The 72,089-nt window shown below is 42.6% G+C and overlaps 1 protein-coding gene across 1 annotated transcript; it reads right to left on the reverse strand.

Annotated features, from left to right (window-relative positions):
* Nucleotides 1–31,941: 31,941 nt before the first annotated feature.
* Nucleotides 31,942–55,991, reverse strand: LOC148045372 (maestro heat-like repeat family member 5). The gene is made up of 21 exons (XM_087715088.1): nucleotides 55,938–55,991; nucleotides 53,789–53,896; nucleotides 51,702–51,818; nucleotides 51,104–51,226; nucleotides 50,400–50,549; nucleotides 49,416–49,535; nucleotides 47,543–47,622; nucleotides 46,139–46,274; nucleotides 44,709–44,804; nucleotides 44,453–44,557; nucleotides 43,800–43,935; nucleotides 42,844–42,950; nucleotides 42,370–42,519; nucleotides 41,687–41,841; nucleotides 39,562–39,709; nucleotides 39,024–39,205; nucleotides 38,652–38,789; nucleotides 37,857–37,971; nucleotides 34,249–34,392; nucleotides 33,504–33,680; nucleotides 31,942–32,168 (listed from the first exon to the last, which is right to left on the reverse strand). The coding sequence occupies exons 1-21, from the start codon at nucleotides 55,989–55,991 to the stop codon at nucleotides 32,013–32,015; spliced, it is 2,697 nt and encodes an 898-aa protein (XP_087571214.1). The 3' UTR covers nucleotides 31,942–32,012.
* Nucleotides 55,992–72,089: the final 16,098 nt, after the last annotated feature.

The raw sequence follows: 72,089 nt of genomic DNA on the forward strand, positions 1-72,089 counted from the left end.
TATGCCCTCAGGACACTGAAACCATCATAAATACGAATCTGTTGCCAAACATCAAAATTTTGATCACGTGACCATGAGGATGCTGCAATGGTAGCTAAGTGTGGAAATGGTCGCTAAGTGTAAAAAATGGTCATCAGTCACTTTTTTCAATGCCATTGTAACTTTGGTCACTATATCACCTTTCTTGCCACAGTTCTTAAGTGAATAAATGCAGCTGATAAATTAGTAACATAAGTGAATCTGGTTTCCCCATTTGACTGTCAAAAGTTGATTATATGCCCTCAGGACACTGAAACCATCATAAATACGAATCTGTTGCCAAACATCAAAATTTTGATCACGTGACCATGAGGATGCTGCAATGGTCGCTAAGTGTGAAAATGGTCGCTAAGGGTGAAAAATGGGCATCAGTCACTTTTTTCAATGCCATTGTAACTTTGGTCACTATATCACCTTTCTTGCCACAGTTCTTAAGTGAATAAATGCAGCTGATAAATTAGTAACATAAGTGAATCTGGTTTCCCCATTTGACTTTGTCAAAAGGTGATTATATGACCACAGGACACTGAAACCATTATAAATACGAATCTGTTGCCAAACATCAAAATTTTGATCCCGTGACCATGGGGATACTGCAACAGTCGCTAAGTGTGAAAATGGACGCTAAGTGTGAAAAATGGTCATCAGTCACTTTTTCAATGCCATTGTAACTTTAGTCACTAAGCCCATTATATCACCTTTCTTGCCACAGTTCTTAAGTGTATAAATGCAGCTCATAAATTAGTTACATAATTGAATCTGGTTTCCCCCTTTGACTCTGTCAAAAGGTGATTATATGACCTCAGGACACTGAAACCATAATAGATACGAATCTGTTGCCAAAAAGCAAAATTTTGATCCCGTGACCATGAGGATGCTGCAACGGTCGCTAAGTGTGAAAATAGTCGCTAAGTGTGAAAAATGGTAATCAGTCACTTTTTTCCATGCCATTGTAACTTTGGTCACTATATCACCTTTCTTGCCACAGTTCTTAAGTGAATAAATGCAGCTGATAAATTAGTAACATAAGTGAATCTGGTTTCCCCATTTGACTGTCAAAAGTTGATTATATGCCCTCAGGACACTGAAACCATCATAAATACGAATCTGTTGCCAAACATCAAAATTTTGATCACGTGACCATGAGGATGCTGCAATGGTCGCTAAGTGTGAAAATGGTCGCTAAGGGTGAAAAATGGGCATCAGTCACTTTTTTCAATGCCATTGTAACTTTGGTCACTATATCACCTTTCTTGCCACAGTTCTTAAGTGAATAAATGCAGCTGATAAATTAGTAACATAAGTGAATCTGGTTTCCCCATTTGACTTTGTCAAAAGGTGATTATATGACCACAGGACACTGAAACCATTATAAATACGAATCTGTTGCCAAACATCAAAATTTTGATCCCGTGACCATGGGGATACTGCAACAGTCGCTAAGTGTGAAAATGGACGCTAAGTGTGAAAAATGGTCATCAGTCACTTTTTCAATGCCATTGTAACTTTAGTCACTAAGCCCATTATATCACCTTTCTTGCCACAGTTCTTAAGTGTATAAATGCAGCTCATAAATTAGTTACATAATTGAATCTGGTTTCCCCCTTTGACTCTGTCAAAAGGTGATTATATGACCTCAGGACACTGAAACCATAATAGATACGAATCTGTTGCCAAAAAGCAAAATTTTGATCCCGTGACCATGAGGATGCGGCAATGGTAGGTAAGTGTGAAAATGGTCGCTAAGGGTGAAAAATGGTCATCAGTCACTTTTTTCAATGCCATTGTAACTTTGGTCACTATATCACCTTTCTTGCCACAGTTCTTAAGTGAATAAATGCAGCTGATAAATTAGTAACATAAGTGAATCTGGTTTCCCCATTTGACTGTCAAAAGTTGGTTATATGCCCTCAGGACACTGAAACCATCATAAATACGAATCTGTTGCCAAACATCAAAATTTTGATCGCGTGACAATGAGGATGCTGCAATGGTAGCTAAGTGTGGAAATGGTCGCTAAGTGTGAAAAATGGTCATCCGTTACTTTTTTCAATGCCATTGTAACTTTGGTCACTATATCACCTTTCTTGCCACAGTTCTTAAGTGAATAAATGCAGCTGATAAATTAGTAACATAAGTGAATCTGGTTTCCCCATTTGACTGTCAAAAGTTGATTATATGCCCTCAGGACACTGAAACCATCATAAATACGAATCTGTTGCCAAACATCAAAATTTTGATCACGTGACCATGAGGATGCTGCAATGGTCGCTAAGTGTGAAAATAGTCACTAAGGGTGAAAAATGGGCATCAGTCACTTTTTTCAATGCCATTGTAACTTTGGTCACTATATCACCTTTCTTGCCACAGTTCTTAAGTGAATAAATGCAGCTGATAAATTAGTAACATAAGTGAATCTGGTTTCCCCATTTAACTCTGTCAAAAGGTGATTATATGACCTCAGGACACTGAAACCATCATAAATACGAATCTGTTGCCAAACATTAAAATTTTGATCGCGTGACCATGAGGATGCTGCAATGGTCGCTAAGTGTGAAAATGGACGCTAAGGGTGAAAAATGGTTAACAGTCACTTTTTTCAATGCCATTGTAACTTTGGTCACTATATCACCTTTCTTGCCACAGTTCTTAAGTGAATAAATGCAGCTGATAAATTAGTAAGATAAGTGAATCTGGTTTCCCCATTTAACTCTGTCAAAAGGTTATTATATGCCCTCAGGACACTGAAACCATCATAAATACGAATCTGTTGCCAAACATCAAAATTTTGATCGCGTGACAATGAGGATGCTGCAATGCTAGCTAAGTGTGGAAATGGTCGCTAAGTGTAAAAAATGGTCATCCGTTACTTTTTTCAATGCCATTGTAACTTTGGTCACTATATCACCTTTCTTGCCACATTTCTTAAGTGAATAAATGCAGCTGATAAATTAGTAAGATAAGTGAATCTGGTTTCCCCATTTAACTCTGTCAAAAGGTTATTATATGCCCTCAGGACACTGAAACCATCATAAATACGAATCTGTTGCCAAACATCAAAATTTTGATCGCGTGACAATGAGGATGCTGCAATGCTAGCTAAGTGTGGAAATGGTCGCTAAGTGTGAAAAATGGTCATCCGTTACTTTTTTCAATGCCATTGTAACTTTGGTCACTATATCACCTTTCTTGCCACAGTTCTTAAGTGAATAAATGCAGCTGATAAATTGTTACATGTGAATCTGGTTTCCCCATTTGACTGTCAAAAGTTGATTATATGCCCTCAGGACACTGAAACCATCATAAATACGAATCTGTTGCCAAACATCAAAATTTTGATTGCGTGACCATGAGGATGCTGCAATGGTAGTTAAGTGTGAAAATGGTCGCTAAGTGTGAAAAATGGTCATCAGTCACTTTTTTCAATGCCATTGTAACTTTGGTCACTATATCACCTTTCTTGCCACAGTTCTTAAGTGAATAAATGCAGCTGATAAATTAGTAACATAAGTGAATCTGGTTTCCCCATTTAACTCTGTCAAAAGTTGATTATATGCCCTCAGGACACTGAAACCATCATAAATACGAATCTGTTGCCAAACATCAAAATTTTGATACCGTGACCATGAGGATGCTGCAATGGTAGGTAAGTGTGAAAATGGTCGCTAAGGGTGAAAAATGGTCATCAGTCACTTTTTTCAATGCCATTGTAACTTTGGTCACTATATCACCTTTCTTGCCACAGTTCTTAAGTGAATAAATGCATGTGATAAGTTACTAACATAAGTGAATCTGGTTTCCCCATTTGACTGTCAAAAGTTGGTTATATGCCCTCAGGACACTGAAACCATCATAAATACGAATCTGTTGCCAAATCAAAATTTTGATCGCGTGACAATGAGGATGCTGCAATGGTAGCTAAGTGTGGAAATGGTCGCTAAGTGTGAAAAATGGTCATCCGTTACTTTTTTCAATGCCATTGTAACTTTGGTCACTATATCACCTTTCTTGCCACAGTTCTTAAGTGAATAAATGCAGCTGATAAATTAGTAACATAAGTGAATCTGGTTTCCCCATTTGACTGTCAAAAGTTGATTATATGCCCTCAGGACACTGAAACCATCATAAATACGAATCTGTTGCCAAACATCAAAATTTTGATCGCGTGACCATGAGGATGCTGCAATGGTCGCTAAGTGTGAAAATGGTCGCTAAGTGTGAAAAATGGTCATCAGTCACTTTTTTCAATTCCATTGTAACTTTGGTCACTATATCACCTTTCTTGCCACAGTTCTTAAGTGAATAAATGCAGCTGATAAATTAGTAAGATAAGTGAATCTGGTTTCCCCATTTAACTCTGTCAAAAGGTGATTATATGACCTCAGGACACTGAAACCATCATAAATACGAATCTGTTGCCAAACATCAAAATTTTGATCGCGTGACCTTGAGAATGCTGCAACGGTCCCTATGTGTGAAAATGGTCGCTAAGTGTGAAAAATGGTCATCAGTCACTTTTTTCAATGTCATTGTAACTTTGGTCACTATACCACCTTTCTTGCCACAGTTCTTAAGTGAATCTTAAGTGAAGATGTTATATCTTAAGTGAATCTTAAGTCTTAAGTGAAGATGTTATACGGTAGAACCTCTGGTCACGAACGCTTCTGACCAATATATTCACATTCTCTCCCCCCCCCCCCCGCTGCTGATTTCCCCTTCTGCACCATTTTTTTTGTAAGCGCCAAATTTCCAAAATTAGGTTTGATTCATGACCAAATCGGTTTGCGACCAATGTTATGGAACGAATTATGGTTGTGACCAGAGGTTCTACTATATTCATGCCTTTACATACTCTATATCACCTCAAAATATTGCACAGCCTTCATAAGTTTCTAATGGATACAAAATTAAATACAACATCAAAACCATAAAAAGGTAAAATTAATCCGGCTGGAAAATCCTATGCCTGTCTTGCTATTATTACTGACACACTTGCTGCAGTATTTGATCGCTAAAAGAAAAAAAAATTGTTAAAGTGTGTATTATGTTCACTCCCATGTCTTGTCTGCTGCATTGATTTTGAATTCATTAAAAGAGCTTATTTTACATCAAATCCCTCTCATATTATTCTCCTATGTTAAGGTGACCAGATTTTCAGATTGGAAAAGAGGGACGCCCTTGACCGGGGGGGGGGGGGGGGGGGCTTGATTAAAAAAATTTTTTTTTGTCAAAAGGTCACCCCAGGACACTGAAACCAGCATAAATACGAATCTGTTGCCAAACAAAATTTTGATCATGTGACCATGAGGATGTTGCAACGGTCGCTAAGTGTGAAAAATGGTCATCAGTCACTTTTTTCAATGCCATTGTAACTTTGGTCACTAAATGTTTTCCCCCTCCTCGAGACTCCTCACTTCTTCCTTCATTCCTCTTGCTTATCTACCTTCACCTTATCTGTCTTCTGCTCTTTCCCTCTCTTCCTTCCTTTCTCCTTCCATCCTCTCTTCTTTCCTCACTCACTCCCTTCCTCTTTTTTTCTCTTCCTTCCTCCTTCCATTCTTCCAGCTTCATTTCTTTTGCCTATCTACCTTCTCTGTCTTTCTGCTCTTTCCATTTCTTCGCTTCTGTTCCTTCCTTCTTCCCTCCTTTCCTATTTCTTCCTTCTTCCTTCCTTCTGCCTATCTACCTTCACCTTCTCTGTCTTTCTACTCTTTCCCTGTCTTCCCCTTTCCTCCCTCCCTCCCTTCTTTGCTTTCTAGTTCCATCTTTTCTTCTTTCCTCTCTCCCTCTTTTTCTTTTTTCCTTCCTTCCTCCTTCCTCTTGCCTATCAACTTTTTTTATTTTTTTTGTTACATAGACGACACATACCCACAACAATAAAAACAAAAGAAAAAGAAAAAAACCCATCATCACATATAGCATGTCATTTGGTTACAAGTGTTTTAACATTTATCATTCTTATACATTTATTATTTCATTTAATAGGTTATAATATACAGTTTGGGTTGCTTTGTTTACCATCCCTTCCTCCTGTTATAACACCACCTTATTTTCCCTTTCTTTTCTCCCTTCCTCCCTTCTCTACTTTCTTCCTTCCTGCTCTCCTTTCCCTTCCTTCTTCCCTTACCTTTCTCCTACTCCTGCTCTTCCTCTTCCCCTTTCTACCCTCTCTCCCCCTCTTTCTCTCCTTTCCATCCTCCTCTCCTTACCTCTTTCTTCTTTCCATCATCCTTTCATTCTCTCCTCCTTTCTCCCTTTCTCCCAACTCCCTTTCTGGGAGTTGAAGTCCACACACTTTCAAGTCTCCAAGGTGGAGAAAGACTGATCTATCTAATTAATATAATTATTTCTCCCTCTCTTTTTCACTCTCTCTCCAGCGCACACACGCAAATGTATAGGGCAGCCCACCTCACACACAGGTAACTCTGGGCGGCTTACGGGAAGAGGACAGCCGACCACTCAACCACGCGGGGGGGGGGGGCAGGATTTCGCCAAGAAAAGTTAACTTTCCTGCGAAAGGGGCCGGCAGCCTCTCAGCTGTTCCCGGCCGGGGAGACCTCCCCCCACTTCCACTCCTGCGACCCTCCTCCCGCCTCCTCGGAGCTTCAAGCAAGCTAACTGGGAAGGCCGGGGAAGAAGAAAAAGCGGCGGCGCGGGGGCGTGGCAAAAGCCCGGCTGCCGTTTCTCTTGCTGAGGGCGGAAGGGGAGGAGGAGGAGGAGAAAGTTAAAGTGGCAGCCCGATCCCTTCAGCAGCCGAGGAGGGAAACGTGCGTTTTGACAGGGCTTGAACAGCGCTGTGCAAGCCCTGCCAAAGTGTCCATTTCCCGGGCGGGCTGCCGTTTCTCTTGCTGAGGGCGGGAGGAAGAGGAGGAGAAAGTTAAAGTGGTGGCCCGATCCCTTCAGCAGCCGAGGAGGGAAACGTGCGTTTTGACAGGGCTTGAACAGCGCTGTGCAAGCCCTGCCAAAGTGTCCATTTCCTGGGCGGGCTGCCGTTTCTCTTGCTGAGGGCGGGAGGAGGAGGAGGAGAAAGTTAAAGTGGTGGCCCGATCCCTTCAGCAGCCGAGGAGGGAAACGTGCGTTTTGACAGGGCTTGAACAGCGCTGTGCAAGCCCTGCCAAAGTGTCCGTTTCCCGGGCGGGCTGCCGTTTCTCTTGCTGAGGGCGGAAGGGGAGGAGGAGGAGGAGAAAGTTAAAGTGGCGGCCCGATCCCTTCAGCAGCCGAGGCTAATTCTCTGCACGAACAAGAGCGTGGGGGCAGTGGCAGCCGCCCGCACAGAACTTCCACGCGCTTCACGGGCTTCTGCCGGGCGGCGGGAGCCCCGGAAGTGAGAGGAAGTTCTCTGCGGGCGGCTGCCGCTGCCCCCACCCTCTCCTCCTGCCGCGGCGAGCGGAAAATTCTCTGATTAGAATTAAATTAGATTACTCACCAACAAGCGCAGCTGCAACCCCAAAAGACGAAAGGAAAATGGAGACTTGCGCAGGCGTCCTCAGGCTAAGGAGTCCAGCCAATCAGTGAGCTGGTTGGGATGGAAAATTTTCCATCCCAGCCAGCTCACTGATTGGCTGGAGTCCTGGCCAATTAAATCAGTGAGTGGCAGGCTGGGCTGGCTTAAATTTGTAGGTAGCAGATAGAACAGAACGATGAGCCAGCCCAGCAAGAGAGACCGCCTTCTGCCGATTACCTCCCTGCGCCCCATCAGATCGCATAGAGTTGGCCTCCTCCGTATTCCATCCGCCAGTCAGTGCCGACTGGCGACTACTCGGAGGAGAGCCTTCTCTGTTGCGGCTCCGACACTATGGAACAATCTCCCCGTGGAGATTCGTACCCTCACCACCGTCCAGGCCTTCCGCACAGCCCTCAAGAACTGGCTAGCCCGTCAGGCCTGGGGATAATTTGATTTTGCCCCCCCCGAATGTTGAGTGAATGTTGAGTTTTATTATCTAATCTTTACTTTGTGCACATTTCTTTTTTGTTATTGTCCCACACTTCCTTTCCCTTTGTGACTGTAAGCCGCCCTGAGTCCCCTCAGGGAAAAGGGCGGCCTATAAATAAACAAATTGAAATTGAAATTGAAATTGAAAGCTAGCAGCTGATGGGCGGGAGCTGCCAGCGCCAAAAAAAGCGTGCTTTTTAAAAAAGCATGCGGGACGTGGGAAAATGCATTAAAAAGCGGGGGTGTCCCGCCAAAAGCGGGACGTCTGGTCACCTTATCCTATGTTCAATAAACCCTAAGAGACAGCATACTATACATGAAATTCCTGTAACTGTATATTTAGTAAATTGTGCAGCTGAGTTTATCCAATTAACTCAGTTTTTGGACTTGAGTAATCACATACAATAAAGGAAATAAAACTGTTTAGAATGAAGTGTAGTTGGCTATTTGTGATTAAGGGTGTCATGCAGAAACAATTATAGTTTTGATCAGGAAAATACCCTAAAAAAACCCTTTTGTTCTTTCAGGGTTTTTTTTAAATGATTTTTCCATGGCACATCATAGTGTTACACATATTGTTTTGAATAAAAAAACAGCAGCTGCACATTTTTAAAAACCTACATTATTTTAAAATGCATTAAAAAATAAAAGAAAAAACCCAGCAGACTTACCAGCAGGAAGAAACTCCAAGTCAATCCAAAATGATATAGATGTTAATACAAAGAACTGAGCAAATTGAAACTTTCCCACCATTTTGGGCAGTCCTCCAACCTCCATGCCCCTCCCCTCCGGAAAATCCAGGAAGTAACACTGGCGACCTCTCTAGCCATTTCCTGCAGTTCTATGGTACTAGATCATTTTTTTCTTATAAAATGAAGTAAATCCGACCGGCGCGGGGGGGGGGGGTTGTTGCTTTAACATTTTAATATCTTCAATGAAAGTACTGAGACAGAGAGAGAGAGGGGGATTAGACAGGGTGTCTTTTGTCTTGCCTGGTTAGGATTTCTTAAGCAAATCCACTGGGCTTTCAACATGAAGCCAGAAAATCGGGACTTTTTTAAAAGGCGGAGGGACGCGGGAAAAATTGTTAAAACGCGTGCTTATCATGCTGAAATCGGTACGTCTGGTCACCCTATGCATACCTATCACTCTCTCCCAAAGTATCTCTTTAGCTTATTTAGAATTTCATGATAGGCAAACTCTTTTCCCAAGAAACAGTATAATTCTTGGAAAGTATGAGACAGTTGGAATACCAATTTTTCATTACCAATGCAATAATTACAATAATTTTTACAGATGTTCCTGTGAATCATTTTGGCAACCATATTATGCCCTTGTTTATAATCAATTTATCTGCACAGGCTGAATATATGAACTGTTTCTTCTGCTTTTTTCTACAATCTGCACTTTGAATCATTTGATGTTCTCTCAGTTCTGACCTTGATTGCACTAGTTCTTGAGCAGCAAAAATCAAGCCTTCAGTTTCTTTTTTTAATGTTCCAGTTGTCCCTGCTATTTTCCCTTCAATACTTCATAGCAATTGTAATTCTTTTTCTTGACTGCATTCTCTTTGCATCTTTATTATATTATTGCAAATATTGTAATATTCATGTTTCTGTTTCCTGTACATTCAGTAAGTTTCAAACTGTAACTTGCATCAATACTTATTTTTGACAATCATTTCTATCATTAGCTAATGCATGCTTTTCTTCTTCAACAATAGTTTGATTTGAATTATAATTATTATTGTTACTGTTATATTCATCTCAAAAGGGTCCCCAGAATACAAGAAGATGGAACAATTCTGGGGAGGGAGGGGAATCACCTGATCTAGAAACCCAGCACTAAAGAAAAGGGACAAGGTTGGAGAAAGCAATAGTTCTAATCAGAGAGGAAATAAAACTGCTGGATTCTGCTTATCTTCTTTCCATATATCTTAGAGAACACTAAGAGAATGGAAAGGTGGAATGATGGAGTAAAAATCATTCTGAAATAAGTCGTGGAATTTCCCCACAGTTTCAGGCAAGTAATACTATCTAAGTTCCTAGGGTGTTTGCCTTGCCTGCACTATTTAAGCTTGTGTCTCAACTATTTTACTGTTGTCAGCTACTGGAATGAGTTTTTCCAAATCCTTCAATGTCTTTTTGTACTTTCCTGTTCTTTTCTGGCTCTCTTTTGTACAGTTCTTTATCAATTCTACAATCTAGAAAACTGTACCTGTTAATTAATTCTATCATTTCATTGTTTTAAATTCTTTGGCTTTTTCATTTGATATCCTTTTTTTATGTTCAGGGACACATAAAAACTGAAGCCCTGTCTTACTTCTAGAATTCTTAGATTTTCTTCAGTTTCTGCAACCAAGCTAGCATTGTCTTTGTATCTTGGGTTCTTTCCACTGATTTTGATGCCATCCTTTGTTTGTTCCAGACCTATGAGCCATATGATGTATTCAGTGTTTAAACTGAAAAGATATAGTGATAGCATACAGTCCTGATTATTTTTTTTCCTGATAGTGACCATTCACTGTTACCAAATTCTTTTCTCATTCTCATTTTCTCAGTTGCTTTGCAGAGATTTATTACCAGAAGAATCAGGTGCTGAGATACGCTCATTCCTTAAGAAATACTTTCAAAATTTTGAATGGTCAATATATTGAGGTCTTTGGAACAGTATGCACGTATATTTATGCATGCATAAATACACACACACACACACAAACACACACACACAACATACAGAGTTTGTATATATATTCTCTCTCCACGTAATATTATATTGTTTTGTATTTTCAAGTTCTTTCTGAAGCCTGCTTGTTCCATTGACACATTTCTGTCTATACAAAGCTCTAATTTCTTTGCAGAATGTTCAGCAATATCCTGATGATGTGTGGACTTGGACAATTGTCCTGGAATCACAAAATTCTTTTAAATTTCCAAGGTGAAGGATTGGGATAGAGACCAATCTTTTCCAGTCTTTTGGTTAGGCTGTTGGGTTTGTTTGTAGGCTGATGATCTTTGTGATTTCCATGCCAGTTGCCTTTAAGAATAATATATGGATTGCTAGTTGTTTTATAACTCTTCTAAGTTCCTCCTGAAACATTACTGATTCTCTTAAATGCCATCTGAACACATCTTCTTGTACATATTTCCTGTCCATTCCTTTCCTTTTTTCACATTATGTTCCATCATTAATTCATTGTTCCTTATTATATTCACATGAGATTGGAAAGTTTAGTTTAGTTTAGTTTAGTTGTCTTGTATGCCGCCCACTCCCGAAGGACTCCGGGCGGCTCACAATAGACAAGGGAAGGGAGGATAAATAGACAAAGACAACACTTTAAAAACGCAACATTCACAATTTCCGTGGGGCTGGATGTTTCACAAGCCCCCTGGCCTGCTGGAGCAGCCAGGACTTGGTGGCTTTGCGGAAGGCCGGGAGGGTAGTAAGGGTCCGGATCTCCACAGGGAGATCATTCCAGAGAGAAGGCTCTCCCCCGGGGAGTCAACAGCCAACATTGGCTGGCAGATGGAATCCGGAGCAGATCTAACCTGTGAGATCTAATCGGTCTGTGGAAAATAATCGGCAGGAGGCAGTCTCTCAGGTACCCAGGTCCGATGCCATGTACGGCTTTATAGGTAATGACCAGAACCTTGAAGCGGGTCCGGAGACTAATGGGTAGCCAGTGCAGCTCGTGGAGGATAGGTGTAACGTGGGTGTACCTAGGTGCACCCACAATCGCTCGCGCGGCTGCATTCTGGATTAACTGAAGTCTTCGAACACTCTTTAAGGGCAGCCCCATGTAGAGCGTGTTACAGTAATCCAGTCTTGAGGTCACAAGGGCGTGAGTGACTGTCTGAAGGGCCTCCCGATCCAGGTAGGGTCGCAATTGGTGCACCAGGCGAACCTGGGCAAAGGTCCCCCTGGTCACAGCTGACAAATGGTGTTCTAAAGTCAACTGGGGATCCAGGAGGACTCCAAAATTGCGGACCCTCTCTGAGGGGTGTATAATTTCACCCCCCAGCCTGAGAGATGGAATAATTGGCCAATCTTTGGGAGGGAACATCAGAAGCCACTCGGTCTTGTCTGGATTGAGTGCCAACTTGTTTGCTCCCATCCAGATCCTAACAACCTCCAGGCACTGGCACATCACTTCTACTGCTTCGCTGAGTTGGCAGGCGGCGGACAGATACAGCTGCGTATCGTCCGCGTATTGATGGTACTTAATCCCGTGCCGGCGTATGATTTCACCCAGCGGCTTCATGTAGATGTTAAATAAGAGGGGGGACAGGACCGAGCCCTGCGGCACCCCATAGTTGAGGGGCCTTGGGGTCGACCTCTGCCCTCCGACCAACACCGACTGCGACCTGTCCGAGAGGTAGGAGGAGAACCACCGAAGAACGGTGCCTCCCACTCCCACCTCTTGCAAGAAATCAGTTTCTGATTTCTCTCTGATCTTTTAAAATAATTTCCTTATTTTGTCCTGTTTATTTGTACTCTGAGTTCAGATAGATCTATTTAATATATTCTTTCTTCTTTTGAACAATATGTGTCATATTATCTAATTTTTCCTAAATCTCTTCTAGCTTTTATCAGCCTTCTTTCCCTAGTTGTTTCTTTGGACTTATTTGACACTCAGCATGTTCTTCGTTTCCTTCTGCTTCTTATTACTATATGTCCTTTCTATCTTTGTTTTTTACAATCATTTATCTTCTTTCTTCTCTGTTCCAGGTCTATGATTGTGTTTTCAACCTCAATCTTATTATACTCTTTTGGGAAGGATTTCAGATTGCTGGGTTTGTATCTTTTCTACTCTTTTTCAGATGGATGTGTATTTCTATGATTAGTAGGTGAAGGTCTGATCTGCTGTCAGCACCTGGCAGTGCTTTGCAATTCAACGTAAAGCTTTTCCATCTGTTTCTACATAAGATGTAATCTATTTGAATATAATGTTTCTCATTTGGATCCAGCTATGGAACTGAGTTTTGTTCTGAAGCATTAGCAGAGCACAGTCTATTTCCTATGCTGTAGTCTATCAATCATTGCCCTGCTTCACTGTGAGTTCCTAATCCTAATTTTCCATTTCCAATACAGACTCATGTTCAACATTTCCATTAATGTCACCAACAATTGTTATAACATACTTCTTTGGTTTTTTATTTATTGCTTGTTGTAACCCATCACAGAATATCTCAACTACTTCTTTAGCTTTTATTCACTTGCTGTTAGAATTCTTGTCTGTAGCATTTCTGCTTTAATAATATCCTGCTTTCCTTGGTTCCTACTGCAGATATTCCATGTTTCCACTCTGTTTCAATGAACTCAAAATGTTTATTTTGGTTCTGGATATTTGAGCAACTGAATTTGCTGAAGGTTTCAATCCAATTACGTCATAATGCCGATACATATTTGATAAAGCTCTTGCTGTTTTCCAGTAGCCATATAGTCACTTCCAAATATAGTGGTCTCGTTCTTCAACAACACATTTTTTTTCTTGAATTTTTTTCAATGAATTTTCTTGGCAGATGTGAAGAAGTTGATTGCCAGTCCTTTGTTCTTTCTGGTGCCTCAATTAAGAGAATTTCAGGAACTTTTACCTGTGACAATCTGGCAATAGGTTCATACAAAGTATGCCCTGTTGGTGCTATGACTGGATTTTAAGGTAGTCTCTGCTCATCATGTCACAATGCCATTTTTGGATTACTGTGGCATTATGTAGAATTGATTTCTGACCCAACAGTTCACCACATCCTGCTGACAATGCTGCTGAGAGTTTGTGACTGCTTTTTCACCCTTGTTTATATCACTTTTATCTACAGCCAACCCTCATATAGCTGCAGTCCATCTCACTATCAACCACCTGAGGATACAATCCATTTCTTCAAATTGAAGTATGTATTTGGTATTAGTTTGCTTCAGTTTGACTAATTCTTTATAGTCTTTGACTTGTAAGAATTGGCATTAGCTTGGCATTGAACATGTATTGAAACATCTGCAGTTAAATATACCAGTGCATTGTTTGTATCATGAAACATAATAAATATTAATATATAAACATATATTAAATATCTGTCTATCTGTCTGTCCCTCTCTCTTTTTCTCTCTCTCACTATCCATCCCTCCATCCATCCATCCATCCATCCATCCATCCATCCATCCATATCTATCTATCTATCTATCTATCTATCTATCTATCTATCCATCATCTATCTATCTATCTATCTATCTATCTATCTATCTATCTATCTATCTATCTATCTATCTATCATCTATCTATCTATCTATCTATCTATCTATCTATCTATCTATCTATCTATCTATCATCTATCTATCTATCTATCTATCTATCTATCATCTATATCTATCTATCTATCTATCTATCTATCTATCTATCTATCTATCTATCTATCTATCTATCTATCTATCTATCTATCTATCTATCTATCTATCATCATAGGCAGGGGGTTGGACTAAAAGACCTCCAAGGTCCCTTCCATTTCTACTATTGTATTGTATTGTATTGTATCTATTTTTCTGTCTGTCTGTCTCTCTCAGGATATAAAATTAAACACTAATAATAAAAACAGTGGGGAAGCCAGTTTCATGAAACAACCGTGCGACTAATTTAACGGCAGTGATTCAGCTAACAACGGTGGAAAGAGAAGTCATACAATGGGGCAGAATTCACTTAACAACCATCCCACTTCGCAACAGAATCATTTGGGGGCCAATTGATTGGAATTCAATTCAGTTCAAATTCTCTTTCAAATTTAAATGCGCTCAGAAGCACCTGCCCCGCCTCTCCCCACTTATGATGACCTTGATGACCAATTCCTGTTTCTCAGGTAGATGGAGATCTTGCCTCCTGCTGAGGGCAGCCGCTTTGGTGACCATGATGATGGACCTCATGAAGGCCTTCGTCCTTGGAAACCCAAGTGGGAAGAGGGTGAGGTGAGAAGACACCAGGAGGAAGAGAGTGCATCTATTTATTTCAATCTTTATGTAGCCTACCATCTTTCCTTGAACTCTGGGGGGCTCCCAATCAAAATACCCCTTGGACATTCTAGGTTCTACTCCCATCTTAGGCATGAGAGGCAGCTGAGAGACTTTGGGCCAATCACCAAGAGATGGAGAGTTCTAGTCCCGCCTTAGGCAGGAGAGGCAGCTGAGAGACTTTGGGCCAATCACCAAGAGATGGAGAGTTCTAGTCCCGCCTTAGGCATGAGAGGCAGCTGAGAGACTTTGGGCGAATCACCAAGAGATGGAGGGTTCTAGTCCCGCCTTAGGCAGGAGAGCCAGCTGAGAGACTATGGGCCAATCACCAAGAGATGGAGAGTTCTAGTCCCGCCTTAGGCAGGAGAGCCAGCTGAGAGACTTTGGACCAATCACCAAGAGATGGAGAGTTCTAGTCCCGCCTTAGGCATGAGAGGCAGCTGAGAGACTTTGGGCAAATCACTAAGAGATGGAGAGTTCTAGTCCCACTATAGCCATGAAAGTCAGTTGACTTTCAAACTGTCTGAGCCAATCACCAGGAGACTGTGAGTTCTAGTCCCGCCTTCAGCATAAGAGCCAGCTGGGTGAGTCCACATCTGGCCCAGTTCTTCTCTCTCAATCCAGCACACGTCACAGGGTGGTTGTTGTTGTGTGAAAAGGAAGAAAGAGGGTAATGCGCTGCCTTGAGTGTAATGAATGTGATATGACCATAGATAAAGAAACCACTAGCACTTCATCATGTCCAGGGCAATTGGAACAGGAAGTAGATCTGAATGGGAGGCATAACTGGGGGCTCGAGATCACATGTTGAACCCAGATTCTCCGCAGCAACCTCTAAGAACTGCAGTCAGGTTGTCTTTGTTCACCAAAAGGGGATATTTGTAGCTCAGGCTTGAACTGTGGAGACCTTGGTGCTCCCTGAGCTTGATTGGTTTTTACAGACGTTTCTTATATTTTTTCACCATCAACTGAAATCCAGAGAAGCAGGGATTAAACCCAGACAAACAAGGCAGCAGTAAACAACACATCAAGGAACTAGCAAAAAGAAAGCAACAGTCCTGCCAGCACTGATACGAGGGTAGAAACCAGCCTACCTTGTTCATGGTGGAGTACTGGATGAGAATTTCGTACACGATGGACTGGATGAAAACACCCAGGTCTTCAGGGGAATCTCCCTGGGCTGCTTGTCCATAGCAGAGGATTGAAGTTGTCCTAATTCTTCTGTCAGACAGACATTGTGCGTTCTGCAAGGACAAAGACGAGGGGTTCAAACTCTTTTCCCAAGCACCAGAAGACAAGACAAGAAGCCATGGGTGGAAACAGATGGAGATTCTTAGTCATCCAGGTCATGGTCCCTTCTAGAACTGATGAAATGACCTAGTTGGGTCACAAAAGGTCTACATTTCTTGCAACCAAACTCAGAGAGCACCAAGGACCCCACAGTCTTCTTCTTCTTCTTCCTCCTCCTCCTCCTCCTCCTCCTCCTCCTCCTCATCCAAAAACTCCATAGTTCTCCTTCTCTCCTCCCTCCTCCTCCTCCCACTCCTCCCTCTCCTCCTCCTCTCCTATTCCCTTCTCCTCCCTTCCCCTCCGCTCTTCAAAACCTGTTCACTTCTAAAACTGATGAAATGACCTAGTTGGGTCGCGAAAGGTCTACATTTCTTATAACCAAGCTCAGAGAGCACCAAGGACCCCACAAAGTTGGAGGTCTCAGCCCCCACAGGTAGCCCACTCCCACTCACCTCTCTGTCTGTCTCGTCTGCAACTGAGATTGCCAGAAGCTTCTTGAGGTGATCTTTCACAAGGTCCTTCTGCTTGGTATTCCTCAATTTTAAGCCATAATATTTGTACAGGTTTATCTGAAGGTTGGAAAAAGAGTTTGTGAGTCTGAGAGAGCTCCACCCATCATCCAGGAAAAGGAAGAACAGGACAAAGGATGATCAGAAAAGGAGCAAGTTTGGTCAAGCACAGGGCCATTTCCAACTAAGCATGGTTTACTCGCCGTGGCCCACTCATCAGGGAACAAGAGTTACACTAATAGCAGTGTTCCAATATCTCAGGGGTGGCCCCAAAGAAGAGGGAGTCAACCTATTCTCCAAGGGATCAGAAGTCAGGACGAGAAGCAATGGATGGAAACTTATCAAAGAGAGAACCAACCTAGAACTAAGTAGAAACTTCTTAGTGGAAGATCTTAGTAGAAGATCTCCGAAGTCCCTTCCAACTCTCTTATTATGTTATTCTGTGACTAATCAAGGAGAACTAAGGAGGAACTTCCTAACAATGAGAACAATTAACCACTGCAATAGTTGTCCAGAAGTTGTGGGTGCTTCTTCACTAGAGATTTTTAAGAAGAGATTGGACAACCATTTGCCTGAAATGGAAAAGGGTTTTCTGCTTGAGCAAGGGGTTGGATTAGAAGATCTCCGAGGCCTCCTTCCAAGTCTGTAATTCTAATATTCATTTGTCTGTCTAACATCAAAGAAATGTGGAAATAAGCATCAAATAAAAGATGCCAAAGGAGAGAGAAAATGAAACGACAAACGTTAAAATGATTTTTAACATTGGCTGGAAGAGCCGATTCCGTGACGAGACGACGCGCAATCTCAAAGCTCTGAGATTGTACTTGACACTTTTATTGCTGGGGGGGTTCCAACTGACCTAAATCATCCTGAAGAGATGGTGAACAGGGAGATTACATCTTGCTGATCTCGTGGAAATCGCAAATCTCTGAGAAAAGCAAGGGAAAAGTCTTCGGTTGGCAATAAAAATTCCAGTCTATCAAGGCTGACAAAGTCAGGGCAATATGGAGGAGAAGTGTTAAGCTGGTGAGAAACTTTTATTGTTTTTTAAAAAACGGACTGCCTATAAAATTTTAAAACTAACTTAAATCAAAGAATAGAAAAACTTAGCGGCAATTTTGATTTTTGAATTGGTTCTGGACAGTGGTTATCTTACTTTCTAAATGTTATTTACATGGATTGATTCTAAGTAAACCTTTTCAAATGGATGGATTACTCTAACATTTCTTCTGACTCTCTGTCAGCTACAAATTGGCTGTTTACATCTCGACACTTTTATTGCTTGGCTGTTCTGGCTTAAGATCTGATAAGAGTGTACAGCTGTCCCTTTGTAGTTTGTTTTTACTTGCGAGTGTTTAAATCTTGCTGAGCTTCTAATAAAAAATACAACTGTGTATAAACATAGTGTCTCTTCAAGCATCTCTTCAAGCGATAGTTTTAGCTTTCAAGAGGGTGTTTGATACAGAGGAAAGAATTGAGAGAAAATTGGACTATTTGGTGCATTTGGCAACAAAATGTGATGAAAAAACTGAGGATGTTCATCAAATACAAAATAAGAAGATGGAAATTCAAAAACTTGAAATGCAAGAGTTTGAGCCTGTTGATATTCGTGGCAATTGGTTTATTTCTGAGGGAGGAAAGAATGGAATATTCAAAGAGGAATTAAATGGAGAGAAAACTTATTTCAAAGGACAGGACATAGAAGGAGAAGAAAGCATTAAAGAACTTATGGGCTATGAAATACTATTTGCAAAATATTTGATAACACTGCTGAGAATTAAAGATAAGCTGGCAAAGGAAACAGAAGGAGGGCGTCAACATTATATGAGAGATACTACAAACAAGAAGGTCAAAGAGGACTTCATACAGACTTGTTTAAAAAAAGTTTGGAGAATTGGATCCATAAATGGCAGTAGATATAAGATTGTTTTGTTATTGGAGAGATACAGGTTGATAGAAGGAAGAGTATAATTCAAAATTAGCTAAACTTAGTTAAATCCAGTGATAATAGGTACAGTTAAATAAAAATTGATAATGATAGTAATGTATACAATGTTGAGCTATGATAAGTAATAATTGGATATGAGAAGGGAAGGTTAGAAATATTTTTGGACTATATATAAAGATTATTAATAACAATAATAAAAAACAAAATTAGACACAGACAAGTTTTAACTAATAGGGGGAAATGTTATGATATAGGATATAGTTAAATAAAGAAAGGATAATGATCATAAATTATATACATGGAGGATTAGAAAATTTTGATATTAAATATTATGGATGTTTAGCTAAAACAGGATATGAGGATTTAATGTTAATGGAGGATTTTACAAATAAGTAAATGAAATGCCAGCATTTAACACAGCATTGTATTAAATCTTGGTATATTTTAGGATGAAGGACATTTAAATAACTATAGTCAAATAAAAGTGGAGGCATGATGATGGTAACATAATAAATATTTGAGTTAAGATATTTGAATTAATATGAATTATATTTGATGACGGTGGAAGAGATGCACAAAAGCTTTTTGTAACCAGCTGATACACTTTCTACAGTATGTAAAGAAGGAGGAGTTGTATGTTTGTTTTGAAAATAAAAAAAATTTACAAAAAAATTGATTTTTAACATTATTGGAAAGAATGAAATTGTTAAATTAACCCGTGGCTAGTCGGCCGTGACTTGTAGGCAGTGGTGAGTTGGCCACAGCAAGTTGTCCTCTTCTGACCTTTGTCTAAGACAACTGCCATGCTTAAAGGGGAAAAGCTCAGCATATTTACCTTGTCTTTAGACTAGAAGTGGGAATCGCTTTGTGGCATTGAAGGTTTCTTGCTGATGGGCTGCAATCCACTCATTTCCCCCCTGAGGACTTTGTGGTCTACAGGAATCTGCTTGGACAACAATAACAACAACCACCACCACCACCACAACAACAACAAGGACAACAAAAAAGAAGTTGTGAGGAAATGAAGGAGCAGAGGAAGGAAGAGGTTTTTCTGTGTTTCCAAGGGGAGGGTTGGTCTCCCTTCCTCAGGGGGCATTGGATCAGGGGGCATTGGATCATTGATTCAACTTTTCTAGCTGGGACAAACACGAAGCACCTAAGAAGGACCATCCGGATTGCATCAGCTGGAGCCAAGAGAGCTTTTGAGAGGAACAGAAGGAAAAGCTCTGCCACAAATGGTGAGATGAAGTGCCTGGATTTTCTTCCTCTGTCTGGAATGGCCAGGAAACAACCTGTCTCCAGAGGCTGGTAGTCCTTGATTTATTGTTGGGATCTGTCTGCCACAGTAGCCGAATCAGAGGGGGGGGAGGAGGCAGCGTGGGAGTCAGTGTCAGCATTGAAGCAACCTAGGAGTTCCGAGGGGGAAGAGGGAATGGAGCTGGCAGAGAGAGAGAGTGACAGGTGTGGACTCTGGGCCGTCCTTCAGTCCCCAGATGGAGACTCAACTGCCCCCAGGTCTGGAGGTGGCTGATGAGGAAGAGGAGGAATAGCTGGGCCCAGTGCCTGATGCATGGAAGGCGAGAATGCAGAGGAGAGCAGTGGAAATCTATGGGACGGAAGAGGCACCGCTGCTAGCAAAGCCCCACCCTAGCTCTGGGGGATAATGGGGGGTGCGGAGATGAATAGGTGTGGCAGACATGTATGCATTTAAGTCAAAAGAAAGCAAATTCAAGCAGCAACATCAAGGTCATCTCCAGGGGGACCTACAGTGTCCGTAGGGAGGGACTTCTACAAACTGCAAAATTGCTTAATTGGGAAATGTAACTGATGACCCACCTTGGGGGAGGGGGAAGCAGGGTCAGAGCTAAAGAGAGGTCAGATTTGGTTCCACTTGGATGGGGCAGATATGAAGCTCCTAATAAACAACTGGATTTCTTTCGAAGGTTTGGATGAGGCCCATGATTTACTTAGGGCAGTGGTTCTCAACCTGTGGGTCGGGACCCTTTGACCCTTTCACAGGGGTCGCCTAAGACCATTGGAAAACACATATTTTCAATGGTCTTAGGAACCGAGACACCAATTTTATGGTTGGGGGTCACCACAACATGAAGAACTGTGTTAAAGGGTCGTGGCATTGGGAAGGTAGAGAACCACTGAATTAGGACATCGGTCGGAACCCTGACATAGGGAACATTGTCAGTACTACAAGGGAGTACAAGGTTTTCAGAGTGGAGGAGAAGAAGGGGAGGAAGGGGAGGAGGAAGGAGTGAGGGGGAGGAAAGAAGAGGGAGGGGATGATGATGAGGACTATGGGGTCCTTGATGCTCTCTGAGCTTGGTTGTTTTCTTGCAGACATTTCATGGCCCAACTATAGAACATCATCAGTGCTAGAAGGGAGTGAAGTTTGCTCTCTGTTTATACACAATAGCTTGCCCTGAAAAAGCAGGGAGCAAACATCACAGCACTGATGATGTAGTTGGGTCATGAAAAGTGTGAAACTAAAGAACCAAGTCCAGGGAGAACCAAGGGCCCCATCTTCTTCTTCCTAGCATATTCCCACAGGTGCAGGGTTCAGTTTTTGGATCATTGAGGGCCACTTTGCTCCGTCACCTGCATTGCCTGGGAGAAGGCCTGCAACTTCCATATCTTTGTTGATGACCTCTTGCCATCCCTGTTTTGGATGCCCACAAGGTCACCAGTCATTGACTTCTAGTTGGTAGGCAGCCTTGGCCATGGTGGAAGGTGCTGCTCTCGGGATGTGTCCTTATCAGCAGAGTCGGACTTCTCTCATCTTCTCTGTAATTGGTGCCACACCAAAATGTGGTCAAATGGTGTCATGTGTGATGTGGTCAGGAAGGGAAGTGCCCTATATTCAATGGAGCCTTCACATTTCCATGGTATGGAGAGAGCTTTTGCTCCCTCCTGTTGCTGCCCAGCATTCAGGGCCCTACAGTGCAACAGGAGGATGGTTCTCTTGTAGGTCTTAGATTCAAGATGTGTTGACATCCATCTGTCACATAACACATCAGTGAGGTCTCGCCAACTCATCCAGGCTGCACTCATCCTTGCTCGCGCCTTGTCATTTATGTCCCCTTTTGTTGTGGGGCACCAGTGAAACTGGCAGCAGTTGGACAGTGAGGAGGTTGTGGAAAAACATGGGCCAGTCCTGGGGACTGAGGGAAGTTCACTGAAGCATTGGAGGTAGAGAAGGAGCTAGACAGCAGTGAGGCAGAGGAACAGCTGGAACCTGTTCCCAGTGTGTGCGTGCGCAGAGATGCCAGAAGACAAGAACTACTAAGAAAACAGGGTGAACTTGGGAGTAAAGCCACATCTTGGAGGTGATTGGCAAATATTTTCATGTGTAATTTTCTATAAAATTCATCTTGGTTGTCATTAAATACCATAGAAGACAAATTATTAGAACTATGTAATGAGGCATTACAAAATGGTAGGGTCCCAAAATCATGGGGGGAAGCTTACATCACCCTAATACCAAAGGAAGAGGCGGACAGTAGCAAGGTCCAAAATTGTAGACCCATATCCCTGTTAAATGCAGATTACAAAATTTTTGTATCAATATTGGCGGAAAGACTAAAAATAATATTAAATCAAAGTATCCATTCGGATCAAAACGGCTTTCTCCCAAAAAGACATATTAGAAACAATACAAGAATAATAATTGATACCCTGGAATTCTATCAAACAAGATCCGAGAAACAACTCGCATTAATCTTTGTCGACGCTCAGAAAGCCTTTGATAACCTAGATTGGAACTTTCTAACCACTCAACTAAAAATGATGAAATTTGGCGACAAATTTATTAAGATTATAGAATCCACATATTCACGGCAATCTGCAAATATTATAGTCAATGGGGAACTAACGGAGAGGATACAAATTGGAAAGGGTGTTAGACAAGGGTGCCCGCTCTCCCCACTACTATTTATTATGTCACTAGAGGTCCTTTTAAATCGGATAAGATCAAATCAGGAAATTAGGGGCTTGACCATAAAAAAAGAACAATATAAAGTACAGGCCTTCGCGGATGACATGGTCTTTATCGTGGAAGACCCCTTACTTTCAGGACCGAATTTGATGAAGGACATTGAGAACTTTGGGTGTGTGGCCGGTTTAAAAATAAACAAGGAAAAAACAAAAATGATTATAAAAATTTTCCCCAAAAACCAGATTGGAGAACTAGAGAAAACAATGGAATTAAAGGTAACTAAAAAAATTAAGTATTTAGGGATCTGGCTGTCTGCGAAATGCTCTTCCATAAAAGAAGACAACTATGATAAGTTGTTACAGAATACCCAAAAGGACTTAAAAACCTGGTCAAAACTACAACTATCACTGATGGGAAGAGTCGCAGTAATTAAAATGAATGTTCTGCCAAAAATCCTCTACCTATTTCAAACGGCACCGGTTAAGCTAGGGGAAAATTTTTATAATGATTTGGACAAAATGATTCGAAACTTTATATGGAATGGTAAAAAGCCCAGAATAAAATATATGCACCTGCAGGATAAAAGAACTCAAGGGGGAATGGGATTACCGGAATGGAAAACATACCATCAAGCAGCAACAACTATGTGGATAAAAGAATGGGTAATGTTAGCTAATAAAAGAATCTTAACAATAGAGGGCCACGACCTCCAATACGGGTGGCACAACTACTTATGGTGTGAGGGAAATAAAATTCACAATTATTTTAGTAGTCACCATTTAAGGGGGGTATTGATTAAGGACTGGCTCGAAATTAGAAGGAGATACTACACGCAACTACCTAAATGGATATCTCCGACGGAAGCCCTGATATATCCGAATTTGATAAACTTGGATAAAATTGTTACCTACCAACAGTTGCTAGACGACCAAAACAAACTAAACCCCAGGGAAAATTTGGCTGATAAGGGAATAAACATCGATTGGTGGCCATATCTTCAAATTCAAAACAAACACAAATTCGATCTAGCACAACCTGGCTTCCAGAACAAGAACCAGGAATTAGATAAAATTTTAATTGGACCAGATGAGAAATTAATTTCAAAAATATACAACTGCTTACTGATTCGAAAAACGGAAGCAGAAAGAGTAAAAGAAGTCATGGTAACCTGGGCCCAAAACATCGGCCACACAATAGACCTAGACGACTGGGAAAGAGTCTGGGAATGGAACCTAAAATTGACAAAGTCGACGGCCTATAAAGAAAATATATATAAAATGTTCTACCGCTGGCATCTTCCACCGACAAGACTGGCAAAAATGTCTTCAAAAGTTTCGGCCATATGCTGGAAATGTAAAACAGTGCTGGGCACGTACTACCATATGTGGTGGACGTGTCCGGTAGCCAAAACATATTGGAAGCAAATACTAAGATGGCTGAACGGAATCCTGTCAATTAAACTATGCCTTAAGCCGGAAACTTTCTTATTAGGGATAATAGATCAAAAAATTTGCAAATCTGACCAATACTTCCTAGTCCATATTCTGACAGCGTCAAGGATTGTTTACGCACAGTGCTGGAAGAGTGAAAATGCCCCCACCAACACTATGGTGATGAATAAAATTTTAGAACTAGCAGAAATGAACAGACTGACGATGCGAATTAATGACAAAGAAGACACAGACTTTTATATAGTCTGGGAGAAGCTGTACAAATGGCTTGGTGAGTCAGTGAAGACCTAGACATAAAAAGAGATAGCCGACTAACCTAATACGATTAAACCAATAACTCAAATGAACAATATACAACAACTGAGAGATAAACGAAAGGAGAAATGTATCAGGGGCGAGAACCCACCGTCGAGCAATTTTGTTACGCTACAATGTTGGGAAAACTTTAAAAAGCTGATAGGAAATCCGCTATAATTACCTGCATGAAATTAGCGATTAAACTTCATTTTAGATGAGGCGAGAGGACTTATAATCCTTGCCTCTTCAAGCAAGGAAAGGGAAAGAGAACCAGGTTGTCCTCAGCAGAGGAAAATATGCAAATGTAACAAAGGTTAGAAGGGAGGGAAGGAGGACAGTAAGGAGGTCAGGATGGAGAGGAGAAAGGAGAGGAATAGGAAAGGCAGAAGAAGGGGGGAAGGATAAAGAAGAGGAAGAGAAAGAAGAGAAGGGAAAGAAGGTGGGAAGAAAGGAGAGAAGAAAGAGAAGAAACTGGGGGAGGAAGGAGGGAGGGAAGAGAAGAGGGTAGTAAAGAGGGAAAGAGGGAGGGAAAGAAAGAGAGAAGGAGAGTTGAAAGGAAGGAAGGAAGGAGGGAGGAAAGGAGGGAGATTAAGAGAAAAGGAAGGAGGAGGGAAAGAGGCAGGGAAGGAGGAAAGGTATGTGAGAAGGAGGGGGGGACCGAGGGAGGGAAAGGAGGGGGAAGGAAAGGAGGAAAGGAGAAAAGAAAGGAGGGAAGGCAGGGGAGAAGGAAGTAAGGGGGGAGGGAAGAAAAGGGTATGGAAAAGAAGAAATGAGGGAAGAAAAGAGGGAGGGAAGGAATAAGATACCTAACCTTTGATGTTTATAATGATTTGATAGTATGGGAATATCTCGAAATGTAGTTGTATTGTTTTTTACAAGTTATGGATGTTGTATTTTCTTTTTACCAATAAAATCTTTTTTTTAAAAAAAAATCATCTTGGTTGTCATTAAGAGCATAAATTGCTACTAAAAGTATTTTCTTATTATTGCCCATAATTTCCACCATCAAAATTCTTCCATCATCATCTGGGTAGATTTGTTCTGCTGGGATTGTATCTTTGATATACAAAACCACTCCTCTTTTCTTACATCTTGGCAACGCAGTAAATATTTTCCCTAATTTTGGCTGCACCAGTATTTTAATATGCTTTTTAATATGTACTTCTTGTAGGCAGATTTTGTCCAATTTTAATTTCTCTATGGAATGTTTTCCTTCTTTTAATAGCAAAATTAAGTCCATTTATATTAATTGTAATCAATTTTTTTCTCTTCCATATTTATACTTTATAAGAAGGATTTACTGCTCTAGTAGATCTCGGTTCTTGTTGTTCTCTATGGTCAATGCTGCCTACCGTACCTTCTTCTTTCTGTACTCCTCTTGGAGTACAATTAGTGGTTTTTCTTTTCCTGTCTCCTCATCTTTCCCTCTCAAATGTTCTGCATAGAATAGTTCTGCTTTCACAGTTGAATCTATTCTATATCTTTGTCCTTGCCATACAAACATGAGACCTTCTGATATCAGCCATCTATAATTAACAACTTTTTAAAGTAAAATTTTAGTAACAAATTGGTATTCTATTCTCTTTCACTCTTCTTGGTACTTGTTTCAAAACCGCAATCTCCTTATTTTTTATTCCAGTCTTTTGTCTCTTGCCTTCTCTAATATTTGTGTCTTAATTGCTTTCTTAGTAAATCTTATATGAACTTCTCTTGGGAGATTGTTTCTCACTGCATATCTTATATAGACTCAAAACAACTTGTCTATACCATCCATCATCTTCTCTTTGGTTATCTTCAAGATGTCTGCCAGAATTTCTATCATTATTTCTGCCAGATTTTCTCCCTTTTCTTCTAAATCTGAAATAAAATCTGAAATCTGAGATAAAATTCTGATCCATTGATCTCCCATCCCAGTATTCCACTGTTATCTTTTTCAACCACACTGAATCTGGTATCAATATTTCCAATTTTCTTATCTCTTTGCTCATCTTTTTCTTCAGTTTTTTGAAGTCTGTCCTCATATTTCATCATCATTTGGTGAATATTCTCAATTTTCCCATCTCCATTCCCTGCTTTTTGTTTGATGTTTTCTCTTCTTTGTTCTATATTTTCTATTCTCTTTTCAATGTTAAAAAAATATTCATGTTCTTCTTTGTCTTAATTAAGTTCAGTGAAATAAAATAACAAAATCCAGCAGGAAAAGGGGAAAATATATGTCTATATATGCATCCCCAAAAATAGACAAGAAAAACAGAAAAGAAGCACACACCTTCTTTAAGAAAAAAGGGGGGAAGCCAAACTTCTTCTGCAGAAGGCCTCAGACCAGCTGACAGTGGTTAAATGAGAAGGAGAGTAGGGGAGTAAAAAGACAGAGAAAAAAAAGGGAGAGAGAAACACTGCCACTGTAAAATCCAAGGCTCTTATATTAAGTTCCAAACAAAATTAGCAATTGTCTTTTCAAGTTCACTACAGTCTTCTTTCTTTGAATTCCAAATTTTCTTTCATGCCCAAACTCCATACACTGATAGTATCCAAGAAGAGTACCTGTATAAACAATCCCCCATGCTCATCCCACTATCATTTCATAAACAGGCTTAAAGTTCTTGAAATATAACATCAGGTCTTAACTTTTTTTAACTTTTCTCTAAACACTCATACAAGAAAAAGAAAACAATGTTTCCAGGCCTCTAGATGGCAGTGTTATTTATTCTCTTCTACTTCCCTTATTTTCCTTATACTCAAAAAAGAAAAACAGATTCAAAAAGGAAATACATTTAGAGCCTTGGAAAGAGAAAAAAAGTAGGGAGGAAAAAGTCTTAGACAGCAAAAATTATTATGCAAATATTTAGGAAAGAAAAGACAAAAAAACCCTGTCCAGTTTAAAAAGTAAAAGACCTTTGTAAAAACCCAGCCAAATTCCAACAATAAAAAGGAAGGAAAAAAATCACTCAACTTGACTCTGACTTAATCTCGGCGCTTAGCCTCTTCAGTCTTCAATTTTAAATTAACTTTTAGTCTTTTAGAGTGTTCTCTCGAATAATAATGATGAAAAGTCCTCTCACCAGATCAACAAACTTTCTCTTTTTTCTGTACTGGAGCTGTCCCTGAGTTCAGCACCTTTGATGGCTGCCTCACAGCTTCTGGAAAAAAGGCTCCTCCTGGATCAACCAGGGACTTTGAAATGTCCCTGGGATCAGTAGGATATGCCTTTCCCTGTCACCATCTCTACAGGACGGTTTAGGTCAGAGATATCTCTGGAGCTGCAAGATCACCCGTCGTATCGCCGCAACATCATCCCCCTCTCCCGTTCTATTTCCATTTCCATTTTATTCTTATTCTATTCTATTATTTCTATTTCTGTCTCTATTATTTCTATTTCTATTTCTATCTCTATTATTACTATTTCTATCTCTATTTCTATTTCTGTTCTGTTCTATTCTATATTTTTTCTATTCTATTGTATTCTATTTTCTTCTATTCTATTCTATTTTTCTATTCTATTTTTCTATTCTATTTCTATGCTATGCTATGCTATGCTATGCTAATTCTAATCTATTCTATTCTATTCTATTCCTTTTCTGTTTCTATTCTTATTCTTATTCTATTTCTATTTCCGTTCATTCTGTTCCATTCCATTCTATTCTTTGTTTCTTGTCCTGCCTTCAGATGCTTTGAAGAATAGCATGACTTCCTCTTCTTTGTGGCAACCCCTGAGATATTGGACCACTATTATCATGTCTCCCCTAGTTCTTCATTAGACTAGAAATACCCAGTTCTTGCAACCGGTCTTCATATGTTTTAGCCTCCAGTCCCCTAATCCTCTTGGTTGCTCTTCCCTGAACTCTTTCTAGAGTCTCCACATCTTTTCTACATCGTGGCAACCAAAACTAGAACTGTGGTGGCTTTTTTGGCTGCTGCATCACATGCTACCTCATATTTAAGTGGCTGTCCAATAATGTCCCTAGATACTTTGAATGTCCTAATTGAACATAATTAACAAAATAACAGAATATCTGCTGTTACCACCATCCACATCTTAATTTGAAATTGAGCATCTCAAAAGCCACATTCGGTGTTAAGGTTGTGGTTAAATAGAAACCAATCAACATTTTCCAAACTCATTGGTAGCCTCACATTGCAATGAAGAACATGCATTCAATTTTGCAGCTACTAAGATTGTTGGCCGAGCATGTACAAAAACAGCCAGGGAAATGTTTGAAGCCTAGAAAACGGGCCCCTTGTCAGTCAACAGCCAATCAGGTACCTATGAGTTACTAATCTCTCTGCCAGGTCCTGTTTCCATGATGTTCCTTTGTGGTCTTTCACAACATAGGAATTATCTTCACGCTTCCTCCCTTTTCCCAAAGACCAGCTGAAAGGGAGATGCCCAGAGAGTCCTTGGTTGCCCCCTCCCCTCTTTGGAAGAGCTTTATAGCTCCTGTTGCCTTAAGAAAGTTCCAAACATCCTTAAAAATCCATCTCCTCCTGGGCACCCATTTTTTGGAACTATTACCATCTGGCAGACGGTATAGGACAATAAAAATAAGGGCAAGTAGACTGAAAAAGTGCTTCCATCCCAGAGCAGTAACTATCTTAAATTCTACTGTAGAGGGCAACACAAATGCAATATTAGGAGTTTCCAATTTCATTGTATAGAATGTACAGTTGTATACAATTGCATAGTGTTATTTTTCATATATAATATACACTGCAGAAGGCACACCTTTGTGGTATGGGGTGCCAAGACAATAAAGTAAAGGATTAAACTATTTAACTATGACAGTTTGGTCACGGAGGTGTTCCGGATGGCATTGGAGAGGAAATGGGTAATAATGTGATCTGGCTTCATCCGATGGCCGCACTGCCAGACAAGTACTTTCATGGACTCAGCTGCAGCCTGAGCCACGGAGGCTTCACAATCCTCTTGCAGATCCTGGAGACCTGGAAGGAATCCAGAAAAGAAATGATTTCCAGGATCCACCTTGAGAACCAACTCTGATCAGCGACAGAGCTTCTGGAGAGAAAGTCTCCGCTTCAAGTGAGGGAACTTTGAAACTCACCCAGGAAAACTTCTTCGATTTGTTTGGAAGTCACCACATTCTGTTTCATGTATTCTGCACAGCAGCCTAGACATATGCAAAGAAAAGGTTGGTGGAGTTGGCAGAAATGGCTAAATCAACTGATTCAAGAAAGAAAATGCAGAATTCTTTTGTTTATATTTGGAAGAGTTGCTTTGGGACTTTATGGGATGGTCCCAGGAATTGGGTCTATCTAGAGATCAGATGGAAAGAATTTCATATGACTCATATTTATGATGGTTGCAGAGTTTTGGGGGGGGGGGGTTGTCACCTGATCACTTTTTGCAACCTTCGGGCGAGCAAACTCCGGAAGGAAGCCCAATTCACTTAACAAACACGTGACTCACTTAACAACCACAGTGATACCCTTAAGAAACGGGGCCGTGTGTGTGTGTGTGAGAGAGAGAGAGAGAGAGAGAATGGTCAGCATGTCTGGCCTTAGCAAGCCCGCCTGCCCTGGTTTTTCCTCCCCTCATTCCAGAGTTTGCATTCGGAGTTACCAATTAAGAGGGCAGCTGCCTCTCGGGATGAAGAATTCCGGCTCTTCAGGAATTTCAGCATCTGCTTCAACATTACCGGCAATTTTTCCTTGCATCGATTGATCTGAGGAACACATGGCCACAAACAAGGCAATGAACTCTGTAGCTTCCTCTTTTTTTCTTTCTACAGTTTCTAGTCCTCATGTCCTCAACAACAATGTCTTCCATAACATATTAAATTTTATTATACTGTATCGTATTGTATTTTAAACTATAAGATTGTTATACTATACTATATTTTATTATACTAAATAATATTATTATACTATATTGGATTTTGTTAGGCATATAATCTAACGGTTGGGTTGTTAATATATGAATCATGTAACAATGCTGTACCTGTTTCTTTAAATAATGGTGTAAATGTGATTGGTTGCTGTTTCCTCAAGCGGCCATAAGATGGAGCCAGAATCACTGTTAGATGCTGATCTGATCTGAGTGTTTGGAAGCTGGCTGTTAGAAGTGTCATATAGTGATCAGCGTGAGCTATTGTAAGTTTTGCAACTGGGGAGCTTACCTAACAGACTTGACTGGACTGGACTAGACTGGACTATTATACAATGCAATGCAATATAATATATATTACATTATATAGTATAGTATATCGTAAGTATTAGTATAATACAGTTTTATATTGTATTATATTATACACACACACAAACACACACACACAGAGACACATACACACACAAACACATTTATGTTATTAAAGACAGTTTTATCCAAGTAAAAACCATAAAGGAAAATAAAGAAAAATAGTAGATAGTGAAAAAAGAATAGAAAAAGAAAAGGGAAAGAAAGATGATAAGGAAATGGCTTCTGATCTTATTAATGCATTTATGTTTTGCCCTCTTTACATCGTAATTTCCCTTTTCCACAAACTACCATTTCTGATCCTCAAACGCACAAATCAGTAAGGTTTATAGTCCTCATGGTGGCATGGAACCTCTGGTGTTCCCAAGGGAGCAACAGCCCAAGAAGAATCCCTCTAGCCAGTTTAGTCTAGTGGTTGAGGCATCAGGCAAACAAATCAGGAGCCTGTGAGTTCTAGTCCCACCTTTCTCATGAAAGCCTCCTGGATGACTTGGGGAGTTCTAGTCCTGCCCTTAGGCATGAAAGCTGGCTGGGTGACTTTGGTCCAGTCCCTCTCCCTCAGGGCAGCCCACCTCCCAGGGTTGTTGGGAAGGAAATTAGAGGATGGGGAGGGGGAGGAGAAGCATTAGGGACGTCCACCATCTTGAATGATTTATCTAAAGAAGAAAGGCAGGAGAAAAAGAAAATATATTATACTCTAATCTGGAAGAAAAGGAACCAGCTAGGCTCCTACTTACCACCTCCGAGCAGATGCTGGAATACATGCTCTGGAGACTGGTGTAAATCTCGTAGTCAAACAAAGTCTCTGGAACCTCCTCCCACTTCATAAAGGAGATGCAGGAGATCAGGGTGTTCCTGGAGATCTGGGCCAAGGGAGGAAAGGAGGCGTCAGAGGAGCCAGTTCTGAGGTTGTCCATCTTCTGCAGAGAAAGCCCAGCCTCCTCCTTGCTCAGGGGTGGGAAAGGGGATGAGCCACCCCAGGAGGAAGCTATGGCAGGGCAAGGGGGCCCCCGAAGACCAGAGTTCCCCACAATTCAACCCTGATCATATTATATTGGTACCAGGGAAACCATCAAGAAGAAAACAACCCCCTAATCCAAGAATGACCCAACAGAAAACCTACACCCACATCAAAATGATCCAGCATTAAGCAGAGATCAAACCCTCCCCTCCAACCTACTGATGCTGTCACCTAGTTGGGTCCAGAACGGCCTGCTAGAAAACAACCAGGTTCAGAGAGCACCAAGGACCTCACAACTTCAGGTTTGCAGAATTTCTTTGCCTTTTCCAGAGGGTCCACATGATGCAACCACATTGCTCTGAGTGAAGATGGGGGTACAGCGTGGTCTCATGGAGAAGGGAGCATGAAGAGAGCAGGAACTTAGTTGACCCCGCCCTTCAACTCACCTCTCGGGTCCAACTATTAGCCAACTGGATTATGAGAGGAATCAGGTTGTGCAGGATGGATTTGGTCAGATTCCCCTCTGCCCTCTTGACCCCTTTTAAGACCAGGCCAAAAAGGGTGATGGAGGTGTTGCGCAACTCGGTGTCCTCCTACAAGGAAGAGAAATGTGTCAGTCCCTCCAATAGCATTTAGGAAGTGGGAGGTGTTGTGAGAACCTAGAAGAACAAACTGCAACACACACTTGAGAGACCGCCTCCTGCCAATTACCTCCTCGAGACCTATTAGATCTCATAGATTAGGCCTCCTCCGAGTGCCATCTGCCAGCCAGTGCCGGCTGGCCACTACGCGAAGGAGAGCCTTTTCTGTAGCAGCTCTGACCCTTTGGAACGATCTCCCTGTGGAGATTCGTACCCTCACCACCCTTCAGACCTTCCGCGCAGCCCTCAAGAGCTGGCTATCCCGTCAGGCCTGGGGGTAAAGATTATAATTCGCCCCCACCCGAATGCTGAATGAATGTTGTTTATTCTTTTAATTATGTGTTATGTTATATGTTATTGTATGTATCCCTCCCATATAAGTTGTTAGCCGCCCTGAGTCCCCTCAGGGAAAAGGGCGGCCTATAAATAAACTTATTCTTATTCTAATTCTAACAGTCAGCTGAGCAAAATCTGAGAGCAGAAATTTCAGGCGAGAAAACGTCTCACATTTGATTCTCCTTTGTTTCCTTAAAGAGAAAGGCATGGAGGGATCCACTAAACCTACAATAAAAGCCTTCGTAACTCCCATCCTCTTCATCTGATCTGCCTCAGTTTCCCACTCACGAGACAAAGCAAGGGGAGTCTGGCAACTGTTTCTCTAGACAAGGCCATGCCAATGGTTGGCCATGGGTGTAAAAGGCTTGCAGACCAACCTCTATGGTGTGATCGAGGGGTTCCCATCTTTGCAGCTTTCAGATGTGAGGACTCCAACTCCAGTATGCTGGCTGGAGAATTCTGGGAATTGAAGTCCTCACCTCTCCAAGTTGCCAAGAGGGAGAAATACTGATGGAGACCAGAGTTTCCCAATCTGAGCAGCTTTCAGATGTGGGGACTTCAACCTTCTCAGGCCAGCAGAGTTGAAATCCACACACCTTAAAGTGTCTGAGATCAAGCAACACCAATCGGGATTTTTAATAAATATGGAGGGTGATTGATGGTGGTTTGGTGAAGCTGAAGAGAGTGGCAACCTTCATTCTCTTCCACCTCATCTGGCACTTCTCCAGCTCTCTGGAAGGGCTCAATGATAATCTGCAAGCTCACACACTCTTTTAGATGAGAACAACACAGTTGTTGCTGAACTATTTCTAAGACTTTTTGATAAAATTAGAATTCTTCAGATGGTACCCAGGCGATCTTTGTGGAAGAAAAAGAGAGAAGGGAGGGAGGGTGGGAGAGGAAGAGAGAGAGGGGGTGGTGGATTAGTTTGTTGTGATTTGGTTGACGTACATCAGCAAAATAATTCCCCAGGACCGGAATAAGGTTGACAGCTTTCCATCCATAGGTTTGAGCATTCAGATGCCGGAAAAGGAACTGAAGCGTCCGGAGTGATTCTTTTGCTACAGACTTGTCTGGGTGACAAGCACAGTTGACCACAGGGACTAGCACCGGCTCTAACATCGTATTCTGCAGGAAGGAGGGAAAAGAGGGAACGATTAAACATGGTCACTGGAGTTCTCTGAGTCTAGGAATGACAAACACAGAGAAGCCCACAGAACATAGAATAACAGGGTTGAAAAGGAACTTGGAGGTCATCTAGTCCAACCCCCTGCTCAAGCAGGAGACCCTACACTATTCTGGACAAATGGTTGTCCAGTCTCTTCTTGAAAGCCTCCAGTATTGGAGCACCCACAACTTCTGGAGGCAAGTCGTTCCACTGGTTAATTGTCCTTATTGTCAGGAAATTTCTCCTTAGTTCTAGGTTGCTTCTCTCCTTCATTGGTTTCCATCCATTGCTTCTTGTTCTGCTTTGGATGTCCTCCAAGAGGATCTGTCTCCAAATTGATCCTTCAGATCTTCCAGGGATGCCTCCATCTTTGTAGAAGAGAGGCCACTGTAGCTGAGGGCATCCTCTTTCTGGTGGTTGTCTTCTTCTCCTCCTTCTACCCTTCCTAACCTTGTAGAATTCCTAGAGAGTGAGGTCACACCTGCTGCTCCCTTGAAAGTCCCTCCCTTCCTACCCCCCATCTCTTACCTCAAAGGGGTGCTGGAGAAGATACCCCAGACCACGAACAGCAAATATTTGGATGAGGGGATATGGCTCAGCCATCCATTTTTGGAGGACCCTGAGGATGTCCTTCATGATGAACAAGTGTCCAAGCTCCGGGTGAGAGAGAAGCTGGGGAAGAAGAGTGGAGTGATGGATTATTAACCAAGCAAAGGAAGAGAACTTTCCTCAGAGCCTCTATGAAGAGATGCCACATTCAGCCATTATGGGGAGAGGAAAAGAAAAGACAGTCCTCATATAGTGATGGCGGAAAGTCACCATGGCACTGATAAAAGGGACAACTCCATTTTTCAGACTCATGACCATTGATCACAGTCACCTGATCAAAAATTGGGTACTTGACGGTCCGTATTTATGACGGTCACAGTGTTTCTTTTTTTTCTTTTTTTCTTTTTTTTAATTTTTAAACAAACAAAATAAACATATAACATAAAACCACCCTCCAGTCACATACAGTATGTCAATTGGTCACAAAACTCCTGTGCCTCCTCACCATAGTCTTCACTTACAATTTATATAGAATCTCATATTATCAATCTAATATATATGTATACAATTATTATAATTATTTAACATTTATTTGGCTATAGTTATTATTACTTCTTTATGTGAGATATTCTAAATTTAGAATAGATTTATATTATGACATTTCATTACATCATCCTAAAACCATCCAGTAATATTACATCTTTACATTGTATTCTATATAAAATTATTGATCTGTGGTTACAAAACTTTCATGCATCCTCTCCATAGTCCTCACTTACAATTTATATAGAATTTCATTATTAATCATTTATTTGACTATAACTATTATTCATTTTATGCGTAATATTCTAACTAAATTAGTTTTTATTATAGCACTTCATTACATCATCCTGTATCCTTCCAATAGTTGTGAAATCTTATATCTCTTGCCATTTGTAGTATTTGTGTTCTAATTGCTTTCTTGGTAGATCTTATATGGACTTCTCTTGGCAACTTGTTTTTCATTGCATATCTTGTAAAGACTTGAAACCCCTCGTCTGTTCCTTGCATCAACTTCACTTTGGTTATTACCGATGCTTCTGCCAAAATTTCTAACATTAGAGCTGCCCAATTTTTTTCCTTTTTTCTTCTATATTTTGGAAATCTGATCTATCAATCTCCCATAACAATATTCCACTCTTGTCTTTTCCCATCCTCAATCTCCTGTCAATATCACCAATTTTCTTATCTCTTTGTTCATCTTTTTCTTCAATTCTTCTGTTCTTTGTTCAATATTCTGCATTCTCTTTCTTTTCTTTTTCGTGTTGCAACATTCCTCCAGATAGTATACACTGCCACTATATAGAATCCAAGGCTTTTTGATTAAGTTCCAAACAAGTTCACTGCAATTCTTCTATCTTTCAAGGCTTTCTTTTTACTGATAGTACCCCGGAGGAGCACCTGTATAAACAATCCATGCTCATCTGCAGTGACGTGCGGTGAAGGATACCGTTGGTGAGGCAAGAGCGGTGAGTCCCTCCCCAGCCAGCCAGCACTCACCCCCACCCGACCTGCTTCCTGCTTGGCCGGCCGGCTGGCCGGCACAAAGACAAACCGCTCTTCTCATCCCAGCCAGCCAGCCACCCGACCTGCTCCCAAGAATGTCAGCGGGGACGGAGGAGGTGAGGGGCGAGGCGGCAGAGCGCGGCAGCGGCGAGAAGCAAAAATATTTAAAACTCTTTCCTTTCTCTCAGGAGACTGGGGAGGCTCTGCCTCCCTTGCCTCTAGTGACTGCACGTCCCTGCTCATCTGTCTATCATTTTCAATAAAGAAGCTCAGAGACCTTGAAATGTAAATCAAATGTGCAAAGAAAAAAAAAGAAAAACAATGTTTCCAAGCCTCCAAGCCTCTAAGTGGCAGTGTAACTTCTTTTCTTCTACTTTTACTCCCCTCTTTATATTCCAAACTTCAGGAGAAAAAGAAAAGTTTTTAAAAAGAATATGCACTAGAGAATTGAAAAAAGAAAAAGAAAGAAAGTAGTAGAAGAAGAAAAAATCCAGTCCAGTTTAAAAAGTAAGAAGCGTTTGAAAAAAATTCCATCAATAAAAAGATTAAAGAACAGAGGGTGTGGGGCTAGCTGCCAGGACGAATGGCTGCTTGAATGGAGAGCTCCATGAAGAGCAGCTGGATCTGGCATCCGGAGGGGTTTCTGGAAAGACTTTTGTAAACCGAAGATTTCCTGTAGGGAAGACTGAAGAGAAGGTTGGTTTGGCACGACCATAGCAGTGGTGGGTTTCAAAAATTGTTCGAACCTACTCTGTGGGTGTGGCCTCCTTTGTGGGAGTGGCTTGCCGCCCATGTGACCAGATGGGAGTGGCTTGCTGCCCATGCGACCGAATATGAAGATGCCGACGACACTTGTCAGAACCACCTTAAATTACCTCACACACAGAACTGGCATGCATAAGAATGTGATGTAAACCTGTTTTTTAAAAGGCATCTTTGGTTTGGGTTAAAAGAACTTCAACACATGCAATAAGCGAGAAGCTGCAGGAGTCGCGAGTGGCTTAACAGATTCCTGATCTTGGAGGAAGGTATTTTTATTCCAAAACAGCTCAAGAGATTAAGATTAAGGAGTAGGGTGGTTGTTTTTTTAATCCCCCCCCCTTTATTGTTTTCTTATAATATATGAATCTGTTGATATATAGACTATATCACCCCTTAATACTCCTTAAAATTGATTATTGAGTAGAGGAAGAGGGAAAAGGAGAGGGAAAGTGAGGAGAGGGAGAGGAAGGAAGGAAGGAAGGAAGGAAGGAAGGAAGGAAGGAAGGAAGGAAGGACTGGAGAAAGTTACGAGGGAGAGAAGAAATCGTATCTTTGTGATGTCAGCTTCACATGCTAACGGTCGCAGTGTTTTGAGGTTACGTGATCCGTTTTGTGACCGCCTGATAAGCCAAGTCAATGGGGAAACCAGATTCACTTAACCGTGTGACTAACTTAACAACGGCAGCAATTCACTTAACAACTGTGGCAAAGGAAGTGGTAAAATGGGACAAAACCTGCTTAGGGACTGAGCAACAGAAATTTGTGGCTCAGTTGTGGTCATAAGTCGCTCAGTTGTGGCTCAGTTGTGGTCATAAGTCAAGGACAACCTGTAGAAGAAAATCACTGAAATATCTGGTTTATCCTAAGTTTATGACCACGGCATTGGCTTGAGGGTTTCTGCGATCACTTAGTGACCAGTGAAGGTTCTATGACGGTCTTATGTCGAAGACTACAGAATGGCAATACAAAACTGTCTATAATGCAAAGAGGAAACGGAATTTGGGGTCATTGAATCTTCCTCCCTCCCTCCCTCCCTCCCTCCCTCCCTCCTTCTCTCCAATTCCATCGATTAACAGAGTAAGAGGAGACCTTGGAAGTCTTCTAGTCCAACCCCTTGACCAAGCAGGAGACCATCTACTATGTCAGACAAACAGCTGTCCAGTCTCTTCTTCAAAGCCTCCAGTGATGGAGCCCCCACAACTTCAACTTCCTAATCATAAAGTCCCCCTGAATCCTGCACAACTTTCCTGGAGTTCCACAATGTTGTGGTGCATCCTCACCTCCGAGAAGAACACCATGCCAATTGTCTTCTCCCTTAAGTCGGGATGGTGCAGGTAGGTGTTGGCATGTCTGAACATCATCTTCATCTCCACTTTATTGTATGCAAAGAGTTTCCTAAAGATCAAATAGGGAGAAATCAGATAAGATCTGCTGGTGAGTTAGGAGAAAATCACCAAGCTAGAGAAATGATTATCTGAATTATGGATAAATGAATTACTCAATGAATTAGTCCATTTACAGAATTTCTCACCCTCCCTCTCTTTTTCTGTCTTTCTCTCCCTCCTCCTCCCTCTCCTTCCGTCCCTCCCTCTACATCTCATTCTCTCTCTCCTTCTGTCTCCCTCTGACACTCCCTCTCTTTCTCTGTCTTTTTCTTCTTCCCTCCTCTTCCTCTCTCCCTCTCCTTTCTTTGTCTCCCTCTCTCTCCCCCTCCACCTCCCTCTCTTTCGCTCTCTCCCTTCCCTTCCTCTCCTCTATCTCCCCTTCCCTCTCTCTATATTTCCTCCCACTCAACCACCCTTTCTTTCTCTTTCTCTCTGTGCCTCTTCTTCGTCCTCTCCTTCTGACCACCCTTCCTCTCTCTTTCACTCTCTTTCTCCCTTCCTCTCTCCTTTTCCTCTATCTAACCCTCCCTCTTCCTCTCTTTCTCTCTCCCTCCCCCTTCCCTCCCTCTTCCCCCTCTCCCTCACTTTCTCTCTCTCTCTGCCTCTTCTTCCTCTTCTCCCTCAGCCCTCCCCTCCCTCTCTCACCCACTGCCACTCAAGGCCAAGTTCTTTGGACTCTGAAGTTCTTACCGGACCAGGTGGAAAATGGCCTCAAACAGACTATCTGGGCTCAAGAGCATCTTCCAGCATCCCAGCGTCGTCAAATCTTCATACTCCTCATTGTATCCGGCAGACAGGATGAGGTTTTTGATCGCCTCCACTGCCGTGCTAAATCAAAGGAAGGGAGAAGAGTCGGTGCCAATGCTTCAGCTGATGCCCCCTGCAAAGGCCATGCTTCCCCTGACCCCAACCGGCCTCCCGCTGCCCTCAGGAGAGCTCCAGCTTTCACTTGGCGGCTTGTGCAACAACCACAAAACACAATAGCAAATCAGCCTCCCTTTATTTCTTCCCCTTTCAGTTATATCCAGTTGGATCCAGATTGGTCCCAGGAGATTTCCTTACTTCAAGAGGTTGATCTGTTCTGAACGGTCCATGACTCTGCTGGACCTCCCGGATCCACTCTTGCTGGCTCCCAGGAGGAAGTACAGCTGCGTGACCAGGGCGAGGAGCAGGTTGGAGAATTTGTTGGGGAGGAGCTCAGCAGCGTTCGGGAGGGACAGGAGGAAAGAGAGGGCATTGGTGGCCTAGAAATGGAATGAAGGGAGAGTCACCTTGGGCTCCCCAGTTTACTTAGATTCATCACCTTCTTCCTCTTCCCCAGAATCCCTTGCAGGGTGGACTCTGGCCAACTGAACGGAGCTGAGGGTTTACTGGCCAGATGCCCTTTCTGTTGCCAATGAGGAGTTTTGTTCGACAGATACATTCTCATTGAGCCCAGGAAGAGAAACATCTGCCTCCACCTAAAAAGGAGGAGGGGCTTATGCCAAATGACGCTCCAATTTTAGCCCCAGCAGTTTTCCCACTGCCTCCCTCTCCCCTTCCCTTAGGTGTTCCCCACCTCTAGATCCAAGGGAAAGAGAGCCACCAGTGGAGGGCTTACAGCAATGGGCATGAAGGACTTGCTATTCCTCCTTGAGAGGGCATCGGTGCTGGGGTCTTGGTCTTCCAGCCTTTTCATGAGGGGCTTCATGATCTTCAGATTGGCATAAGGGTCTTCAGCCAGCGCCTCCCAAATCTCCCTGGCATTTCTGCGGAGGGGGAGAAACCGATTGGGAGGGAATCAGATCCTTTCCCCATTTCGGAAGAGACGGCCAGCCAGAGAGATGACCCCCCACCCCCAAACAGAAGGAAGGATTGGAAAACCGAAGTCCAAATGAATGGCTCTCATGCCAGAAAAATATATATACACAGGTAGTTCTCGACTTACAACCATTTCTCCAGGAGCCATTCAAAGAAACAACGTCATTGAAAAAAGTGACTTATTCCCAGTTTTCACACTTTCCAGCATCCTTAGGATCATCTGACCAAAATTCAGACTCCTGGACAACTGGTTCAAATTTATGACCATCCCAAAGTCAAGTGATCACATTTTGTGACCTTCTAATAAGCACATTGAATAGTCAGATTCACTTAACGACCATGTTTCCCTCTTGACAACTGCAGTGATTCATTTAACGAATGTGACAAGAAAAGTCATAAAATATCTTTCAAAGTTCATTCCCATCTCGACCCTCATCTGATGTGACCTCCCACAAGAAGACTTCATCTGTGACACACCCATGGCCCATCAAAACATCCATCAAGACCCTTACCTGACACGACCTTTACTGACCTCCCCATCACAAGACCCATTACAAGATCCCCACCTGACACGACCCTCAATCTGAGGTGACCTCCCCATCACAAGACCCTCACTTGATATGATCCACACCTGACATGACCTCTCCATCACAAGACCTTCCCTTGATATGACCCTCACCTGGTCCATCAGAAGACCCATCAGAAGATCCTCACCTGACATGACCCTCAATCTGAGGTGATCTCCCCATCACAAGGCCCTCACTTGATATGACTCTCACCTGACATGACTTCCACATCACAAGACCCATCACAAGATCCCCACCTGACATAACCCTCAATCTCCACATCACAAGACCCTCACTTGATATGACTCTCACCTGGTCCATCAGAAGACCCATCACAAGATCCTCACTTGATATGGTCCACACCTGACATGACCTCCACATCACAAGACCCATCACAAGATCCCCACCTGCATAACCCTCAATTTGTGGTGACCTCCCCATCACAAGACCCTCACTTGATATGACTCTCGCCTGGTCCATCAGAAGACCCATTACAAGTTCCTCACCTGACATAACCCTCAATATGAGGTGATCTCCCCATCACAAGACCCTCACTTGATATGACTCTCACCTGGTCCATCAGAAGACCCATCAGAAGACCCTCACTTGATATGACCCTGACCTGAGACAACCCACACCTGATGTGACCTTTCCATCACAAGACCTACTGACCACACCAAGCCCTTACAGGCAGAAGATCATCAGCACTAGCGTTCCTTAAACTCCATTGAAGATGTTACCTTGCCTGGTAACAAAACATTTGGAAACCAACGCAGAAGCTTAGAGAACCAACTTCCACCCTCTTCCGCCACCTGAGCTCATTTCATTTCATTTCATTTATTAAATTTCTATGCCGCCCAATCCCGAAGGACTCCGGGCGGCTTACAGAAATGAAAAAAATTAAAAAGAATTATTAAAAACAATTGGGCACAACAAGGTTAAAAAGGGAAACTCAACAAACACCCAATCAGGAGGGGGCTGGACCTCAATCATGGGGTCAACAGCCCCAAGCCTGCCGGAAAAGCCAGGTTTTAATGGCTTTGCGAAAGGCCATGAGAGTGGGCAGGGCCCAGATCTCAGGGAGCAGCTCATGCCATAGGGCCGGAGCGGCAACAGAAAAGGCCCTACTCCTAGGCGCCACCAGCTGGCATTGTCCCGCTGACGGCACCCAGAGAAGGTTCACTTGTGCGATCTTATTGGTCTGAGGGAGGTATGTGGCAGAAGACAGTCTCGCAGATACCCGGGTCGTAGGACATATAGGGCTTCAAAGGCAACAGGGATTCACCCCATTGTAAAGGATTGAGAGACTCTGAGGAATCCAAGACAACAGGATGCCCATCTCCTTGAAGTTCTTCTTACCCATCACAGCCAACGGAGGATTCCAGCAATATGTCCACAACTTGGTTGACCCTCTTGGAGGCCAAGTGACATACGGCCTTGAGGGCGAGGGCTTTGGTTGCTGGGTGGGTAATATTCGGGAGACGCTGGTAGATCTCCTTCAAGATCATGGGTAGCTATGGCAAAAGAGAGATTGGAGGATGAGATTCAGTGTTGGTCTCCATTGGAGATGCAGTAGGGATGATAACTTCCACTCATTGGGGAAAATAAATTGGCCCCCACAATGTCAAAGTTTGCCCTACGTTTTTTTTAAAAAAACTCCTGATTTGTCCAGCTGCCTGTGATATTTTATTTATTGGTATATTTTAGGAGATTTATATTGCCGCCTATTCGCACATGACGACTCAAGGCGGCTGACAAAGCCATAAAAACATCTGGCGCCTTCACCACTGCCACATTGGCTCACCAAATGTTATTTTTCATGAAAAAAATGGCTCCTTTGTTTTGCCCTTACCTTCTTCTGGGAGGTTTGGACAACTTTCTCAACAGCCCTAGGATCGCTCAGTGGCCTCCTATCCAGCCTTAGCCTTCTTAAAACCAGAAGAAGTGTCATCACTGAGCCAAAAAGGTCTCAGCCATTCTCATCTTTGTTTTCTACAAAATCTCCTACATCCCTTTTGCTCCAAACCCTGCAATGTCCTTACTTCCTTCATTTCCTCCTCATCACCAAACTCCAATAGGATGGCGTTGAGGAGCAGCCCCGCAGAGTGTGAGATGTCCACGTGTGTCAAAGCCCCCAGGGTTTCCAAGAGCAGCTGCGTTAGCTGCAATGGGCTGAGATGCTTCCCAAAAGCCTATCGGAGAGAAGGAAAGGAGACCATGCAGAGATGCCTTGAGCTTTGACGCCCTTCTCTTGAGACTTTGACCCAGATTGGGGGACAGCACATCGTGTAGAGATGCAGCCTTATTCCATGTCCTCCATCAGGTGGGATTCGGATGGAGTCAAAGAAGCCAACATGGCAGCTACCCTTTCTTCCTCCTAGGCATTGGGGGGAGGGGTACCCAAAGCCCAATCTTGGGAGAATGCCATCCCCACTGTGAGATTGACTCCTTTGAGGCTCTCCGGGTCAGGAGGAGGAGGAAAAGGAAGCCAGGCCAAAGGCTGATCCAAAACATACCTTCGCCATTTTGGAGATGTTGTTGTGGAAGATCCCAGAGCCCGAAACAAGGAATTCCTCCCTCTGCAAATGTACAATGTTCTTCTGTTTCTTGTCCATTTCTTTTGCTTGGGAGGGAGGGGAAGAAACCGCAAGGTCAGATTTTGGCCTTCGGAACCTGGGAACTTCCTTCGTCTGATGGTCATTTTAATCATAGCAAGAGAAGAGAAGATCTGGAGCTCAGGGTCGACCTGAGGGGTCCCTGGTGCTCTCTGACCTGGGGGGGTTTCCTTGCAGGTGTTTCATTGCCCAACTAGGGAACGTCATCAGGGGGGATGACCATCAATACTTATGGAAGCACAGAGAAAAGATCCCTCCCTTCAAGTACTGATGACGTTACCTAGTTGGGTCATGAAATGTCAAGAAGAAAACCACCAAGCTCAGAGAGCACCAAGGACCCCGCTGTCCTTCTCCTCCTCTTCCTCCTCCTCTAACTCTTTTCCCTCTCTCTTCGCTACTTTCTCATTACCTCCTCTTCCCTTCCCTCTTGATTTCCTCCCCCACTCCCTCCTCCTCCTCCCCTTCCTCATCTTCCTCTCCCTCTCTTCCTCTCTCTTCCCTCCCTTCTCATCTCCTCCTCCACTTGCTGCTCCTCTTCCTCCTCCTTCTCCTCCCTGTCTTCCTTTCTCCCTCTCCTCCCCCTCCTTGCTCCCTGCCCCTCTCTTCATCGTTCCTTCTCTCTCCCCCCTCCTCTTCCTCCTCCCTAGCTGACTCACAACGTGAGAATCGCCTTCTTAAAAGGACCCCTGGCCCTGAAAAATGCCAATATCAACTGCCAATTCCAGGCATCTCTGCCAAGCCCAACGACCCAACGTTTCTTGGCTAAGCCACAGACTGTGCCACCCAATGCTCTCCTGGGCAGGGAGCATCCCTGGTCTTCTTGCAGCAAGTCAACCCTTGGAGTCCAAAGTTCTCACCCATTTTGCTCATGAGGAGGTGGTGCAGGTGGTAGGCAACCTCTGCGGATATCCGGCCAATTTCTGGTCTGCTGTCGCCAATGTGCAGGGCCAGCAAAGCCACCAGTTGTCCCAGCAAAGAAAAGTCACCTGTGGTCTAAAGAAAGGAAGGGGAAAGGAGGGGAAAGAGGAGAGAGAAGGGGAGGGGGCTCATGAAGCTTTCAGCCGGCTGAAATCAGGGAATAAGAACCACAGAACCACAGAATCTTAGATACACAGAATGATAGAATCATAGAATTATCAAATATTTGAATATAAGAATCTTTGAATCACAGAACCTGAGAATTACAGAATCTCAGAATCTTTGAATCACAGAACCTGAGAATTTTAGAATCTCAGAATCTTTGAATCACAGAACCTGAGAATTTCAGAATTTCAGAATCTTTGAATCACAGAACCTGAGAATTACAGAATCTCAGTATCACAGCATGACAGAACCGCAGTGGCTGGAAGGAACCGTGGAGGTCTTCTCCTCCAATCCTCTGCTCAAGCAGGACTCCTTGTATCCTCCTGGTCACATCCCAAAGGTGCTTTTCCCAAAAGGCAGCTGGACTTTCTTGGGGGGTTTCCTTTCTTTGAAAACATTTTGCTTCTCATCCCAAAGGGAGACTTACATCGAAATTGACATTTTCTAAAACGAATTTGAAGAGGTGCTTGATGGCCTTGAGGGCCCTCCATCTCTCGTGGCTCTTGGGAGAATCGATCCAGGGATTTGTGTGCTGCCAGGGGAAACGAAGGAGAGGGAGGAAAGGAGGAATGGGTCATTCCCAGTTGGAAGAGCCACAGACTCCACAGGGGGACAGAAGGGCCAAATCCAGCCTGAACATCTGGCTGACCGGGCGACCCACCCCAAGAAAGATCTCTCTTTACCATCAGGATCTCCTGCAGGGCATCCAAATTGGGAGCTTCAGACAGCAATCCGGTCAGCATGTTGTTGCAGGCAGTGGCTATTTGATGATAGAAATCCTAAAAAAAAGGAGAAAATGTCAGAAGGAATGAGGGGCGTTAAGGAAGGAACGGCTCCTGAAAGAGGCAGAAATCCAGAGGTGATGTCCCCTTTATGACTGGGGCACTGCAGCTCCCAACCTTCCTGAGCCAGCCATGGAATTCTGGGAGTTGAAGTCCAGAGGTCTGCAGTAAATGGAGTGGCTGACCTTGCAGGGCCGTTTTTTCTTCCTTAACAGTTCTGGGAGATTCAAATACAAGCAGTCCTCATCTTACGACCACAATTGAGACCAAAATTTCCATTGCTAAGTGAGACATTAGTGAATTTTGCCCCCATTTTATGAACTTTCTTGCCACAGGGGTTAAATGTATCACTTTGGTTGTTAAGTTGGTCACACAGTTGTTAAGTGAATCCAACTTCCCTATTTACTAGTCAGAAGGTCACAGTAGGGGTGTCATGTGACCCTATAATACTCCGACTATCATAAATCTGATTCGGTTGCTAAGCATGTGAATTCTGAGGGTTATCTGAGACTACCTAGGAATCAGTGGTGGGTTTCAAAAAATTTTCGAACCTACTCTGTGGGTGTGGCCTCCTTTGTGGGAGTGGCTTGCCAGCCATGTGACCTGGTGGAAGTAGCTTGCTGACCAGGTGTTTTCTCTCTCTCTCTCTCTCTCTCTCTCTTTCTCTCTCTCCTTCCTTTTGTCTCTCTGTCCCCTTTTCCTTTTTTCTTTCATCTCTCTCACTTTTTCTTTCTTTTTTTCTTTATTTATTTCTTCCTTTCTTTCTCTTTCTGTGTGTGTGTGTGTGTGTGTGTGTCAGTGTTGGATTTCAAAATTTTTTGGAACCTCTTCTGTAGGTGTGGCCTGCTTTCTGGGTCCAATGGTGGAACCTCTTCTAAACGTTTCAGTGGATTTGACGAACCAGTTCTACCGAACTGGTGCAAACTGGTAGGAACCCACCTCTGCTAGGAATCATAGCTAGTGCCTGCAGACCATGGTTGCTCTGCCCCACCATGGCCCTTCTTTTGTTGTGGGGCAAAGGGAGGAGATGGGAATTGATCTTGAGAAGATCCTTCAACCAGAAGATAAAAGAGAAGTGGAGGAAGAGAGAAATGATGGGGAGGAAAAACCCCTGGAAATGTTTAGGGCTTCAAAATAGGGACTCCTGGGATCCAGAAACGTAGAACGAGAAGGGGAAGCAGACTTTCAAGACCAAAGAGGAAGGGACAAGCCAAGGGGACCTTTGGCTCGAGGGATGGATCCAGGGCTGTTGAGGAGATCAGGAATCCTGTTCACTGCATCCTTGTTTCCAGGTGGATCCCCTATTGCTTTGCTCCATCTGGACTGCTCACCTGAGAGTGAGATGATGGGGGTTGGCTATCTGTTTTCATTGTGGCTACTTTGAGAGCTGGCAATGAAAACACCTTCCGGATGCTTTGGTTGACCACTTCAGACCTCACCTCAGAGTTCAAGGAGGGCTTCATACGGCTGATTAAAGACAAGAAAAGAGGAGGGAGGTGTGAGGAGATCCTAGACTCAGGGGGCTAAAAGGGACCTTGGATGTCTTCTACTCCAACTCTTGCTTAATGGTCCTTAAACCATCCCAGTCAGATGCTTGTCCTCTCTTTTTCTGAAAACCTCGAGTGATGGAGAGCACACAACATCTGGAAGCAAACCCTTCCACTGATTGATTGTTCTCAGTGTAAAGAATCTTCTATCTATCTATCTATCTATCTATCTATCTATCTATCTATCTATCCATCCATCCATCCATCCATCCATCCATCCATCCATCCATCCATCCCTCTCCATCCATCCATCCATCCATCCATCCATCCATCCATCCATCCATCCATCCTTCCACCCACCCACCCACCACAGCCCTGATGTGTCCTCCTATGGAAAGTTATCACCCCGCCCTCTCCCAGAAAAATGAAATATCCTAGGAAATATTGAAAAGTCAGAATATTTCCCTGGATGTGAAAAGGAAGAGAGAATAGCTCCCTGCAGCTTCCTGCCCCCACCCCCTTTATCAATGGGCCATTAAGATGACCAAGCTACTCCCTTTACATAATAAAGAATCCTCCCCTTCAGCTCCAAGTGATGGGATTAAGGCATGATGATACTGGCCCTTTACCCAATTCACCCAATGGCATCTGAGAACTCAACCAAATCTGGATTCAAAACGCAGCCTAGAGAGGTGCCCCTGCATGGCCCCATGGGAGTCTGACAACCAATCAGAATACATTTGTTACACAGGAACAGGAAACAGAGGTGGGAGTGAACAGGTTATAAAAAGCCTAGCAAGCCCCTCCCTCAGCCCTTCTCTTCTTCTCCACCAACATTGAAGCACGTTATCACCTTTTCTGTTCAGGACTCAAGCCATGTGCTCCTGTCCACCATTAAAACCATCTTTCCAAGCAGCCTCCATGTCTCCAATGTCTTATTCCTCACTTGGAGCCGAAACCAGAAGGACATTTCTTCCAGCAAATCAATGAAATGGAGTTTGAACTCCTGCTCTCCTGGATCTATCTATCTATCTATCCTTCCCTCCCCCTCCCTCCCTCTCTCTCTCCATCCATCGAACCATCAATCCACCCACCCACCAGAACCCTGATGTGTTCCTCAATGAAATGGAGTTTGACCCACCCCCCATGCTCTAGAGCACGGGGACTTTCCACGGAAATCCCATCACTTGGTGCAACTCCAAGTTCCTCCTCAGCTGGGGGAAAGATGAGGGTGGTGCAGGTACATACCTCATGCAGGTGATGGTGACGATGGCTTGATGGAGAATTGTGACAGACAAGGGTATCAGGGGCTCATCTTCAATGACTTCCTGAAAGGAGAAGGAAAGACGTGTAAGAAAGCTCCTGAGATGTGGCCACCATCCAGCTGGCACTATTCCCATCTCTACGCCTTTCCTGGTTGACATGGGAAGTCCTCAACTTACAACTGGTCACTTAGCCACCATTTAAAATTATGACGGATCTCTGCAGGATCCCTCTTAGAACTAAGGGGAAATTTTCATTTCCAAATAGCCATTTGTCTGAAGTGGTATAGGGTTTCCTGGCTGGACTAGAGGACCTCCAAGGTCTCTTCCAACTTTGTTCTTCTAATTCTAACACCCAAGGACTACTTATGACCCAGATTTGAAGTTCTGAGAGGCTCTTCTTCCTCAGGGATCATAGGATCATATTTTGGTCGCTTGGGAACCAGCCTGCATTGATGGCAGTTTGCAGTGTCTCCTGACCATGGTTTAAGTCAGGGATGTGTAACTAGGGCTTCACTACGACCTGTGAACTTCAACTCTCAGGACCCCTAAAGGCCAGAGAATTCTGGGAATTAAATCCACCGCTCTTAATGTTATACACTTCCACCCTCTGCCATTCTGGACATTGGCTGTGTAGTTTCTTCTAGAAAGTTTCAATGCATTTTTTTTCTTCCCCTAATTTCCCATTTCTATTTTTCATTCTACTTTATATATTAAATATTTGTCTATCTGTCTGTCTCTCTCTCTTTCTCTCTCGCTCACCATCCATATCTATCTATCTATCTATCTATCTATCTATCTATCTATCTATCTATCTATCTATCTATCTATCTATCTATCTATCTATCTATCTATCTATCTGTTGTGACCCAGCAGGAGCCGTTGGAGCTGCCACCAGACTCTGACAGCGAGGGGCCCGATGAGTCGGCTCTGGAGGATGTGGAGGACCCTGGACAGGGTTCCAACTCCAAGCAGGGCATAGAGAAGCTGATTGGCCACCAGGCGCCTGAGCCTTGGACCAGTGGGGAGGAAACAAGGGAGAGTGAGCCTGAGGTCAGCAGTGAGTTGTTCCTGGATGCTTGGCACTGAAGAGCTACTAGGCGCCAGGAACAGTTGCGCAGTTACAGGAGGTAATTGCACTCCTCTCCAGACTATAGGCTCCTCTCCGGACTATAAAAAGGACTGCTTGTACACACGACCCTCTTGCAGAAGTTAACGCATTGATTAAAAGTTGGAGAACTTTTGTAACTAGATTGGCAGGCTGGATTGCTGCCGAGGCTTGTCTGAGTTGCTGCCAAGGTCCTTATCTGTTGTTATGCTTGGCTTTCAGCCACCGAGGTTTTGGTGTCTTGCTAATAAAGTACATTCCATTTAAATTTGTCTTGGCATTCGTTACTGGATGGAGGAGGGGGTCAGAACTCTATCTATCTATCTATCTATCTATCTATCTATCTATCTATCTATCTATCTATCTATCATCTATCTATCTATCTATCTATCATCATCATCATCATCATCATCATCTATTTTTCTGTCAGTCAGTCAGTCAGTCAGTCAGTCTGTCTGTCTGTCTGTCTGTCTGTCTGTCTGTCTGTCTGTCTATGGATATAAAAATAAATACTAATAATAAAAACAAAGGAGTTGCCAAATTCACTTAACAACCGTGTGACTAATTTAACGGCAGTGATTCAGCTAACAACGGTGGAAAGAGAAGTCATACAATGGGGCAGAATTCAGTTAACAGCTGTCCCACTTAGCAACAGAATCGTTTGGGGCCCAATTGATTAGAACTAAATTCAGTTCAAATTCTCTTTCAAACTTAAATGCGCCAGGAGCACCTGCCCCCCGTCCCCACTTACGATGATCTTGGTGACCAATTCCTGTTTCTGGGGCAGATGGAGGTCTTGCCTCCTGCTGAGGGCAGCCGCTTTGGTGACCATGATGATGGACCTCATGAAGGCTTTCTTCAGGCCTTCGTCCTGGGAAACCCAAATGGGAAGAGGGTGAGGTGAGAAGACACCAGAGGGAAGAGGGTGCATCTATTTATTTCAACCTTTACATAGCTGACAGTTTTTTCTTGAACTCCGGGGGGCTCCCAATCAAAATACCCCCTGGACATTCTGGATTCTAGTCCCGCCTTAGGCATGAGAGGCAGCTGAGAGACTTAGGGCCAATCACCAAGAGATGGAGAGTTCTAGTCCCGCCTTAGGCCTGAGAGGCAGCTGAAAGACTTAGGGCCAATCACCAAGAGATGGAGAGTTCTAGTCCCGCCTTAGGCATGAGAGGCAGCTGAAAGACTTTGGGCCAATCACCAAGAGATGGAGAGTTCTAGTCCCACTATAGCCATGAAAGTCAACTGTCTGAGCCAATCACCAGGAGACTGTGAGTTCTAGTCCCACCTTCAGCATGAGAGCCAGCTGGGTGAGTCCACATCTGGCCCAGTTCTTCTCTTTCAATCCAACACACATCACAGGGTTGTTGTGGTTGTGTGAAAAGGAAGAAAGAGGATAATGCGCTGCCTTGAGTGTAATGAATGTGATATGACCATAGATAAAGAAACCCCTAGCATTTCATCATCTCCAGGGCAATTGGAACAGGAAGCAGATCTGAATGGGAGGCATAACTGGGAGCTGGAGGTCACTTGTTTTAAACTAGATTCTCCCCAGCAACCTCTAAGAACTGCAGTCAGGTTGTCCTTGTTCACCAAAAGGGGATATTTGTAGCTCAGGGTTGAACTGTGGAGCCCTTGGTGCTCCCTGAGCTTGGTTGGTTTTTACAGACGTTTCTTATATTTTTTCACCATCAACTGAAATCCAGAGAAATTCCAGTGGAAACCAGCCTACCTTGTTCATAGTGGAGTACTGGACAAGCATTTCGGACACGATGGGTTGGATGAAATCACCCAGGTCTTCAGGGGAGGCTCCCTGGGCTGCTTGTCCATAGCAGAGGATTAATGTTGTCCTAATCCTTCTGTCAGACACATATTGTGGGTCCTGCCAGGACAAAAACGAGGGGGTCAAACTCTCTTCCAAAGCACCAGAAGACAAGACAAGAAGCCATGGATGGAAACAGATGGAGATTCTTAGTCATCCAGGTCATGGTTGTCCCAAAGGGGCTTTTTCCAAAGGCAATTGGACTTCTTTTTTTCCTTGAAGAGGTTTCGCTTCTCATCCAAGAGGCTTCTTCAGTTCTGACTTTGGTCAAAACAGAAGAAGCTTCCTGCATGAGAAGCGAAATGTCTTCAAGGACAAACAAAGTCCAAGCCCTTTGAAAAAGCACCTTTGAGTCTACTTGAGACGTTTGTTGGACAATTCATGATCTTCTCTAGACTTATAAAATGGTCCTCCAGGAGATGGAGGTGGAGAATTTCCAGCCCCACCTACAATCTCAGCGCTGGTCTCAGGTCTTTGAGATCTATGACTAGCCTGAAGAGACCAGATCGCCTGGAGCATCCATCCTTCTAAACATCTAGGACTTTCCTTCCCAGAATCCCCCAGCCTTCTTCTCTACTGAGTTTTGGACCTTGGAACCCCATCCCTTGTCTTACCTCATGGGAGTCTTCCAAGAGAGATGGTCTCTTGGGCTGTGCGATGTTACCGACCTCCCTGAGAACCAAGAGAATTTCGGGAAGATGATGGTGTGCAGCTAGGTGGATGCTCTCCGAGATTCCCTAGGCAAAGCAATGCTTGTGAATTAGGATATTTGCATTTTCTTTTTTTAATCATCCTCTTCCTCCTCCTCCTCCTCCTCCTCCTCCTCCTCTTTGCAAGCCCCAGGCCCTTCTACCACTGATGAAATTACCTAACTGGGTAATAAAATGTCTGCAAGAAAGCAATCAAGCACACAGAGCACCAAGGACCCCACAGACTTCTTCCTCCTACTCCAAAAACCCCACAGTTCTCCTCCTCCTCCCCTCCTTCCTTTTCTTCCTCTCCTCCCCTCCTCCTTCCTCCGCCCACTCCTTCTCCTCTCCTATTCTCTTCTCCTCCCTTCACCTCCCCTCTTCAAATCCTGTTCCCTTCTAGAACTGATGAAATGAGTTGGGTCGCAAAAGGTTTACATTTCTTGTAACCAAGCTCAGAGAGCACCAAGGACCCCACAAAGTTGCAGGTCTCAGCCCCCACAGGAAGCCCACTCCCACTCACCTCTCTGTCTGTCTCGTCTTCAAGTGAGATTGCCAGAAGCTTCTTGAGGTGATCTTTTACAAGGTCCTTCTGCTTGGTATTCCTCAATTTGAAGCCATAATATTTGTACAGGTTTATCTGAAGGTTGGAAAAAGAGTTTGTGAGTCTGAGGGAGCTCCACCCATCATCCAGGAAAAGGAAGAACAGGACAAAGGATGATCAGAAAAGGAGCAAGTGTGGTCAAGCACAGGGCCATTTCCAACTAAGCATGGCTTACCCGCCATGGCCCACTCAGTAGGGAACAAGAGTTGCACTAATAGCAGTGTTCCAATATCTCAGGGTGGCCGCAAAGAAGTGGGAGTCAACCTATTCTCCAAGGGACCAGAAGTCAGGACGAGAAGCAACGGATGGAAACTTATCAAGGAGAGAACCAACCTAGAACTAAGTAGAAACTTCTTAGTGGAAGATCTTAGTAGAAGATCTCCGAGGTCCCTTCCAACTCCCTTATTATGTAATTCTGTGACTAATCAAGGAGAACTAAGGAGGAACTTCCTAACAATGAAGACAATTAATGACTGGAACAGTTTGCCTCCAGAAGTTGTGGGTGCTTCTTCACTAGAGATTTTTAAGAAGAGATTGGACAACATTTGCCTTAAAGGGTATAGGGTTTCCTCCTTGAGCAGAAAGTTGGACTAGAAGACCTCCGAGGTCCCTTCCAACTCTCTTATTATGTTAGTCTGTGACTAATCAAGGAGAGAACCAACCTAGAACTAAGGAGGAACTTTCTAACAGTGAGAACAATTAACCAGTAGAACAGTTTGCCTCCAGAGGTTGTAGGTGCTGCATCACTTGAGGCTTTTAAGTTGAGATTGGACAACCATTTGCCTGAAATGGTAAAGGGTTTTCTGCTTGAGCAAGGGGTTGGACTAGAAGATCTCCAAGGCCCCCTTCCAAGTCTGTAATTCTAATATTCATTTGTCTGTCTAATATCGAAGCATCAAAGAAAGGATGCATAAGCATCAAAGAAAGGATGCCAAAGGAGAGACAAAATGAAACGACAAACGTTAAAATGACTTTTAACATTATTGGAAAACATTTGAATTGTTGAATTAACCCACAGCCAGTTGGCCGTGACTAGTGGGCAGTGTAGAGTTGGCTACAGGAATTTGTCCTCTTTTTTTAAACAATTTTTATTTGTTTCTGAACAAGGACAAACAAACACAAAAATAAAAATAAAAAAGCCATCTTCCATTACAAATTGTAGAAAGTGTGTCAGTTGGTTACGGTACTTCCATGCATCTCTTCCATAGTCATCACCTGCTTTTCATATCAAATCACATATTTTAAATTCACCTATATTCATGTATATTGCAATTATTATATCTCAACATTAATTTGACTATAATTGTTTTTACGTCCTTTTATATATAATATTCAAAATCTAGAATAGGATTATATGATAATATTCCATTAAATCATCCTAAAATCATCCAATCGCAATACATCTTTATAACATATTCTAGATAAAGCTTTTAAACCTCCTCTCATAATCTCCATATATTGTTTATATAAAATATCATATTATCAAACTAATATATCTATAAAGATAATAAATGAACCTGTTTGAAGTTTATTAAAATAGCCTTGAACCCTACAGTGGCAGTATCTGAAAAATTGAAAGAATGGCCCAGCAGAAAAAAAGAAACTGTAATATTGCAAATGATTATGTTTGAAATTCAAAATCTATTAGTTGTGACAGAGAGAATTGAAGAGATTGGAGAATATGGAATACAAAACAGAAAAATCTGATGGAGAAACTGAGGATGTTTAGCAAATGAAGAAAGTGAAGGACAGAATTTGAAAGATGGAAGGACAAAATGAGCAAAGAGATAAGAAAACTGTGGATACTGACAACAAAGTGAGCGGGGTTGGCAATGGCAAGAGCGGAATATGGAAAGGGGAGATGGATGGATTGGAACTCTACCCTAGATTTCAAAGCACAGAAGAGGAAAAGAGATAAAAATTGATGGAGATAAGCAAGTTGTCCTCTTCTGACCTTTGTCTAAGACAACTGGCGCCCTAAAAGGGGAAAAGCTCAGCATATTTACCTTCTCTTTAGACAAGAAGTAGGAAGTGCTTTGTTGCCTTGAAAGCTTCTGGCTGATGGGCTGCCATCCACTCATTTTCCCCCTGGTGACTTTGTGGTCTGCAGGAATCTGCTTTGACAACAACGACAACAAGGACAACAAAAAAGAAGTTGTGAGGAAGTGAAGGAGCAGAGGAAGGAAGAGGTTTTTCTGTGTTTCCAAGGGGAGGGTTGGTCTCCCTTCTGCCTCAGGGTGCATCGGATCATTGATTCGACTTTTCTAGCTGGGACAGACACGAAGCCCCTAAGAAGGACCATCCGGATTGCATCAGCTGGAGCCAAGAGAGCTTTTGAGAGGAACAGAAGGAAAAGCTCTGCCACAAATGGTGAGATGAAGTGTCTGGATTTTTTTCCTCCGATTGGAATGGCCAGGAAGCAACCAGTCTCCAGAGGTTGGTAGTCCTTGATTTATCAACATCTACAACCTGTGAAATTGCTTCGTCGACTGATGACCCACCTTGGGGGAGGGGGAAACAGGGTCAGAGCTAGCACGCAATAAAGTGAGGTCAGAGTTGGCTCCATTTGGATGGGATGGATATGAAGCTCCTAATAAATAACTGGATTTCTTTTGAAGGTTGGGTTGAGGCTCATGATTAATTCGGGCATCCCTCACATAGGGAACATTGTCAGTAGTACAAGGGAGTACAAGGTTTTCAGAGTGGAGGAGAAGAAGGGTTTTCTTGCAGATATTTCATGGCCCAACTAGAAAACATAATCAGAACTAGAGGGGAGTGAAGTTTGCTCTCTGTTTATACACAGTAGCTTGCCCCAAATAAGCAGGGAGCAAACATCACACTCACCAGCACTGATGATGTAGTTGCGTCATGAAATCTGTGTAACTAAAGAACCAAGTCCAGGGAGCACCAAGGGCCCCATCTTCTTCTTCCTAGCGTATTCCCACAGGTGCAGGGTCCAGTTTTGGATCATTGAGGGCCACTTAGCTCTGTCACCTGCATCACCTGGGAGAAGGCCTGCAGCTTCCGTATTTTTGTTGATGGCCTCTTGCCATCCTTATTTTGGATGCCCACAAGGTCACCAGTCACTGACTTCTAGTTGGTTGGCAGCCTTGGCCACAGTGGAAGGTGCTGCTCTCGGGACGTGTCCTTATCAGCAGAGTCAGACTTCTCTCATCTTCTCTGTAATTGGTGCCACACCAAAATGTGGTCAAATGGTGTCATGTGTGATGTGGTCAGAAAGGGAGGTGCCCGATATCCAAGGGATCATTTGCATTTCCATGGCATGGAGAGAGACTTTGCTCCCTCCTGTTGCTGCCCAGCATTCAGGGCCATACAGTGCAACAGGAGGATGGTTCTCTTGTAGATCTTAGATTCAAGACGGGTTGGCATCTGTGTGTCCAGTAACACATCAGTGAGTTCTTGCCAATGCATCCAGACTGCACTCATCCTTGCTTGCACCTTGCCATTAATGTTCCCTTTTGTTGTGGCCCTCCAGTGGAGCTGGCAATAGGGTGGGACAATGAGAAGGTTGGAGAAGAATATGGGTCAGTCCTGGGGACTGAGGGAAGCTCAGACGAGGGCTTAGGCATTCAGTTGGTTGGCTGTTTCAAGAGTGGGAAGTTCTGTTTGTGACTATAAGAGACTCCGTGCCAAGTGTTGCCTTGCCCTGTGTTTGGAAACTGATTATCTGGCAGCTCTCCAAGCGAGATAAGGTTCGTGTAGATAAATATTCCTCTGAAAGACTGTTTGCCAAGCCTGGCTGACTCTCAATGAAAGGAATTCACAGTTGTGACCAAGACTCTACTTCTTGCTTTTTAAGGAAGCCTGGGTCAGAAGACCTTTGCCTTGGAGGTGGGATCCCAGATATGCAAAAATCTCCACCTTCTTTGGGTTTTCTCCATGGATTGGGAGCGTTCCAGGGCTGGTGACAGACTCTAAGGATCGCATTGTCCTGATGTTCAGGAGAAGTCTGAAATGGTTGAGGCGATCATTCCATGGTCCTTCCATGCTCCTCCCACCAAGGGCCCCATCGTACAGCCACTTCTCCAGAACCACCTTTGTCTACTTTGGGGGTCAGTTATCTCCATCGTGGCAGCAGTGGCTTCCGCAATCTCTCCACAAAGGACTTCCGGGACCCCAGTGACCCCTGCTTACCTGGAGAGGATGAAGATGTTCCAAGATGGTATCCAAAATTTCTGCCTCCTCCATCGAGTCCAATATTTCTTTCTTCTGTCTGCATTTGAACCACCGCTTTCTTGCCCATAAATATTGGAAATGTTCATCCGAGAGTTCTGGGAAGGAGACACAGGATGAGATCGAGGGGCAATTGGGCAGGAGGAGCCTTCTTGAAGGGAAGAGGTTCAGGTTTAGGTTTATTAGATTTATATGCCGCCCTTCTCCCAAGGACTCAGGGCGGCGTACAACATTAAAAGAAACACATAATACCAAAGTTAAAACAATTTTAAATAGAATATCCCAAACCCAATTAAAATTGACAATGACATTTTTTTAAAAAAAAATTGAATTAAAATTAACAGTGATCAATAATTTATCTTGTTTTGTTCAGGAGAGGTTGGCTTGCTGGAAAAGCCAACTTTTTAGGGCGCGTCGGAAGAACTGGAGGTCGGGGATTATACGAAGCTCCGGGGGCAGCTCATTCCAGAGGAAAGGCGCTCCACAGAGAAGACTCTCCTCCTGGAGGTCACTAGCCGACACTCTGGCTGATGGCACCCTGAGGAGGCCAACTCTGTGGGATCGCAATGGACGGTGGGAGGCTACCGGTGGCAGTAGGTGGTCTCTAGGTATCCTGAGCCTAAGCCATGGAGCGCTTTAAAGGTCATAATTAGTACCCTGAATCGCACCTGTAAGACAAGCGGCAACCAGTGCAGTCTGCCTAAAAGGGGTGTAATATGGGAGCACCTAGGTGCCCCCATGATAATCCGCGGAGCCGCATTCTGGACCAGTTGAAGCTTCCGGGTGCTCTTCAAGGGCAGCCCCATGTAGAGAGCGTTATAGTAGTCCAAGCGAGAAAGGACGAGGGCACGAGTGACTGTGCACAAAGCCTCCCGATCCAGGAAGGGGCGCAACTCTCAAGAGCTGAGAGGGTCTCCGCCATTTCTTCCCTGCCTGATGAAGGACAGTGGCAGGATTTGGGTTTCGCTCATGTAGAGGAAAGAAGGGCGGTGTGCGTGTGTGTGTGTGTGTGTGTGTGTGTGTGTGTGTGTGTGTGTGTGTGAGAGAGAGAGAGAGAGAGAGAGAGAGAGAGAGAGAGAGACATGAGAGGAGTCTTCCAGTATTTGAGCGGCTGGAACAAAGAGGACGGGGTCCACATATTTTCCAAAGCACCTGAAGGCAGAAAAAGGAGCAATGGATGGAAACTAATCAAGGGAGAGAAGAAACTTGGAATTAAGGAGAAACTTCCTAACAGTGAGGACAGCCAACCAGTAGAACAGCCTGCCACCAGAAGTTGTGGGTGCTTCATCACTGGAGGCTTTTGAGAAGAGACTGGACAGTCACTTGTCTGTTATGGTGTAGGGACTCCCGCTTGAGCAGGAGGTTGGACTTGAAGACCTTCAAGGTCCCTTCTGGCTCTGTTCTGATAGATGGATGGATGGATGGATGGATTGATTGATTGATTGATTGATTGGTTGATAGGGTGGGATGGGCTGATGTGATAGGAGAAGGTTGGTTCCAGAAGTAGCCCAGCCCTGTAGCATAGATACCTGGATATAAAGATAGGATGGCATCTTGGGAGCGTTTTCTCCCCTGGTCAAGGCTGCTGCTCCGACCCTTTTCCCACTCAGGCCCTCTTGGGAGGGAAGGAGGCTCCTTCTGGCCATGCTTGACCTCCATCTGAGCACCCTTCGGAGGGGTCTTCACAGTTCCTTTCTTGGCCAAATCAGGCAGCCCCAGTGATGGAAGCTGCACTTTCTTCCTGGGCTCCTTTGGAGCTGGAGAAGATTTCATCACAGGCAGGACCTGTGTGGCTCGCTGAGCAGCTGAAGAAGTGGATGGGTGGGAGCCCGAGAATTGGGCTCTCTGGTCCGACCGCTGCGGGTCATTATTAGTGATCTGAGGACGGGCCTTCTGGCTGTCCTTCTTCAGGCAGGGCAACTTGTTCAGCCTGTGAGACATCCTGCCGTAAAGAATGATTGCTAGACCTGGAAACAGATCCTATCAACAAAAGAGAAAGTTTGTAACTCCAAAGTGTTCATTGGTGGTTCTGTCTGTCTATCTGTCTGTCTGTCTGTCTGTCTGTCTGTCTGTCTGTCTGTCTCTATCTATCTATCTATCTATCTATCTATCTATCTATCTATCTATCTATCTATCATCTATCTATCTATCTATCTATCTATCTATCTATCTATCTATCTATCTATCTATCTATCTATCTCCTATCTACCTATCTACATGTTCTTCCCTGTTCAACTCAGAAAGCTCCGACTGCCCAAGGAGCTTCTGATTCTACAGAGGAATTCTTGTCCTTTTTACCTCTACAACTGTCTGTTTTGGCACCGCAACCAAACTAAAACTCCTCTAGAGAGAGAAGACGGAGAGTGAGCGACAGGCAGCAGAGAGAAAGCAGAGCTGCTTAACTCAAGGCTCCAAAGCTCTCCTCTCCTCCCTTGGGCCTTTCCCAGTCTGCCCTCAGGGGCCATGACATCACTGCATCCTTTATGTCTCATGGGGACAGCTGAGGCCATGACTCCAGGGGCCTCCCACTCCCCCAGGTGACAGGGGTGGGATATGGAGGGTCCCCTTGATCACATTGGTCATATCATGTGGAGCAAAGCCAGGAGTCTCCTATGGAATGACCCAATGGGAGGGAGGGAGGGAGGCTCTCCACCTGCTGGATCTCCAAAAACCCCAACCAAGATTATGGCTGATCCACTTTATTCTTACATGGTACATGATATATGATGCAGGATACAGGATTCATGATATATGATATATGACATTATGTGATGTGATGTTACATTATCTTATATGATATTTTGTCGTCTGGCTTATAACAGTTTGTTTCATGACAGTTCAAGTCTACAACGGCACTGAACAAAGTGACTTATGACTGTTTTTCACACTTATGACCGTTACGGCATCTCCACAGTCATATGATCAAAATTCAGATGCTTGGTAACTGACTCACATTTATGACGGTCGCGCTGTCCCAGGAGGGACGTGATCCCATTTTGTGACCTTCTCACCAGCAAAGTCGATGGGGAAGCTGGATTCATTTCACAACCACGTGACTAACTTACAGAACAGAACAGAATAAAGCTGGAAGGGACCTTGGAGGTCCTCTAGTCCAGCCCCTGATCAAGCAGGAGAAGCTACACTATTTCCTGATAAGGGGCTCTCTAGTTTCTTCTTGAAAGCCTCCAGTGATGGAGCTCCCACGATTCCTGAAGGCAGCTATTCCAGGGGTTAATTTTCCTCACTGTCCGGAAGTTTCTCCTTAATTCCACTCTAGGGATTCACTTAACAAAGGTGGCAAGAAAGGTTGTAAAATGGGGCAACACTCACTTAACAATCGTCTCGCTTAGCAACAAAAGTTTTGGACCCGACTGGGGTCGCAGGTCAAAGATTCCCTGTATTTTAGTTTCCTTGCAGACCTTCCAGAATCTCTTCTTTGTGAGATGGACAACTAGTTAACTTAGATGAAGAAAGAAATAAAATTGTTGTGAAGTTTTTTGTCATTCAATGCAGCTTCTGGTTCCAGAGCGGAGTTTGCTTCAGTGGCTTTAGACACCAGCAGCTTTTCCATTTCGGAGTTTCTTGACCTCTTCCGCTTTGAACGACCTTCGTGGCTTCAGATCTCCCTGGAATCAGTTTTGCACCTAACAATTCCTTCTTTCTTATGGGGTTACAGGGCATATCAAGGCATCTGCGGTTTCTCCAGAGATTTGAGCTGCCCTTCACTTGCTGGACGTTTCCTGGATTGGACAAAAACAGTTTCATTACTGAAAAAGACTTTATGCACGAAATAAAAGATAATAAGTCAAACAACAATATGAGATGATGTTACATTCAGAGTCCCAATGTCTGTTAAAGAAATACCTTATTAAAAATGGATATCTTCAATGCTCTCGCTGAACACAGTTATCTGCTGTTATCATGAGTCACAGCTATTGTCTTAATCAGAATAAACTTTGAACTGAACGGAATTCTCCAATTATTTCAAAACAACTGACTTGAAAGGGACTTTGTAGGTCTTCTAGTCCAACCCCTAGCTCAGGCAGGTGACCTTATATCACTTCAGACAAATGGTTGTCCAACCTCTTCTTTAAAACTTCCAGAGTTGGAGCAACCACAAGTTATGAAGACTGGTTGTCCCACTGCTTGATTGTTCTGACTCTCTGGGTATTTCTCCTTAATTGCAGCTTGCTTCTCTCCTTCATTAGTTTCCATCCATTTAAGAAGAGACTAGACAGTCACTTCTCTGAAATGGTACAGCTCCGTGATGGTAAACCTATGGCCCACGTGCCAGAGGTGTCATGCAGAGCCCAAGCTGTCTCCTCAGTTCAGCTCCGGCACCGCTCGCCGCCCGTTGGCCAACTGGTGTTCAGGTCCCTGCCGCACATGTGCAGGAGATGGGGTGCATTGGGGGGGGCACGTATGCAAGCACAGGAAGCGTGCCTCTTGCTGTGGGATCGCATGGACATTGCATTTAGAGGGTTTGGGTGCACATGTGCGCATTCATGCCAATTCACACGCACATTGGGCACTCAGTCCGGAAAAGGTTAGCCATCACTGGTATAGGTCCTCCTGCTTGACCAGGGGGCTGGACTAGAAGACCCCCAAGGTCCTCTTCTCTTCTCTTCCATTTCCATTTCCATTTCCATTTCCATCTCCATCTCCATCTCCATCTCCATCTCCATCTCCATCTCCATCTCCATCTCCATCTCCATCTCCATTCTTATTCTTATTCTTATTCTTATTCTTATTCTTATTCTTATTCTTATTCTTATTCTTATTCTTATTCTTATTCTTATTCTTATTCTTATTCTTATTCTTATTCTTATTCTTATTCTTATTCTATTCTTTCTATTCTATTCCATTTCTATTTCTATGCTATGTTATGTTATTTCTTTTTCTATTCTCTTCTATTCTATTTGAATTCTATTCTATGCTATTCTATTTCTATTCTATTCTATTCTAATTTCTATGTCTATGTCTGTAGTGATTAGGATCCCGAGGCTGAAGATGAAAGAATGTAATCCACCCACGGATAGCTAAACCAACAAAAGTTTATTGAACAAAGCATTCCATAGATAGCAGAATCAACAGCAAAATTATTAATCATGAAATATCATTCTTATAGTGTTTGCAGCTTCTTTAGTTCTACCTACTTTGCGTGTTATATCATTATTGGCTAACAAGTCTCCAAGGCACAACAATTGGTTAGGCCTTACATCATTGGTGTTCGTGAGAATGTGCATGTTGTTGCAGCTGAATGAATCAAGTGTTATCATTCAAATGAATAAAATGTTGCAAGTTATACTTTGTTTCATCATCCCGTGTCCTTCATGCCTGGGAACACGCTGCAAGCAAAGAATAGCTGACAAGCAAATATTTCCGCAGATTGCCGCACTTTGTACTTACACGTGTAACCTCAGTTCTAAGGACCATCCAGATGATTCACTGTAAAAACCCTACATATGTCTATTCCATTCTATTCCTATTCCTATTCCATGGTATGCTATGCTATGCTGTTCTTTGTTTCTTTTTCCTGCCTTCAGACACTTTGGAGAATAGCTTGACTCCCTTTTCTTTGGGACAGCCCCTGAGATATTGGAAGACTGCTTTCATGTCACCACTGGTCCGTCTTTTCATTAAACTAACATCTTAAAAACCATATTCTGTGTTAAGGTTGTGGGTAAATAGAAAGCCAATCAACATTACCCAAACACACCACTCAACCAATGGGAAGGCACCACATAAGTATGAAGCATAGAATAATCTGAAGCATATATTCTGGTAGAGAGAAGTTCCCTGAAGATGGGCTCCAGCAGGCGTCCTCAGAAGACTGGACTTTCTGGTTTTTTCTTTGAAGACATTTTGCTTCTCATTCAAGAAGTTTCTTCAGTTCTCTTGGAGGTGAAGCGAAACATTTTCAAAGAAAAACCAAGAGAGTCCTGTTGCCTCTTGAAAAAGCACCTTTGGGAAGAAGGCGGGGCTTAGCAGTGAGAAGACGGAGTTTCAGGCCATTCCTGAAATTCCCCTATTCCGGAAGAATTGGATGGGTCGTTTTCGATCCTAGCTGTCCTGGAGGGACAGTGAAGGCTTGGGGAGATCCAGTGACCTCAGAGACGTTTGCAGGTCTCGGGGGCGGGGGGGGGGCTCAGAACTTAACCCCTTTTGCCAACCCTTTCTGGATTAGCTGTATGCTAACCGAAACTGCAGGTAGCCCCTAAGAATGGTAGAAGTGATTCCAACTGGTAAGCTGATTTTATTACTCAAAGAGAGATGGTCCGCATTAAAATCTAAGCTAATTGAAACCAAAGAACAGAAGAATCTAGCGGCGAATTGGTTTTTTTTAATGGATTTATGGCTGGTGGTTACCCTATTTCTTTAATGTTTTGAATGCTGTTTACGTGGATAAAGGAAAGTTTACTTTACTTCAACACTCCCGCAGGCTCTCTCTTTAAGTGGGCTGTAAACCAATTTACTTTAATTTGGCTTCTTATAACTTGACACTTTTACTGCTTGGCTGTGTTGGTCTAAGATCAGATAAGACTGCATAGCTCTCAGCGTGTCCTTACTTGCGAATATTTTCTGCATCACATCATGGCGTCTGTACTTGCTTCAAGTGATTCATTTCAAGTGATTTTTTCCGCTTTTCAAAAGTTGTTTGATACGTATGAAAAATTTTCAGAAAAATCTGAAAAAAAACTGGACTATCTCTTGTCTTTAACATCAAAATATGAAAGAAAGAGTGAGAGCGTTGAATGTTTGAGTGCTCCTGAAATTCAAATGAAGAATGTCAGAAAGGAAGTCTCTCAACTTGCTGACACGTCGGGCGTCTGGTCTATTTCGGAGGCAGAAAGGGAAAGAGATACAACGCGTGAAAGAGGGGCGGCTATACAAAAAATTTATCTTAAAAGACAGATTGCAGGAGGAATGAGAAGCATAAAAGAATCAATACTTTATGAAACATTATTTGCAGAATTTTTGATACCACCCTTGAAAATCAAAAACAAATTGAGTGGAACAAGCCAAGGACAACGTTATTACACCAAAGGCACCCTAAGCAAAAAGGTGCGAAGATACTTCTGTTTGGACTTGCTTATAAAAACGTTTGGGGAATTTGTTTTAAGAATGGTGATAGGGCTAAGGAAGTTTTGCTATTGGAGAGACATAGGCTGATAGATTGAAGAATACAATTGAAAATTAGCTAAATCTAATTACTCTTATTTGTAATAGATATAGCTGAATAATAATTGATATTGATAGTAATGTATATAATGTGGAGTTGATATGATAAATAATAATTGGATATGAGAAAGGAAGGTTGGAAATATTTTTGGACTATATACAAAGGTTATTAATCACAATAATTATCACTATTAAAAAATAAAATAAAATATATACAGTTAGATGTTAATTAATATGGGGAAAATGTTATGATATATGATATAACTACATAAAGAAGGGAGAATGATAATAAACTATACTGCATGGAAGATGGACTTTTTGGTACTAAATATTATGGATGTTCAGCTAAAATAAGATACGAGGATTTGATGTTAATCGAGGATTCTACAAGCAAGTAAATGAAATGTCAGCAGGTCTTATGGATTAATTCTTTGGCATAGTTAAGGTTGAAGGATGTTTAAATAACTGTAGTCAACTAAAAGTGGAAGTATGATGATGTTAATATGGTAAACATTTGAGTTAAGATATTTGAATTAATATGAATTAATGGAAGAGATGCACCAAAACATGTTGTAACCAGCTGAAATACTTTTTTATATATAATATATACCTGTGTTCTTTTTTTGTTTTGTTTTTGTTTTTTGTTTTTGTTTTTGTTTTTTCTTCCCTACCTTTTCTTTGTTCTTTTTGTCTCCCCCCCCCCTCTTTTTTGATTTTTTCTTTTCCCACTGGTGTGGGCATGTATTGTTTAAGATTATTATCTTTATTAATATTTTTAAATAATAATTACAGTCAAATGAAAATGGATATATGATGATGGTGATATGTATGAATATTTGAGTTAAAATGTTCGAGTTGACATGAATTATGTTTGTTGACTGTGGAGGATTATTAGTTTATTTGTGACCGACTGACACACTTTCTATAGCATGTAAAGAAAGATTTTGTACTTGTTTTAAATTAAAAACTAAAATTTTTTCTTAATTAAAAAAAAAAAGCACCTTTGGGACAACCAGGACCTGAATGACGGAGAAGCTTCATAGACATTATCCTGGGACTCATATATTTGCCTTCATCCAATCAACGTTAATTTTTTATATATATATAATTTTTTTATTTTTTATTTTCAAAACAGACACAACACAAAGAATCCTCCTTCTTTACGTCCTCTAGAATGTAGCATTTGTCCCTGGAGGCTGAAGATGAGTGAAAGGAAACCAATCCACGGATAGCAGAATCAACAGCAGTTTATTGAGAATCAACAGCAACTTCATTGAGCATCAGACAAGATTTTTATAGTTTCTTAGTTTCTCAGTTCTTACCTACTTTACGTGTTATTCCATTATTGGTTAACAATTCTCCATGGTACAGTAATTGGTTAGTAATTACATCATTGGTGTTCATGAGAATATGCATGTTTTCACACACAATGAAAGACTCAAATATTATACATTCAAAGCAGCAAATGTTACAGGTTATACATTGTTTCATCCTGTGTCCTTGTACATGCTTGGGAACACTGCAAGCAAAGAATTGCTGACGCTTGCAATTACGTGTAACCGCAGTTCCAAAAACCATCCAGATGAACATTGTAATAACCCTACAGTAGAAAGTGTATCAGTTGGTTACAAAAGACTTTCGTGCATCTCTTCCACAGTCATCAACCATAATTCATATTAAGTATTTTAACTCAGATATATTTACACATGTTACATCATCATACCTCCATTTTCATTTGACTATAGTTGTTTAAACGTCCTTCATCATAAAATATATCAAGATTTAAAACATAACCACATACTGGCCTTTCATTTCATTTGCTATTTCTAATATCTTCCAATAACACTGAATCCTTATGGCTTATTCTGGCTAAACATCCATAATATTTAATAACAAAAATTTCTAATCCTCCTTTCCAAATCATTGTTTACAATTTACAACCACTTTCCTTATGTTGTACCCATGTATATATGTATATACGTTGTTATCATTTTTATTTGACTGTGTCCTTTATCATAACATTTGCCCCCTAATAAACAAAACTTAACTAAATTTAACTTAGTTCTTTTTTATTGACCTTAATCTTTCTTTCATAGGTACCATTCAATATTCATATCCAATTATTACTTATAGCAAAACGTATGTCTTGTGTGGCCCAGCAGGAGCCGTTGAAGCTGCCACCAGACTCCGACAGCGAGGGGCCCTATGAGTTGGCTCTGGAGGATGTGGAAGAGCCTGGACAGGGTTCCGACTCTGAGTACGGCGCAGAGAGGCTGGTTGGCCACAGGAGGCGCCTGAGCCTTGGACCAGTGGGGAGTAGACAAGGGAGAGTGAGCCGGATGCCAGTAGTGAGTTGTTCCTGGATGCCTGGCACCGAAGAGCTAATAGGTGTCAGGGACAGTTGCGCAAGTACAGGAGGTAAGTCTGGGTGACTTTTGTGAATCACCAGAAGACCCTGAGTTCTAATCCAGCCTTAGGAATTAAAGTGGGATTTGGACCGATCATCGTGGGATTGGAAGTTCTAGTCCCACCTATGTAAGAAAGTTCATTGGGTAATTTTAGGTCAATCACCAGGATACCACAAATTCTAGTTCCGCCTTAAGTATGAAAGCTAACCTGGCAACTTTGGCTAAACTCTGAGAGACAATGAGTTCTAGTCTCGCCTTAGGAATTAAAGTGGGTTTCGCGACTTTTGAGCTGATCTCCAGTACTTTGTGGGTTCTGCCTTATGTAAGAAAGTCTGCTAGGTGACTTTGGGCCAATCACCAGGAGCTGGTGAGTTCTAGTCCCGCCTTTGGCATGAAAATCAGCTGGATGATAGGGGGCCAATTACCAGGAGATGGAGAGTTCTAGTCCTGCCTTTGGCATGAAAATCAGCTGGGTGATTTGGGGCCAATCATCAGGAGACGGAGAGTTCTAGTCCCGCCTTAGGCATGGAAGCCGGCTGGATGATTTTGGGCCAATCACCAGGAGACAGAGAGTTCTAGTCCCGCCTTAGGCATGAAAGAAGCTGGGTGACTGGCCAGTCTATCTCCCTCAGTCCAACCCACCTCACATGGTTGTTGTTGAAGAGAAAACAGGGGAAAGAAGAGTTAGGCATCTTTGCCACCTTGAATATGTAATATAGATGCTCCTTGACTTAGGATCACCACTGAGCCCAAGATTTCCATCCTTAAGTGAGTCATTCGTTAAGTGAGTTCTGGCCACAGTTGTTACGTGAATCCCTCAAGTTGTTAAGTGAATCTGGCTTCCCCATTGTACTTTGCTCGTCGCAAAAGGGGATCCCCATGACCCAGCGACTGTGGTAAAGAGGAGTCCGTTGCCCAGCATCCGAATTTTGATCACGTGACCACGGGGATGCCGCAAAGGTCGTAACTGTGGGATGCGTTCCTAAACTATTCAGTGCCATTGTAACTTTGAACGGTCGCTAAATGAACTGTCGTAAGTCGAGGACTGCTTGCAAAGGTGGGATAACTAATCAAATAAATGAAGAATGTTCCATGGACCATTTCTAGATCTGATGCCAAAAATCTAGTTCAGTGTTTTTTTTTCAACTTCAGCCCCTTTAGGAGGGGTGGACTTCAACTCCTAGAATTCCCCAGCCAGCTAGCTAGGCCAAGGTAGAAAAAACACTGACAGATTAACAGCCAGGTTAAAATGATGCACGATTCCACCCGGGGAGAAGCCTTAACTCCTTCGTATCTCAGTTTGCCTGGTTGTAAAAGTTAATGTTTTATGGGCAGAGATGCGGCGGAGCTGTGTGTGACCCTTGCAGAGTTGACCTTTGCAATGCTGATTCCCGAAGCAAAGATAAAATGCACACCGGGACTAAAACACGAGACTATTATCGGGCGATGTTTGCAGGTAAGCTTGGAGTTCCTATGTGGAAAGACAAAACACAGGGTCATTCTCAACTTATGACCCTCATGGAGGCTATGGTTGCAAGTTGTGAAGGCCCTAGAGAAGCTTGGCTTTTTGCGGCGGTCGGTAAGTGAACACAGTCGGTAAGTGAAGCAATGGTTTACAACGGGCCAGTTTTGCAGGGAAATGAAAATAAATGCTGGTTTTGGGTATGTGCATCAAAAATATAGAATCAGGTGGAAGAAGGCGGGGCTTAGCAGTGAGAAGACGGAGTTTCAGGCTATTCCTGAAATTCCTCTATTCCGAAGGATTTTTGGATGGGTTCTTTGAACTCTAGCTGTCCCGGAGATGACAGTGAAGGTGAGGAGAGACCCAGGACCTCAGAGACACCCGCAAAGTCTCTGCGGGGGGGGGTATTTACTCCTCGTGCCAATTCCTTTCTGGATTAGCTGCGTGCTAACTGAAACTGCAGGTTGCCCCTAAGAATGGCAGAAGTGATGTCATCTGGTAAGCTGATTTTATTATTCAAGAGAAACTGTCCGCGCTAAAAGCCTAAACTAATTGAAACCATAAAATAGAAGAATCTAGCGGCAAATTGGTCTTTTTTTAATGGATTTATGGCTGGTGGCTACTTTATTTCTTAAATGCTTCAAGGAATGCTTCGGCAACCCCCCTCACTGACTCTTTTTAAGTGGATCGTAAAGTCAACTTTCTACTAATTATCCTGTCACGATCTGACATCTTTACTACCTGGCTGTGTTTACGATCAGATAAGATTGCACAGTTTTCAGCGTGTTTATATTTGGAATTTCTAACTGCGACACATCATGGCGTCTGAAGCCTCATTTCAGATTCTTTCTTCCGCATGTCAAGAGCTTTTTGACTCTTTTCAGAAATTGGAAAGAAAATTGGATCATATGATTTTAAAATATGAAGGAAAAACTGAGATTGTTGAATGTTTGAATGTTCCTGAAATACAAATGGAAAATGTGAGAAATGGCGTCTGGTCTATCTCAGAGGAAGAAAGGAGGGGGGGGAGCCATAAGGAAGATTCATTTAAAGAGACAGAGTGCAGGAGAAATGGAAACTCCACCCTGGAGAATTAAAGTCAATCTGAAAAATTTTACAAGCCCGGGACAACATTATTATTTCATCACTGACATTCAGAGCCAAAAGGTGCGAAGATATTTTTGTCTGGACTTGCTTATAAAAACATTTGGTAAATTTATTCAACGAATGGCAACTGGATTAAGAATATTTTGCTGTTGGAGGGACACAGGCTGACAGATGCAAGAATATAATTTAAAATTAGCTAAATCTGATTATTTTAATTTGTAATAGATATAGCTGAATAATAATTGATATTGATGGTAATGTATATAATGTGGAATTGGCTGATAGATTGAAGAAATCTAGCTAATCTAATTGCTCTCTTTGTAACAGATATAGCTGAATAATAATTGATATTGATAGTAATGTATGTAATGTGGAGTCGATATGATAAATAACAATTGGATATGAGAAAACATTTTTGGATTATACATAAAGAGTATTAATTACAATAACTACCACTATTATAAAAACTAAATAAAATACATACAATCAAATGTTAATCAACACTGGGAAAATGTTATGATATATGATATAACTATATATTATGGATGTTCAGCTAAAATAGGATATGAGGATTTGATGTAAATAGAGGACTTTATAAGTAGTAAATGAAATGTCAGCATGTGTTATGGATTAATTTTTTGGTATAGCTAAGGATGAAGGATGTTTAAATAAATATAGGCAATTAAAACTGGAGGTATAATGATGTTAATATGGTAAACATTTGAGTTAAGATATTTGAATTAATATGAATTAATGGAAGAGAAGCACCAAAGCATGTTGTAACCAGCTGATATACTTCTTTTTTTTTAAATAGATACCTGTGTTTTGTTCTTTTTCCCTGCCTGTCATGTTTGTTTTGTTTTTTTTTGTCCTATTTTTTTTTTTTTGCCTTTTCTTTTTGATTTTTTCTTTTCCCACTGGTGTGGGCAGGTATTGTTCAAGATTATTACTTGTATTAATACTTTTAAATAATAATTACAGTCAAATGAAAATGGATATATAATAATGCTTAAGTTAATATGAGTTATGTTTGTTGACCGTGGAGGATCTGTAATCGATTGATACATTTTCTACAGATGTAAAGAAAGATGCTGTACTTGTTTCAATTAAAATTAAAAAACATTTATTTAAAAAAAATAGAATCAGGTGACCACGGAACGTTGCAAATGGTCGTAAACCGAAATATGTGGTAAATACTTTTGAGGGGGTCCGTTGTAACTTTGAATGGTCACTCAGCGAGTCAAGCTGTAGGAAGCTGTACAACACTGATGATGTACTTGGGTCATGAAAAGTGTGAAACTAAAGAACCAAGTCCAGGGAGAACCAAGGGCCCCATCTTCTTCTTCCTAGCATATTCCCAGAGGTGCAGGGTCCGGTTTTGGGATCATTGAGGGCCACTTTGCTCCGTCACCTGCATCGCCTAGGAGAAGGCCTGCAACTTCCATATCTTTGTTGATGACCTCTTGCCATCCCTGTTTTGGATGCCCACAAGGTCACCAGTCATTGACTTCTAGTTGGTAGGCAGCCTTGGCCATGGTGGAAGATGCTGCTCTCGGGATGTGTCCTTATCAGCAGAGTCGGACTTCTCTCATCTTCTCTGTAATTGGTGCCACACCAAAATGTGGTCAAATGGTGTCATGTGTGATGTGGTCAGGAAGGGAAGTGCCCTATATTCAATGGAGCCTTCACATTTCCATGGTATGGAGAGAGCTTTTGCTCCCTCCTGTTGCTGCCCAGCATTCAGGGGCCCTACAGTGCAACAGGAGGATGGTTCTCTTGTAGGTCTTAGATTCAAGATGGGTTGGCATCCATCTGTCACATAACACATCAGTGAGGTCTCGCCAACTCATCCAGGCTGCACTCATCCTTGCTCGCGCCTTGTCATTTATGTCCCCTTTTGTTGTGGGGCACCAGTGAAACTGGCAGCAGTTGGACAGTGAGGAGGTTGTGGAAAAACATGGGCCAGTCCTGGGGACTGAGGGAAGTTCACTGAAGCATTGGAGGTAGAGAAGGAGCTAGACAGCAGTGAGGCAGAGGAACAGCTGGAACCTGTTCCCAGTGTGTGCGTGCGCAGAGATGCCAGAAGACAAGAACTACTAAGAAAACAGGGTGAACTTGGGAGTAAAGCCACATCTTGGAGGTGATTGGCAAATATTTTCATGTGTAATTTTCTATAAAATTCATCTTGGTTGTCATTAAGAGCATAAATTGCTACTAAAAGTATTTTCTTATTATTGCCCATAATTTCCACCATCAAAATTCTTCCATCATCATCTGTGTAGATTTGTTCTGCTGGGATTGTATCTTTGATATACAAAACCACTCCTCTTTTCTTACATCTTGGCAACGCAGTAAATATTTTCCCTAATTTTGGCTGCACCAGTATTTGTTCATGTTGCTTTTTAATATGTACTTCTTGTAGGCAGATTTTGTCCAATTTTAATTTCTCTATGGAATGTTTTCCTTCTTTTAATAGCCAAATTAAGTCCATTTATATTAATTGTAATCAATTTTTTCTCTTCCATATTTATACTTTATAAGAAGGATTTACTGCTCTAGTAGATCTCGGTTCTTGTTGTTCTCTAAGGTCAATGCTGCCTACCGCACCTTCTTCTTTCTGTACTCCTCTTGGAGTACAATTAGTGGTTTTTCTTTTTCTGTCTCCTCATCTTTCCCTCTCAAATGTTCTGCATAGAATAGTTCTGCTATCACAGTTGAATCTATTCTATATCTTCGTCCTTGCCATACAAACATGAGACCTTCTGATATCAGCCATCTATAATTAACAACTTTTTAAAGTAAAATTTTAGTCACAAATTGGGGGGGGGGGGCAAGGATAGTTGATGCGCCAAATATAGCCTCTCAACTATCAAACGACAACCCGGCCTTCACGTGGTGCCCCCTGTTCCCACCAATCGGGCTCTGTCGACCCTTGGGACTGGCGTCCCCTTGGGTATATCCAGCCGAAACAGCTTCCATGGATCGCCATAAATTTCCATGGAAGTCGCCTATACCCACGTTGGGTGAAGAGGCGTCGAGTGAGTGAGTGAGTGAGTGAGTCACAAATTGGTATTCTATTCTCTTTCACTCTTCTTGGTACTTGTTTCAAAACCGCAATCTCCTTATTTTTTATTCCAGTCTTTTGTCTCTTGCCTTCTCTAATATTTGTCTTAATTGCTTTCTTAGTAAACCTTATATGAACTTCTCTTGGGAGATTGTTTCTCACTGCATATAGTCTCAAAACAACTTGTCTATACCATCCATCATCTTCTCTTGGGTTATCTCCAAGATGTCTGCCAGAATTTCTATCATTATTTCTGCCAGATTTTCTCCCTTTTCTTCTAAATCTGAAATAAAATCTGAAATCTGAGATAAAATTCTGATCCATTGATCTCCCATCCCAGTATTCCACTGTTATCTTTTTCAACCACACTGAATCTGGTATCAATATTTCCAATTTTCTTATCTCTTTGCTCATCTTTTTCTTCAGTTTTTTGAAGTCTGTCCTCATATTTCATCATCATTTGGTGAATATTCTCAATTTTCCCATCTCCATTCCCTGCTTTTTGTTTGATGTTTTCTCTTCTTTGTTCTATATTTTCTATTCTCTTTTCAATGTTATCTGTTCTCTTTTCTATCTTCTCTGGTCTTACTTGTATTTTTTGTATTCCTTGCATAATCATCTGCAGTATCACTTCCTTGTCTTTTTCCTGTTGCAACATTGTGTGTATTGATCTTTGTCCTCTGGATGATGAAGAAGAGGAAGTTGGTATTGCAGAGCCAGTGGCCGTTATCTTTTAACTCATTTCAAAACAGTTGATATACTATATGGTAGTTGAAAAATACAAAGTCTTCAGGTTCTTCTATACCTTAATCTACTTATATAGAGGACAGTTATAATCCCAAGTGACCCTAATAAGAAGAGAGAGAAAAAAGGAAGTGTTAAGGTTGTGG

This window comes from Thamnophis sirtalis, unplaced genomic scaffold, assembly GCF_051295495.1.
Source record: "Thamnophis sirtalis isolate CommonGarterSnake01/CBP01778 unplaced genomic scaffold, rThaSir2_p1.2 scaffold_5, whole genome shotgun sequence".
Lineage (NCBI taxonomy): Eukaryota > Metazoa > Chordata > Lepidosauria > Squamata > Natricidae > Thamnophis > Thamnophis sirtalis.

What these genes read in the sequence shown, in the direction of transcription:
- LOC148045372 (XM_087715088.1), bottom strand. Translation starts at nt 55,991, where the DNA reads ATGGAGGAGGCAGAAATTTTGGATACCATCTTGGAACATCTTCATCCT. An exon ending in TAGAAAATGTCAATTTCGAT is followed by an intron (nt 43,936 to 44,452) that starts GTAAGTCTCCCT and finishes TCCTTTCTTTAG; the next exon opens with ACCACAGGTGACTTTTCTTT. An exon ending in TTCTCCAGCACCCCTTTGAG is followed by an intron (nt 33,681 to 34,248) that starts GTAAGAGATGGG and finishes TCCTTCCTGCAG; the next exon opens with AATACGATGTTAGAGCCGGT.